Source organism: Lactuca sativa, chromosome 4 (genome assembly GCF_002870075.4).
Source record: "Lactuca sativa cultivar Salinas chromosome 4, Lsat_Salinas_v11, whole genome shotgun sequence".
Lineage (NCBI taxonomy): Eukaryota > Viridiplantae > Streptophyta > Magnoliopsida > Asterales > Asteraceae > Lactuca > Lactuca sativa.
The window spans coordinates 364,496,231-364,568,319 of record NC_056626.2 but is presented as its reverse complement, the minus strand read 5'-3'; positions in this window follow the sequence as shown (position 1 = coordinate 364,568,319).

The following is a 72,089-nucleotide window of genomic DNA, read 5'->3' as shown; positions in this document are numbered from 1 at the left end:
TCTAGGTAACGTATAGTGAGAAGACTCACCTCGAATGTCTCGGTAAATCTCTGACTCGATAGAAATAGGGTCTAGCCTCCGCCTGATCACATAAAGTAAATACTCTCATAATTATAATCCTCGAAACTAGACTCACCCCTCTCTTAGCACCCTCAGAAGGGTAAAAGACCATTTTACCCCTCTCTTGACACAAAGGCCCCATTGTTGACCAAACCCTAAAAGTCAACAAAAGTCAACGGTCAAACATTGACCCGAATCATTGAGTTCATACGAGTGACTCGGCGAGTCCATGCGAGTTCTCTAAATCCTTTTAAACCTCTCAGACACAACAAATTCCCTCTTCAGTCGTCGAGTTACTCGGCAACGAATCGCGGGGCAACCCCGACTCGACTCGTCGAGTCTACTTATGGACTCGACGAGTTGCTCCCATGACAACATTCATCTGACCTTCTGAGGTCAGATCTGCTCCTCCAATCCATAGATCTAGCTTCCCTATATTCCATAATCTCGTAAAGGTCGAATCTTGGGCCCTCATGCAAGGTCCTCTATGCTCATTTGAGTGAAATCCCTCATTTCATGACAACTCTAGCTCATTACCCCAAGGGGAAGGCCTAAAGTCGAATGGAAGGGATCCTCTGGACCTCTTACGGTCCATATCTATGAATCAATTTACCATTGGACCTCTCTTAATCTAGATCCAAGCTAAATAAAGCATGAAGAAACCCTAAATTCAACCATAACAACAAAATACGAGAATGGACTCGAGTTTTTACCTCAAAGATGATGATTCAAGATGAAATCTCTCTGGAATGAAGTCCTCTTGCCCCCTTCTTGCTGGAAACCCTTTCCTCCTTAGCTAAATCACACCACAAATGAACAAGGAGCTCCAATTCTCTCAAAACGTGCTCAAGATCGAAAGGGATACTCTATCTGGACAGGTAGCCGCAAATGAAGGCTATAAAGCCCTTTAAATAGGGCTCAGACCCGGGGAATTAGGGCTTCATTAAACAGCGCAGACTCGCCGAGTCCACTAGTCGACTCGTCGAGTCCGGTCATTAACTCAGATGGAGAATTGTGACTCTACTCGGCGAGTCTAAGCATCAACTAGCCGAGTCCCTCTTAAAATCTGCAAAATAAATGAATAAATAATGTACGTGGAAATCCGGATGTTACAAGTTTGCTTAAAGTGCTAAGGACTAATTGTTAACAACTTCACTTTATGCATATAAATAAGAGATCTTGCACTTGGATTATTTGCTCATTGATTCCTTGATGTAAAATCTGAATCCTCTCTTCCGTTTCCCTTTCTCTCAAATTTTGGTTAGAAAACTCTAACAACACTTGCATCTTCAAGCCCTCTTTAAGTTCACATTCGTTATGAACTTAAAGATTAAGGGTTTAAGAGTTTTGGACTAGCATCTATATCAAGTTGAGTCATTGTTGGTGTCTCAAAGGTTCCACATTCTTCATCAACTTCCAAGCCTCCCGAGAGGAGCCAAAAAACTACAAACATTGTTATTTCTTCACCTCCTCTTTGGTTGGTGTTTTAATCTTTCTATAACTTGCAAGAAGATCCTTGGTGGGTATAAAATGTTTATGTTATTTCAAAAATTAAAGTCTTCCGTTGGCATATTTTTCTAGTTTATGAAACTATTTTTGAACTAAAAAAACCAACAATTGGTATCAGAGCCACCTTGCAAGTTTGGTTAGATTTTTTATTTTTGGAAATCTTAGTTTTTGGAGAATATGGACAACTTGTTTTTGTATAAAAATAAGTTCATACATAATTTCTATGACAACTTTTTTATTATTTTATGTGAAAAAAGTGCATCTTTTGTCATTTAAAGTTTTCTTAGAAAAAGAAACGTTGTTTGATGCGTATATTGTTGTATATGATGTGCATAAACTAGACAAGGACCAATGTGTTGTTGTTTTGTTGTGTTGATTATTTTTATTATAAAGTGGTTGTAATAATTTATTTATTCATATGGTATATAATAAATTAAATATATTAGTTTTCTTGTTTATTTTTGTAAAGTAATAGATTAGTTTTTAGAAATAATTTTTTTGTACAAAGATGTAACAAGAAATGAAGTTTGAACCATTTTTTGAAGACAAAAGGAAAAATTTTCGAGTTCAACTTGTGCTGGGTAGAACATGACACTTTTCGAAAAGTGTCATGAATGCTACACATGTGCTGGAAAGGTGCTGAACAGAAAGATGACATTTTCTGAAAAGTGTCATGAAAGCTGCAGTCTTTCCTTTAAAGAAACTTTTCAAATCTTTTGCAAGCAATAGGTGTTTACTCAAGTGGGAGATTTTTCAACAACATTACAAGAAGATTTTTGGCCGCCTTAACTGTCCCTTTAGGAATAGATTTGACATTTTTGTGTTGGCTAAAAAAAATGTCATTAGTTGGTTATGTTTATGCACATATCTTTTTATGCATGTTTTGTGTCGTTTATTTTATGCATTATTTTGTGTGGTTGAGAAAATTTGTTTTTCACATGAAAAAATAATTTTGGACAAAATAAACATCACATGAATTTTGGGTTTTTCAAAATTGGACAAAAGATGTAACAAGTTATTATTTTAAAATAAAACCCGGGTTTATAAAATCGTTGATAACGACAAATTTTGAAATAATCAATTATAAGTTTTTAAATGGTGATTTTTATAACTTATACAAACTCAAAATATATAAGTAATAATATGAAGTATTATTAAAGATATAAAAGGTTCATTTACATTCAAACTTAATACCGGCTATTAAAATTGAATTGCGTCTAATTATATAAAAACAAGCTTTTATATAGAACCTTTAATAGTGAATTGATACCATGGTTTATTATATGCTTATAATAACCATGATATCATATGTTTTTAAACTAGAATTATAAAACATATAAATACCCTTTTTGCAAACCTCAAATCTATGCAATCGTTTTGAAGAACACTCACACGTCTCTTGTATGCACTAGTGGGATAAAGGATACCTAACCGCTTAGTGTTTTTTGATGGCCGGGGTGTATTCGTGATTTCTATAACCAAGTTATAGGCCGATTATATAAGTTTTTCAAATCGGACGATTTCATCGGAAGTCTTTTGTGATAAAGGATACCTAAGCAAGAGAGTTCTAAGGCACATATGAGATCAAACATGTCTAATAAATTTGTTATTAGCAATCCCATAAATCTAGGAATTATATAGCAAGGTATAATTGATAATCGATATCTACCGAGTTGAATTCAAATGGATGGGATAAAGGATACCTAATCATTTATTTGTTTTGCAACTTGGATCCTAGACTTTGATAGTTAATGTTTTTTGGAAACTAAAAGGGTATTAATTATTAAAGATAAAATATTGAAAATACTAAATGAATTTTGTTAAATATTTTGTAGCTAAGTAATCCATTCTCATTATCATGTATTGTCATTTTCTTTAATGTATTAATGAAACAATAACATTCTATAGATACAACTTCAATGAATGAGTTCATGTCTTAAGAGACAATCTCGTGAGAGATATGAAATTGTATACACTTAAAGGTCGAAGTCCTAAACTATTTGCTTTCAGCAATGAACCTGAACATGATACCTAGTAAAGGCATCACCATGATTGTGATGCCCCGATTCGCAATTATGGATTTAAATAAAAGGTTCCTTGGTTTAAGTCCTACTCGACAACTTGGTTGCCCTACTCGTCAAGTAGCAGTGGGGTGAGATCGCGTGTTAAGTGACCTACTCGTTGAGTCCAAGGAGGGACTCGACGAGTAAGAGCTCGCAGAAGAAACCCTAAATCTCGGGGTTTTGCACCCTATTTAAGGAAGCCTCAGCCTCCTTTGGCCTCCTTACAGTATTTGAGAGCTCAGTGAAACCCTAATTCATGTGGTACTCCTTGTGGTGTGTGTTAGACCTTGGAAAGAAGATTTGCTTGGAGGGAAGAGCTTGAAGAGCAATGGAGTTGAGGCAAGGAAGGTGTGGGAAACAGATCTTACCTCATCTAGCATCTTTTGGAGGTATCAAGTTCCAATATTTACTCCCTTTTTCTTCTAGATCTCTTTATGGTTGAGTTCTAGGGTTTTATGGATTTTTGGGAGTCACATTAGTGAGCTATGGGCTAGATCTGAAGTTGTAACTTCAGATCTGGACCCTTCTCAAGTTCTAGAATCATAAAGTTTTTGTTTTGGTCGTGGTTGAGGCCCTCCTTATGCATGAAACCCCATTAAGAGCTTAGATTTGGCATTAAGAGCCTTGTTAGTCATGCATGCATGTAAAGTTTGCAACTTTGCGTGAAAAGCATGTCCTAGAAGCTTGGATTTGAAATTTGGAGCCATTTCATGGCTTAAATAAGTCTGTATGGCTTAAGGACTGAAGGAACTCGGTAAGTCATAAGGTTGACTCGGCAAGTCATATGAAGATGGCCGATGAACTCGACGAGTTGATGAACAACTCGGCGAGTCTGATGAAGATTGCCTTAGACTCGACGATTTGTATGAACAATTCGGCGAGTCAGATGAGTTTTCCCCGGGTTATGAATGCATATGTAGCCGACGTGTTGCAAGAAGGAAACTTGACGGGTGGCCTTATGGTTTTGATCAAAAATCATAGGAACTCGACGAGTCACCCGATCACTCGGCGAGTGGGAAAGAATTTCAAATAACTCGACGAGTAGCCGAGAGTACTCAGCGAGTTAAGTTCAACAGGGACTGTTGACCTTGACTGAGGACTTTGACTTTGACCATTGACTTGGGGTTGACTGGTTGGTTTATGGAGTACTTGTGAGGTTGATATCTGTGAGGTGAGTTATACTCACTGTATCAAAGGTTGCAAGGCACCAAGACCGACCCTTTATGGTTTTCATCCTGGTTTAGGATGGTTGCTATGTTATTGGTCTGCTAGATACATCCTGGTTTAGGATGTTTCCTATGTTACTAATATGCTAGATTTCATCCTGGTTTAGGATGGTTGCTATGTTATTGATATGCTAGATACATACTGGTTTAGGATGGTTGCTATGTTACTTATATGCTAGATTTCATCCTGGTTTAGGATGGTTGCTATGTTATTGATATGCTAGATACATCCTGGTTTAGGATGGTTGCTATGTTACTGATATGATAGATTTCATCCTGGTCTAGGATGGATGCTATGTTAGATTTCGGTTAGATCGGTATCCTGATTATAGGATGTTGTTATGCTATTTGATCTGTTACATCAGTTTGACTATTACAAATGCTAGCATATGATATTTATGTGCACATGTTTGTTTGCTTCGGGGTAGGGTTCAGGCGGTCCTGCTTTGTGCTGAAGGCCAACATACCCTATGAGCGGTCCGGGGAGACTGTAGGCCCACGAGGCGGTCCAGTCATGCCGAAGTCTCGATATAGATTCAGTTAGACTGTAGGCCCTTGTAGGGCGGTCCAGTCGGGTCAATGGCCCAAAATGCATAATGATTGATTGATTATTACTGTTATGATTTGATCATTGTGGTGTTGGTATTTTGGGGGTACCTCACTAAGCCCTCTGGCTTACAGTTTCAGTTATTGTTTTAGGTACTTCAGGAGGCTGTGGCAAGGCGAAGGCGTGACCGTACCGCTCCTCATCCTTACGATCTGTTTTTGGGACACTCTGATGAATAATGATTTGAAAACAATTTGTAAACAATCACTAGTTGGATTTAAGTTGTGATTTGAAAAGTTTAAATTTGGTGTAAAATTTATGGATGTTACAAGTTGGTATCAGAGCCTTGGTTTGAGTGAATTGGAGGAGCACTCATGTGAATCTAGTCTCAAATCAAGGAGATTTTAGGAATGTAAAATTTTAAAATGGGTCTAAAAAAAGGATGGAGGATGCAGAGGGTACAATCAGCCGGAGCCTGTAAGTAAACCCCAAAATACCATACAGTTATTTGATATTATGATATGTTAGAACAACATGCTAGTGCTAGGCTAGGGATCTTCAGGAATCGCATGATAGAGTTGAATGAATATATGATGCCTACTAGCCTAGGGTTTCTCGTATATGGAATTGATATCATTACTATAATTGTTAGTGGATGCATCACAGTCATGCGTAATCAAGATCTTATAGCCTGAGAATGTTGGATTCAGTCTTTGGATTGGATTAGATATTCGAAAGTCTATTGGGTCCAGTGTTATGTGCAACTAGCATGAACAAGCGCTACAGGGGGTTGATGGAAGTTTCATGGATGTGTGGGTTGTGGGAGCAGTGAGGTCTGTTGCAAGGTAGGCAATGCTCCCTTATAAGCGAGGGTTGAGTGCATATTACGTTAACGATAGTATTAGGGTGTTGTGGTGATACTTGAGACAAATATGTGTAGGTGTGGAAGGTACTATGGGCCCGTACTACTTAAAGCACACGACCCATACGCGTAGCAAGGAACTCACGACCCCTAGGGTATGTGGGTTTTGGTCTCCCGATATTATGTTGCTTATCTGATGTCATGAGTGTATCTTTCAGTATGGTGGTGACGAGACGTTTTGCTGCTGGGTCCGGTTCAGGATCGAGATCCGCATCAGGGTCAGGGTCGGGAGACGGAGGGCCAGAGGTGCCGGTTGCACCTGAGCCCATGTTTCAGATAGGGACAGAGGAATTAGATGCCAAGATCTGGGAGATTCTACATGATGAGGTCGTTGCGGCCTTTCGAGCGCAGCTGCCAGAGATGTTTGGGTCGATTAAGACCGCGATGGTCGAGTATTTTGATGAGCGATATGTGGCTCTAGCTGAGATAGCGGCTACTGCAGCCACATCGGCTGTAATCGCAGCAGGGATTGGAGGAGGAGCCGACAGGGCTTTCTAGTACCTGGACTTCGATAACATGAAGCCCCCGATGTTTGATGGAACACAGGATGCGATTAGGGCTATGAAGTGGTTGTCTGACGTGGAGGGTTGTTTCTTCACGTGCTCGTGCCCGACTGACCAGAAGGTTAGGTGTGCCCTGAACCTGCTAAGGCTCGGGGCAAAGGACTGGTGGAGATTGACGACAGGGTCGTATACTGATGATCAACGAGTTGTTGTTACTTGGGAGCAGTTCCAGGATATGTTCCGCACCCGTTACATCCCACGTGTTGATGGGGAGCGGCTTGCTCAGGAGTTCTTTACTTTGAGGCAGGATGGGGAGTCTGTGATGGAGATTACCCATATGTTCACAGAGAGGGCGATGTTTTGCCTGGAGTTTGCTTCAGAGCAGTCTCAGATGACTCGTTATCTGAGTATGCTCAAGACTGATATTCAGTAGTTCGTGTCTACACAGCGTTATGATACGCTCTTGGATCTTCAGGAAGCCGTGAGGCGGCGTGAGTTGGAGTTAGAGCTACAACAGAAGGAGCAGCGTCAGGCACCGACACAGTCTCAGCCGGTGCCTAAGCGGTCTAAAACCGCTGATACTCGGGCTGGGAGTCAGCAGAGCCGCACGTGGGAAAGTGTGGCAAGGGTCATTCGGGGGTTTGTCAAGCAGGTGGTCGGTGCCACAAATGTGGCTAGGAGGGGCATTATGCCAGGGACTGTCGTTAGTCTACCCCTCCAGCAGATATGAGGATTTGCTATCATTGTCATCAGGTTGGTCATGTGAATATCAACTGTCCGCAACTCGTTGCCAAGCCGACGCAGGGTTCCGCACCAGCTGCTGTGAGGATTGGGGATGGGAGGCCAGTCAAGGTGGAGCCTCCAAAGGCTCAGGGATGCGCTTTCCAGCTCACGGTCGAGGAGGCTAAGGCAGCACCGAATGTGGTTGCTGGTATGTTTCTATTTTTTTTTCTGTTTCATTATTTTTTCTGTGTATGCTTAATTGGTTATACCTGTGTTTAGGTACGTTTTTAGTAAACTCTTTGCCTGCTTTGGTTTTATTCGACTTGGGGGCGAGTCGGTCATTTGTATCTCAGACTTTCAGTAGAGGGTTTAGTGTGCCGGTAGATGAGCTTGAGTGTCCGTTGCGGGTTTCGATCGCCAACGACCACAGGGTCTCTGCTTCTTCAATCTGCTGGGGTTGTGAGTTGGAGATCTTTGGGGTGTCCTTCACGATAGATTTGATTCCTATTCCCATAGGAGACGTGTGTGTGATCGTAGGTATGGATTGTCTCAGTCGACTTGGCGCCCTGATCGACTGTGAAGGACAACGAGTGGTGGTCGAGCCCCAAGTGGGGTAGAACTAGTGGTATATGGCGAGGGCATGAGGATGGGATCAGGGTTTGTTCGGCGGCCATGGCTCGACAGTATATTCAGCATGGGTGTGCCGGTTATTTAGCGTACGTGGTGGATACGAGGGTTAGGGATCAGCCCTCGGTTTCAAAGGTCCCAGTAGTTAGAGAGTTTGCTGACGTGTTTCCGGAGGGGTTACCCGGAGTGCCTCCGGGGAGGCAGGTTGAGTTCCGGATTGACCTAGTGCCAGGTGCGGCCCCTATCGCTAGGGCACCATACCGTCTGGCACCGCCTAAGATGCAGGATCTATCATCTCAGTTGCAGGAGCAGCTGGGAAGCAGTTTATTCGTCCGAGTAGTTTACCCTAGGGAGCACCAATCCTTTTCTTCAAGAAGAAGGACAGTTTGCACAGGACGTCCATTGACTATAGGGAGTTAAATAAGTTAACGGTGAAGAACCGTTATCCACTCCCGAGGATAGATGATCTATTCGATCAGCTCCATGGAGCATCTTGGTTTTCCATGATCGATTTGAGATCTGGATATCACCAGGTCACGGTGAGGGAGGAAGACGTGGAGAAGACTGCGTTTCGGACTCGTTATGGTTATTACAAGTTCGTGGTGACGCCGTTTGGGCTCACCAACGCTCCGACGGTGTTTATGGATTTGATGAATCGAGTCTGCAAACCGATGCTCGATCGTTCGGTCATTGTGTTTATGGACAATATCTTGGTATATTCCAAGACTCGAGAGCAGCACGAGGAGCATCTCAGGGATCTGCTGGAGGTTATGTAGTGAGAGTAGCTGTATGACAAGTTCTCGAAGTGTGAGTTTTGGTTATGAGAGGTCCAGTTCCTTGGACATCTCATTAATCAGGAGGGGATTTTAGTCGATCCGGCCAAGGTGGAGGCGATTATGCAGTGGGAGACTCCGAAATCTCTCTCAGACATCAGGAGTTTCTTGGGTTTGGTAGGGTACTACCGGAGATTTATTCGAGATTTCTCCAATATTGCAGTACCCCTCACTCATCTTATGAGGAAGCAGGTGGATTTCCGGTGGGGACCTTAGCAGAAGAGGGCGTTTGAGACCCTCCGACAGTATTTATGTGAGGCGCCGGTGTTGACACTCCCTAAGGCAGTCGAGGATTTTGTAGTATATTGTGATGCATCCGTCTCGGGTTTGGGGGCAGTCCTCATGCAGAGGGGACGGGTGATAGCTTATGCATCGCGGTAGTTGATGCCGCATGAGACGAGATACCCTACGCACGATCTTGAGTTGGGAGCCGTGGTTTTCACTCTCAAGAATTGGAGGCATTATCTGTATGGTGTACGTTGGACTATATATATACAGATCACATGGGTTTGAGACACATCATGGATCAGCCGAACCTGAACATGAGGCAGTGCAGGTGGCTGGATGGGGTCAAGGACTATGATTGTGAGATCCTTTACCATCCTGGTAAAGCAAATGTGGTGGCGGATGCTTTGAGCCGCAAGTCAACTGAGTCTGTTACCCTAGCAAGGTGTATGAGGATAGCGGTGAATTCCCCGATTGTGAGCTTGATTAGGGATGCTCAGGTTGAGGGTATGAGACTGGAGAACTGGAAGTTAGAGAGGATTAAGGGAGAGAGACCCCAGTTTGTTCAGGATAGCCTAGGGTTGTTGACCCGGTACGGTCGGGTTTGGGTTCCGATGTCCAAAGGAGTTCGGCCGACACTGATGGAGGAGGCTCATAAGTCTCACTTTTCTATTCATCTGGGGGCCACCAAGATGTATCGTGATTTGTGTTTGAGTTATTGGTGGCTCGGAAAGAAGCAAGGAATCATTGGGTATGTTGAGAGGTGCCTGACCTGTAGAATCGTCAAGGCCGAGCATCAGAGGCCGCATGGTAAGCTGCAGCTTCTGGAAATTCCCATGTGGAAATGGGAGCAGATCACAATGGATTTTATTACGAAGTTGCTGAGAACAGCGAAGGGGTTTGATGCCATATGGTTCATCGTGAATCGGTTGACCAAGAGTGCCCATTTCTTGTCCATACAGGAAGGTTCATCGGCTGAGAAATTGGTCGACATGTATGTCAGCGAGATTGTCTCTTGCCATGGGGTTCTAGTTTCTATCGTTTCCAATCGGGATGTCAGGCTTACTTCCCGTTTTTGGTAGAAGTTCCATGAGGAACTGGGTACGCGACTGCACTTTAGTACAACATTCCATCCGCAGACCGATGGGAAGAGTGAACGGACCATCCAGACCCTCGAGGATATGTTGAGGGCGTGCGTCATTGACTTTGGTGGGCGTTGGGATTCCCACCTACCACTTGAAGATTTCGCCTACAACAACATCTATCATTCCAGTATTGACGCCCTGTCTTTCGAGCTGTTGTATGGGCGGAAGTGTAGAACCCCAGTCTGCTGCAGTGAGATTAGGCATAAGGTGATGGGGCGGATAGAGGTAGTTCTGCAAACTACCGAAAAGATACAGCAGATTAGACAGCGTTTGCAGATCTGAGTTGGAATTTCAGGTGGGTGACATGGTACTCCTGAAAGTCTCACATTGGAAGGGTGTGATTCGCTTCAGGAAGAGGGGAAAATTGGGTCCCCATTATATTGGTCCATTCAGGGTCATTGCCAAGGTTAGTAAGGTGGCTTATAGGCTCGAGCTCCCGGAGGAGCTTAACCGGATCCATAGCACGTTCCATATTTTGCAGTTGCGAAAGTGCATTATGGATCATGAGGCAGTAGTATCATTGGACGACATTCAGGTCGATGAGCGCCTGAATTACGTGGAGAGGCAGATGGCTATTTTGGAAAGGAAGAAGAAGATTCTTCAAAACAAGGAAATACCTTTGGTGAAGTTGCAGTGGGAACACCGGAGGGGATCCGAGTGGACATGGGAGCCAGAGGCGAAGATGCGCGAGCATTACCTGACATTATTTATTTCAAAGGACTTTGAGGGCGAAGTCTAGTTCAAGTGGGGGAGGATTGTAATGCCCCGATTTTCATGTATGGATTTAAATAAAAGGTTCCTTGGTTTAAGTCGTACTCGATGAGTTGGTTGCCCCACTCGTCGAGTAGTAGCGGGGTGAGATCGCGTGTTATGTGACCTACTCGCCGACTCCAGGGAGGGACTCGACGAGTAAGAGCTGGCATAAATAACCCTAAATCTTGGGGTTTTGCACCCTATTTAAGGAAGCCTCAGCCTCCTTTGGCCTCCTTACAGTCTTTGAGAGCTCAGTGAAACCCTAATTCTTGTGGTACTCCTTGTGGTGTCTGTTAAACCATGGAAATAAAATTTGCTTGGAGGGAAGAGCTTGAAGAGCAAAGGAGTTGAGGCAAGGAAGGTGTGGGAAATACATCTTACCTCATTTAGCATCTTTTTGGAGGTATCAAGTTGCAATCTTTACTCTCCTTTTCTTCTAGATCTCTTTGTGGTTGAGTTCTAGGGTTTTATGGATTTTTGGGAGTCACATTAGTGAGTTGTGGGCTATATCTTAAGTTGTAACTTCAGATCTAGACTCTTCTCAAGTTCTAGAATCATAAATTTTCTGTTTTGGTCATGGTTGAGGCCCTACTTGTGCATGAAACCCCATTAAGAGCTTAGATTTGGCATTAAGAGCCTTGTTAGTCATGTATGCACGTAAAGTTTTCAACTTTACAAGAAAAGCATGTCCTAGAAGCTTGGATATGAAATTTGGAGCCATTGCATGGCTTAAATAAGTCTATATGGCTTAAGGACTGAAGGAACTCGGCGAGTCGCAAGGTTGACTCGGCGAGTCATATGAAGATGGCCGATCAACTCGACGAGTTGATGAACAACTCGGCGAGTCCGATGAAGATTGCCTTAGACTCGACGAGTTGTATGAACAACTCGGCGAGTCGGATGAACTTCAAAAAGAATGAAACTCGACGGGTGGCCTTAGGGTTTCGATCGAAAATCGTAGGAACTCAACGAGTTACCCAATGACTCGGCGAGTGGGAAAGAACTTCAAAAAGGGTACTCAGCGAGTGAAGGTCAATAGGGAATGTTGTCCTTGGCTGAGCACTTTGACTTTGACCATTGACCTGGGGTTGATTGGTTGGTTTATGGAGTAATTGTGAGGTTGAGAATTTATGAGTATGCTCGTACTATGGTAATAGGTGGATGAGTCTTTGGCATCTATGAGGTGAGTTATCCTCACTATATCAAAGGGTCTAAGGCACCAAGTTTGGCCCTTTATGGTTTTCATCTAGGCTTAGGATGGTTACTATGTTATTGATATGCTAGATACATCCTGGTTTAGGATGGTTGTTATGTTACTGATATGCTAGATTTCATCCTGGTTTACGATGGTTGCTATGTTATTGATATGCTAGATACATCCTGGTTTAGGATGGTTGCTATGTTACTGATATGCTAGATTTCATCCTGGTTTAGGATGGTTGCTATGTTAGATTTCGGTTAGATTGGTATCCTGGTTATAGGATATTGTTATGCTATTTGATCTGTTAGATCGGTTTGACTGTTACAAATGCTAGCGTATGATATTTATGTGCACATGTTTGTTTGCTTGGGGGTTGGGTTGAGGCGATCCTGCTTTGTGCTGAAGGCCAACATACCCTATGAGCGGACCAGGGAGACTGTAGGCTCACGAGGCGATCCAGTCATGTCGAAGGCTCGGTATAGATTTAGTTAGACTGTAGGCCCTTGTAGGGCGATCCAGTCAGGCCGATGGCCCAGAATGCATATTGATTGATTGATTATTACTGTTATGATTTTATCAGTGTGGTGTTGATATTTTGGGGGTAGCTCACTAAGTCCTTGGGCTTACAGTTTCAGTTATTGTTTAAGGTACTTTAGGAGGCCATGGCAAGGCGAAGGCATGACCGTACCGCTACTCATCGTTACGATCTGTTTTTGGGACACTCTGATGAATAGTGATTTGAAAACAATTTGTAAACAAACACTATTTGGGTTTAGGTTGTGATTGGAAAAGTTTAAATTTGGTGAAAATTTATGGATGTTATAGTGATGCTTAAGATGTTTCTAACATCAAGCTACGAATAGTTATTCATGACTTCTAGGAAGTCTTGGATAATTTAAACATATCTCTGAGGATATAATAGGTCAAGCAATGTTCCAATAAATACAATGATATTTTATTTAAAGCTAGTTTAAACATTAGAATAATTCAAGGCTAAAAGAATCACCTTTTGTGATCCTGGAGGCCCATGTTTTATGAATTGAACAACTTTAAGCCCAAGATATCTACTAAAGCCCACATATATGGATCTTGTTTCTTTTGTGAAGAAACTAGACGCTCGAAGAGGATTTACGGCTCTTATTTGGAAAGACAGTCTTGAAGATACTAGTACTTCCTGTATCTAATAGATAGAACTCATACTTTTCATATAACACTTAGGTACTTGGTACTTAATGTTAATCTAATATTTGTAAAAGGCTTGAAATTTTTTATTGAAGAGTAGCCAAGCTAAGCACAATGAAGTTGGAACTACACCCTTGGAGTTTAGTTTATTATTTACGCTTGGAACATAAATTAATTATAACGTAAAACAATATTTGTTTTGGAACAAAGTGTGATTTAATAGAATTGTGAAGTAAATATCAACATTTTTATAAATAAAATTAAAGTTCTATATGCAATCACTTTTGACTTACACTTGTTTTTAAATCAAACTCATCTTTGACATTGTTATCTTTATTATATAAATGGCATTCACATGTTCGAACTTCAAGAAAGGGATCTTTGAAGGCAAACAAAGTAGTATATTTGACATATGTGACCTCATTTATATGAAAATGATCCCTAATGATATTTTCACTAAGGTGTAGAGAAAATAATTAAGGAACTATACACTTCGATGTATGACTTCCTTTCTAATGAATGTCTGAGATTAAGCTCAAGATACCGAATCAACTTTATTAACAACTATAGTAGTTTTAATTATATTTTTCATGGTAAAGCATAATTGTGAAATCTTTGTTGAAGGTTTCAAAAGTTGAGATGCAAACCATTAAGAACCATCTAAAGCTTTAATGATAATAAAAGGATGAATTAAATCTTACTTTGTATGATTTACTTTTTAATAAGTAGAAATATCCTCCTTTAATCTTTTTGGGATAATACTTCAATCACTATTAATTGTATATTGAATACAAATAACAAATAATAAGTAAATTAAACACTTTATAAGATTTAGTATGCAAAGGCTCCATCCTCATCTTACTAAATGTTTTATGGATTTGAGGCCGATGTTCGACTAAAGCCTCTAAACCGAAAATCTACTATGTACATATTCGTATAATAATGTAACTATGGATTACATTATCATATGCATACCCGCCAAGAATAAGTCATCTTTTTCTTGTGAAAGCTAAGTCAGTAGAAAGCAAGATTCTAATGACAAAGCAAGTGAGAGGTACATGGAACTTGAAGCAACTCAAGAACCATAACCTTATGTAGTAATAGTTGGAACTAGCTCTAACAAGGATTTTTAAAATAGAATAATAGCTATTCACAAACACAAATTGTTCGCATTAATAGTCGAATTCATCTATGACTTGAGAAATGGGGAATCTAACATTGATGAGATTCTATTTATGGTTTCTGGAAAATACATCAAATCATAGGATGCTATGTCAGATCTCGAATGTAATAAATGACTTAGAGTCATGAACATGAGATGAAATACATGTATGATAATCAAGAATAGGCTTGATTAAAATTTTTCCCTATAGCAAGGCTAGAAGGAGTAAATAATTCTTCTAGAATGAATAAATTACATGGATAACCATACACATTTAAAGCAAGACTTGTAGTAAAAGGATTTTCTCATACTAATGTCATTGACTATGGTCCTCATCATACTCATGACACTGACTGTGATCAAACCTTTTTCATAAGTAGCTATGATTAGATCAACAAGGATATTATTTACTATAAGTTCATATTCTTAATATGAGATATAGTAAATAGATTTCAAGAAAGACCGTTTTTTCTTAATAGACATCTACTATAAGATATCTATATAGATTAGCCTGGAGGTTTTCTTAATCCTTGTTATCCTAAAAAATGTGTAGAGCTTGAGATCCACTTTTGGATATAAAGCAAACATCTCAACGTTACAATCATCATTTTATGTAAAACCACAAGGTAGTTTTTTTATATCCAAATGAATAGAACATATGTGTTTACTAAGAACTAGTGGGAGCATAGTGAAATTCCTAGTCTTGTATTAATGAGTCATACTTAATCATTTAAAATCACATTATGACTAAGCAAGGTCGTTTTCACCTTGACTCAAAAAGTGTTTCTAAAATGAAAGACTTAGGAAGAAGAAGATAAAAATGAATGTTAAAAGTTTTATGTCCTTATACATATATTGGCAATATCTTGAAAGGGATCAAGACATAAGATTCTTTTGGAGAATTCTTGGCATTGTCAGATGGCATCATGTTGAGCTTGCCTCAAAGTACATAGCTCATAGGCTTGAACTGGATGAAATGATTTATATTCTATTTGTTTGGCAAATGAATTCATCATTCATGCCATATTATGCATACTATTTGAATACATGGCTAAGTCATTGGATGAGTAAAAGAGCATTCTAAGAGTACTTTAGAACAACTAAGATAATGCATATGAGACAATCAGTTTAGAAATGATCTTTATGAAAGAGCTACACAAGATGTTAATTTCTAAACAGATATAAATAATTATGAATTATAATTGGATTTTGACTTCATTGTGGAATGAAGGGCAACTTTTGTTGGAATGAGGTCCAAGCAAAACATAATGACATAATCTACTACAAAATAAGAATACACTACTTTAGAAGTTGAATTCAAATATGATTGGATGAATGGAATCATTGAAAAACTAAGTTGATTTCTACCATTTGAGGATCACAGAGTAATCTTTGTGACTTTGCGAGTATACTTAATCAAGCTATAAGACTCTATATCACGAATGAACACCAGTCATATTCTCCGAGATATTTAACTATACTTAGAGTAAACTTAAGTATAGAGATTATAGTATTCACAGAATTCACACAAATTAAATTTTGACAGATCCATTAATAAAGTCATTCTTTTGAGCTCAGTATGGATGGTCACACTTCAGCTATAAGGCTTTATTATTCTAGAAATGGAATTGTAACATCCGGATTTCCAGGTACATTAACTATTCATTTATTTTTGGAGATTTTGGGAGGGACTCGGCGAGTTAACGATTAGACTCGCCGAGTAGTGTCGTGATTTTCCACCCGGGTTAGTGACCGGACTCGACGAGTCGACTCGTGGACTCGGCGAGTCCACGCTGTTAAGTGAAACCCTATTTTCTTAGGTTTGAGACCTATTGAAAGGCTCTTATAGCCTTCAATTTCGGCTACCAGACCCTAGAGAGAAACCCTAATAGAGATATAGCGTTTGTGAGGAAGGAGAGGCCATTTTTGATCCTTGTATTGTTATCCTTGCAAGAAGAAGGTGACCAAGGCAAGAGGGAGCTGAAGAGGGTGCTATTCTGAAGATTTCAGAGCCAATGATTTCATAGTTGAGGTATAGATTTGATCCTTCTTCAGTGTTGGTGTTAACCTTTGGAGTTATGGTTTTCTAGACCCTTTAGAGGCTTCATTTTATGAGCATTTGTTCCCTTCTTGTATTAAGGCTTTGGATCTGGATCCAAAGAGGTCCAAAGACCTTAACCCCTTGGATCTTTATGATTGATATTGGGAGACATGAGCTTAGGATGTCATATTGAGGCCATTTTTTCAAATAGAGCCATTGGGTCTTTGCATGGGAATCTAGATCCAAACTTTACGTGTTTATATTGCTTAAGGAGGCCAAATCTATGAGTTAGAGGAACGGATCTGACCTCAGGAGGTCATTTGAGCTTGAGCATGGCATGAACTCGCCGAGTACCAAGAGTAGACTCGGCGAGTAGGGTTAGGGTTTTCCCATAGTTCACTCAGTGAGTACTTTCCGATTTGGAGGAATGACTCAGTGAGTCAGAGGGAATTAGAGGACTGGAGTTCAAGGAGGAACTCGCCGAGTTCATAATGGGACTCGGTGAGTTGAGTCAGGGTGGCCTCGCGATTCATGTCAGGTGTAACCCGTCAAGCAGGGGGAAAGACTCGATGTGTCATGTGAGACTAGAGGGATAGTGGACACGCGTAGACTCGCCGAGTCACCTAACTGCACTCGACGAGTCAGGTCAAATTCTGACCGTTGACTTTGTCGACTTTGAGGGCCTGGTCAACAATGGGGTCTTTGTGTCAAGATAGGGTTGACTCTAGTCTCGAGAGTTATATTTATGAAAGTATTTTACTTAATGTGATTAGGCGGAGGCTAGACCATATTTCTACCGAGTCGGAGATTTACCGAGACATCCGAGGTGAGTCTTCTCACTATACTTACCTAGAGTGGTAACAGAGTTATGTGCTAGTATACTAGTGAGTTATGTGCCAGTGTATTTGTCTGTTATTTATGTGTGTTATTGTGTTATGTGATATGCATGATTCAGAGTTTCTAGAGATAGGACTAGTCGGTCCATAGAGTTAGGGCTGGAGAGCCCATAAAGAGTTGGGACTGGAGGGTCCCACTGAGACACACTGACCAGAGGGTCAGCAGAGCTATAGCCTTGAGAGGATAATATGTGTTAGAGTGGTATTTTGGGGAAATCACTAAGCTTTATGCTTACAGTGTTATGTGTGTTGGGTTATGAGCATTCTAACACTCCTAAGTGTACATGCAACCCTAAATACCTTGGATCTATGTTTTCTCTATTATACATGCAAATAAGAACATCCAAGGTATTATCCTAATCTAGCATACAAAACAATCAATATAACAAGATAGAATACATACCTCTTTGATGTAGAATGTCTTCATGAAGCTTGAGTGCCAAGTGCCCCAAGTGTGACACCTCAAATGGTTCACACAACACCAAATACACTTGGAATAACTTAGAGAGAATTCTACACTTCATGAAATCGGCTAGCCCTCTCTAGAATAATACTAGTGCCGATTTTGCCAAGAATAATATCTTTATATAGTGTTACAATTAGGGCAAACCCTAATTGTCATGACTTTCCATTTCCTTGGATCCATGGGTTCAAATACACCATGGAGCATCATATGGGTTTTGGCCCAACTAGATAATCCATGCAGCATTAGCCCACTATACAAGTATGGATGATTTACACAATCAACCCATATATTTAATTAGTCTTCTTTTGATCACTTAATTAATCCTAGATTAATTCTCGATCAATACTAATTAAATAATCTTATTATTCTTATTATTAATATACTAGAACTTATAATATATTAATAATCATAAGTGTCTTATTTCTCTCTTTTAGTCTATCCAAGTGCATGATGCCATGCAACCCAAATGGACCATGCCGGGTCGGGTCAAGTCTTACCAATTATAGTTATGGACTTAGACATTAATCCAACAGTCTCCCACTTGGATAAGTCTAAAACTATTATTGCGTATGACTTCAGGAACCAACTGGCAATTGTAGCTCTCAAAAGCTTCCATCGAACTCTGACCTTTGTCAATGACTTGTCCATTAGATAAGGGATCATATATTCCTCCATTCTAGATATCATATGAACTGAGACATGGATTATAATCATTCTCTCTGTCCATTTGTTGTTTCCCGATTTTCGATTTATGACGACTGACTAATTGAACAAATCAAATTAGTCCTGGCCCGGCCGAGCACTTCCATTTGTCATCATCAAATCATCGAGGGGCCCACATATATCGCTTTTATCCCGAAGGTAAAAGGAACGGATAAACTTCGACTCATATGGCTTGTTCTACTACTTGTTGAATCATACACAAAGGCACGTTTTATAACACCGAGTTACCGTATGCGTTTTCGTGCAATCAATGTACAACCAACTCATAGTAACAACTCATATCTCTAGGTTTGAAGAATATAAGATATTATCGTCTCATGATCACTCGTGATAAAATCCATGAAGTGATTCCAATGAGCGCGGGTGAATCCAATACTCAGAACTTATGAGCACTCATGAGTGTTGTAGCCCTTTGTCCAACACCTTAGACCTCTACAAGCCAACTCATGACAGTCTTAATTCATATCTACTTCCAACATATGACCGACTGTGGATGGTTTGAATAACTTAGTCATTCCTGAAGAATAACCCAGTTTATTCGGGAAGTCAAAACATGCAAAATGAAACACAATAATAATTGAATCCAATATGGTATCAACCCTTTGAACATAAATACACCTTTTATTTATCACCATATGATTACACATTATTCATTGTATACTGTTTCAGCTATCAACTTTATTCTTGAATTTAAAACAATAGTTGTCCCATGCTCCAAGCATATACACTATGTTTTCTTAAACACTAGTCATGCCACACACCAAGTATGCATACTATGTTTGTCTATGATCTTTACTTTGTGAACTAGATCAATTGAACATAACTTCAATGATTCTCTTTTCACACTCCCAAATCCTTACTGCAAATGCAAGAATTCCAAATTCATGCCATTTACTGAAATCTGTTAGATTCTCAACTTATATGCATTGATCCTCTTGTAACGATTATGCACAAACTCACAAAGACTTGGCAACAATCATTACAGAGTATTCCAAAAGAGATCAACTCCTTGGAAATATCCTTCTTGCATTAAGTTTCCTTAATCTTACACAGATTGAAAATCCTAACTTTGAAACATTTCCAGATTCCATTTTGACTATCACTTCTGAACAAGAGTTTCCTCCTTACAGACTATGTCAATATGGTCCTTCCAGAATTATCACTATACTTCCAACTGTCCTTGAGCAACCAATCTTTGGTAAACCTTAGATTGTCCTCGACAATTGTTTAATCCTTTTAGTCATATCCAGTTCTAAACCTTTTTCCCTTCTTAATGCCCTAGGCATTCGGAAAATTTTAGAAAGGATGATTATAGCACATGTAATCGATCCTATATCCGAAGCATATGGGACACGATTCATGATGTCTCACATAAAGACTAAACCAGTCTTTTGCTATAACATTTCCATTTCAATTTGCCAAGTTCTCATAATTCAGATTATGAAAAGGGATGCCGTAATCATAATCGAATTTAGAACGCAAATAATGGACCCATATACAGAATTTCCTTATGTTGAGCCATTCCAACATGAAATTCATATATATTTCCTTGACTAAATGATTAAAACCTCACGATCTAAGCTTATAGATTTGAGATGAAGTATAATTTCCTCTCCCTTAATTATAGCAAAACAACTTTTCCCAATTGAAACTTTTGTTTTCTATAATTAACATTGCTAACTTGCAATACTTATCATAATTATCATGCTCCCACTAACATGATGATTAATAGCACAACACTTATGCTCCCACTAACTCTGACATGTATTCAGAAATCAGCTGACTTTCTTCCAAAGTTCAGATTTCTGATACTAGATTGTTTTGATAAGACCTTATCAAAACATACACCTTCCCTTAGATAGCACACTTGTGTGTCTAAACAATTATGAAGAGGTATGTCGTAATCATAATGGTTAGACCTCTTTGCCACTTCTCACAAGTCCAGGTTAGTGTGCCGGTAAACCACACACGCTCCACTAACGACTTTGAGAATGCAAATATCACGATTGCTATCTAGCTAAAATCTACTTAGTGAAAGTGTTTCCTCACCATCATTTTCATGAATCGGAGAGAAACCTTATGACACTTAGATTTTTATGGTGTATGAGTTCCTACCCATATGAATTTGTCAAAACCATAATCACAAGACACAGATAATGACAAATCCAAAACCATATGGATTGAACTCAATCTTACTTTCTTGCCACCTGGCAGCTCAAGGGCCTGCCATTGCTTCCAAGTAGTTGTGCAACCAATTGAGAACTCTAAGAACTCATATGCAAAGTCAACTTTAACTGGAATGGGCACAGAATATGTCAACACGATAGGTTATGAACCTCAAGTTGTGTGCCAGTGAAGAGCTTTAGGTTTTATTCTTGATTAGTTCTTGAGACTTTCAAGACCTTTAAGACTCCCACTGTCCTCTTGACCTATAAGACTCCCTTGTCAAATATCCAAGAGATAGTGTGGATTCTAATCAAGACAAACACTTCACACAATTGGCCTTAGTTGGTCTTTGTTTTATCCAAAACATCACAACTTACCAATTTCAAATGTACAAGAGTAGAAAACTTTTACTCTTACATTTGACAAGTGTTTTAAACCTTTCTTTAAGACATGTCACTTAAGTTACAATCTTGGAGTATGACTCTAAGACTTGTATTGGAACGAAGTATGACTCATCTTCTTGATTTAACCATTTCAACAATTCAAGATCCCTCTTCTTAGTCATAAGAATGCACTAAGACTTCCTTAGAGAACTAATTGTGCTATGGTTTCTTAATCATTAAGATGATCACAAAAACTGATACTAAAGTACTCTCCCATCTTTTCAGATTTGAGAAACTTTTATCCTTCTGCCTAATTTGATTCTTCTTATTCGCTCTGCCATACATTGGAAGCTTTTCCAATGTCTCAGAGTTACACTTAAGCTTGTAAGTATAATCATATTTACTGAGCTTTAGTAAACTATGATGAATAGTCTTATCAATCTTTTCTGGTGGACTTAATCAGTGCACAAGAATGTGTACTCGATCCCTTAGTCCTTTACTTGACTCACACATCCATGTGAACGAGTAATTAGTCTTAATTTTCCAATACTTGAAGGTTCTCATTCATCATGCTATACAACTTGCAGTATTCCAAGTTCCGGTCCAATTGAAACTTGGGTGACGAGAATCTTTCCTTATTTGGTAAATCTAGACATTACCACAAATGAAAGAATCAATTTCATATTTCCACTCTTGCTATTATTGGAATCATATAAGCAACAATTTTTTCTCAAATGCCATTGTAAGGATATTTTAAAATAAATAAAATCTAAAATTTTTCTTTTATTTTAAAACTTTACGGAAAAACTTATCCTTACAATCCATATGAAAACTTATTGTTATCTATTCCTAAGCAATATCTCATAACTCCTAAGAAGTAGCTCAAGAATCTGATCTTCAAACTATGCGATAGAAATCCATCTACGCGAACAGATTCAACATATTCTTTCTTTAAGTTTCTTCACTTTTCTTTGATTCTTAAAACATCACCATGTGACCTAGTCACATTATGTATCAAGAATCTTAGAATAGAAACTTAACAGAGTTAGATAGTGGACTTTACCTGGAGTAGAGTCAAACTTATTGACTTTAACATCCTTAGGTAAATTTGGCAGCTTCACAACCAATGCCCCTTCCTTTGGCAATCTAAACATATGGACCCTTTGATAATGGTACACGAGACTATCCAGACTTAGCTTTTCTCTTTACCATTTGGTCAACCGAGTTGACTATGGCCGATCCCTTTCCATTGGGAAGAGAAAGCTTTACTAGATATCCAATGTCATCATTGTCAATGTCCATAAAGTTTTAGGAAGTTGATCTTAACAAATAGATAAGATCATTAAGGGTCTTGTCATAGTCTGTTTCATAGGTGTTCCAAAAGAACTCACTATGTGACTTAGAAAGTGATTGAACCACCAACTTTCTCAAGACTTTGACACCCAACTCTCCCGGCTTGTCAATATGTGACTACATCTCCAAGATGTGATCACACCTAGACCTTGCCTTGCCAATAGGGCTTGAGTGACCTTAAACTTTTCAAGAACTTGTGGGTTAGGGAGAATAGTTGGAGGAGGAGAAAAAAGTATGATATCCATGAGACATCATCTTCATTAGGAAACCTTGTTTCAAGAGATTTGGGAAGATCATAGGTGTCTAAACCAGACATCTTTTGGGAGATATTCAAGATAGTTGATTTAAATTCCTTAATATGACACCAAATATGAAATATTAAGGCTAGGACCCAACAAACTATTTTATAACTTAGAAGAGGTATGCCGTAATCCAAGCTATAAAATATTTGAAGGTAGGTGAATGACGATTCACCAATTTCCACCAAGATAAACGAAATGTATTATTAGGTTTTAATTGGTTTTGAAACTCCTAGATCTTTGAGATTCATTGAACTATTCAAAGGCATGTTTCAATCTCGAGTGTGCCCTTCAGGTTTTGTGACTGGGATGCCGAGGATCACAAAACAAGGTGTGAAGTAACCATGCAAATCACTTGGTACCCTTAATAAATTACCCCTCAATCGATGTGCCGGTTAACCACACACGCTCCATCGATACTATGATAAATATTAAGTCACCCTTTACCTACCTTGTTAAGTCCAAGTTAGTGTGCCGGTTAACCACACACGCTCCACTAACGACTTAGACAAAGTGTAAAGTGTAATTTCATGGGTTAGCACCCTATTCACATTTTTCCTAAGTAACTAAGATTGGGTATTATTAAGAGTTTAGTTACTTAGTATTTATCATTAATACTTTTAATGAAAGGAGAATTATAGTCTTGTCAAACCCGTTCGGCTAACGACCCTCCACCGGTCAAGCAAGCGGTGGGTGAGAGTGGACACCCATTAAGTTGCCATTTTATAGGCAACAACCTTATACCCACCTTATAGACCGGCTTCGTGAATGAGGCGTACTAGCGGTAAGACTGACTTTACTCTTATACATATAAATATTATTAGCTTATAATATTATAAAGTATAAGGGTTGAATTTTAACTTTTATAATTATAAGGGCTAACTTGGAATGAAAGTATTCATAAGGAAAACTTTTCAAATTCCAAAACTTGAGGGCAAGTTTTGAAACTATTCAAAACTAATTAATTCCATAACTTATGTGTTTAAAGTAGTTTTAATCCAAAAACTCTTCAAGTTCCATAACTTGAGGACAAGTTATGGAAGACTTTAAACTAATAAAAGAACTAACTTTTTCTTTATTTTATAACTTATGGATTTAATTATGGTTACATATCTTTTCTTTAATGAAGTGACTCTTGAACTTCCATAACTTGAGGACAAGTTATGGAGTCATAAAAAATTATTCAATGACACAAGACTCTTCATTTTGTAACCATTGCCAACTTTTATGAGTTTTATGAGTCTTTAATGTGACTCTTCATGTAACTTGAGGACAAGTTACACAAACACATTTTATACTCAACTCTTAGATTAAAATGGATTGAAAACAACCATTTCAATTAACTTTTCTGTTAATCTAAGCAACTCATAAGAACAAGATAATTCAAATCAAACTTTTTCATGTAATTAGTCTAAACCTTAAACTAATACAAAACATGAATCTATTGACAATTATCTTTGAAAATGGATTAGCATGAACATTACCACATCAAAAACAAGTTTATAAGTTCAAAAACAACTTAGGGTAATGTTCCTAGTCCATTTCTAGCCAAAAAAAAACTCGAAAATATGTTGTCTGGGGGTCCAACTCGTCGAGTGCATGAAGCAACTCGGCGAGTTGGATCGATTTGATCACTTTTTAGGCATGGACTCGCCGAGTCTCCTGATGGACTCGCCGAGTCTGATGATCAGACAGCACCAAATTCGTTTTTTTTTTCAGCTTCTATTGCAGGTATAACAAGAAAACAAGCCTAGGCTCTGATACCACTGTTGGGTTATGAGCATTCTAACACTCCTAAGTGTACATGCAACCCTAAATACCTTGGATCTATGTTTTCTCTATTATACATGCAAATAAGAACATCCAAGGTATTATCCTAACCTAGCATACAAAACAATCAATATAACAAGATAGAATACATACCTCTTTGATGTAGAATGTCTTCATGAAGCTTGAGTGCCAAGTGCCCCAAGTGTGACACTTCAAATGGTTCATACAACACCAAATACACTTGGAATAACTTAGAGAGAATTCTACACTTCATGAAATCGGCTAGCCCTCTCTAGAATAATACTAGTGCCGATTTTGCCAAGAATAATATCTTTATATAGTGTTACAATTAGGGCAAACCCTAATTGTCATGACTTTACATTTCCTTGGATCCATGGGTTCAAATACACCATGGAGCATCCATGGAGCATCATATGGGTTTTGGCCCAACTAGATAATCCATGGAGCATTAGCCCACTATACAAGTATGGATGATTTACACAATCAACCCATATATTTAATTAGTCTTCTTTTGATCACTTAATTAATCCTAGATTAATTCTCGATCAATACTAATTAAATAATCTTATTATTCTTATTATTAATATACTAGAACTTATAATATATTAATAACCATAAGTGTCTTATTTCTCTCTTTCAGTCTATCCAAGTGCATGATGCCATGCAACCCAAATGGACCATGCCGGGTCGGGTCAAGTCTTACCAATTATAGTTATGGACTTAGACATTAATCCAACAATGTGTTATGTGTTTCAGGTACCAGTGATGATCGCGGGAAGGCGCCGGCATGATTCGTACACACACATGGGATTTTATGTATTTCGATCTTGGGAAATGTTTTATGGAACAAAGATATGATACAATGAGATTTTATTAATAAATGTGTATGGAAAATGTGTTTTGAAAATGTGAAAAATTGTTTTAAATTTTACGGTGTTACAAGTTGGTATCAGAGCCTTGGTTTGAGGGATTTGGATGCATCTTCGAGCATATCTGAACTCAAACTGAGGATTTGGGAAAAATTTCAATAACGAAACAATTCTAAAAGAGTAAAAAGAGTTTTGAGACAAACAGAGCAGAGTCGCGTGTACGATCAGCCAGCGCCCGAATGGTGATTTCCCAAAATACCCTTGTAATAAGTGTTACGAGATATATTATGTTATGTTATATGATGAGCTATATTATGCATGCTAGAGTAGACTAGGTATTCTTGTTAGGACTAGAGTGGCCTGATATATGATGCCTTAGTCTAGGAGCTTTGCTGCTAGGGACGCTTGAGAGTGTTTACATAGCAGCGAGGAGCTTATGAGAGATCAGCTAGTGAGTAGCATATGATTTAAGAGAGTAGAGTGCTTGGAAGTTGGGACTATGGGAGGAGGACTTGGGATGAATGTTGATGCGGTGTGGTCGGTAGTATTGGGCCCGTACTACCGAAGGCACCGGGTCAGTGCGTAGCCCAAGTAAGAATCCTTAGGGTACTAGAGATCAAGTAGGATTTGGATATCGAGTGTGTGTACACTCGAGCGAGTCTCTGATATCTTGTGTTGTATTTCGTAGAGGAATCATGGTGGGGACACGCCATACACCAGGGACTGGTGAGGGGGGTGTGAGCAACAAGGAGCTCCGCCAGATGATTCATGATGAGGTGGTTGTTGCCATCTGCGCTGAGATTCCAGAGATGTTCAGGTCTTTCTGATGATGCTGTTTCTGCAGCCACTGCAGCTGTAGTTGTAGCTAGACCATAGGGTGGTGATGCGTTGCTATTCCGGGAGTTCATCAACACAAAACCACCGGATTTTGATCAGACCCAGGACCCGATTGCAGCGATGAGGTGGATTTCATACATCGAGGGGTGTTTCTTCACTTGCTCATCCCTACAGCATTTGAGAGTCCGATTTGCGTTGAACCAGCATCGCTTGGGAGCGAAGAACTAGTGAAAGTTTGTGACGGCGCATTATTCGCCTGCTGAGCGTGATGGAGTGACTTGGGAGAGGTTCACTACTATGTTCCGAGATGAGTACGTTCCCCAGGTGGAGAGGGAGCATTTGGCCCAGGAGTTTCTGACCCTCCAGCAGGGTACTGAGTCTGCCACAGTGATTACGAGGATGTTCCATGAGCGGGCGATGTTCTGCCCAGAGCACGTGTCCTCTGAGCAGGCACATATAAGCCGGCATCTGAGTATTTTGAAGAGGGATATACGGGAGTTCGTGGCGAACTCGACGTACCGGACATTTTCTGAGCTTCAGGCAAATGCTCGAAAAAGGGAGATAAAGCTGGAGACCCAGGCTAGGGAGGAGGCAGAGTCTCAGGGGAGGGATCGGCGATCGGCGCAGTCTCAGCCGGCAGCCAAGCGGGCCAAGCCCGTTGATTCGAGATGTGGGAGTCAGAAGGGCTGCACTTGTGGCAAGTGCGGCAAGAGCCACGATGGGGTTTGCAGTATGTTTTCACTGCAACCAGAACGGACAACGGAAGGCAGAGTGTCCACAGTTGCGAGGGACAGCTCAGGGAGCATCTCAGGGATCCGCCCCTGCTTCTATCAGAGCTACTGATAGCCGGCCAGAGAAGGCGGAGGCACCGAAGGCATGAGGGAGAGCCTTTCAGTTGACCGCGGAGGAGGTCAGCGCGGCGCCCGATGTTGTGGCTGGTATGTATTCTTTCATGTATTTATTTTGATGTTTGAGATATTGTGTTTATATTATTTTATGCGTGGGTAATTTTCTTGTGAGTTTTGTACCTGCTTTGGTGTTATTTGACTCGGGTGTGTGACAACCTGAAATTTCTATTCTGTAAAACCCTTCAGTTCATTAGAAGTCAGAACAGTTTCAGCAAACTTTCAAGCTTTTTGGAATAAGTTTGAGTATGTTAGGATTAACCCTTTAGGATATATCAGGAGATAGGATGCCCTAGGGTTTATTGTGCATCAATAGAGTTCCAAAAACTTCAGAAGTTTGGAGTTTACAGCCCAAATGGTATTTAGACCGTAAACCCTAGTGGTATATATATGGCACTTAGCCATATTTCACACTTTTTCACCATTTCAAAGTGAGAACTCAAATCCTCTCAAGTAGCATCCGACTTTTCCCTCCTCGATCTTCAACTAGTATGTGTTTCTAACCCTTTTAACTTGGTATATCACTTAATCAAGTGTTTTAACACACTTCCATCCGTAGAAATGTTCCAAAAGGTTACATCTTCAAGAACACCAAGAACACACACTAGTGTTCTTGGCCTTTTGGTACCATTTCAAGCCTTTATCTTGTAAGTACTCCTATCCTAGAGTATCTTATGGCTTCTTACGCTTCTTTACATCAAGAAAACACCCAAGAAAGTGAAGATCAACGGTGTTTACGGTCGAAGATGTTCTTGGACTGTAAACCCTATAAAGTGTGCCATAGTCGCCCTAGTCCCTTCTCAAGCTTTGGAAACTAGTTTATACCCCTTCCTTGATGTGTTTAGGAATTGAAAACGTCAAAAGACCTTAGATCATATGTTTTTAAGACCATAAACACATGGAATATTGGTCCATGGGCCGTAAACTACATATAGGAGTGATTTGTTGCCACAAACACTTCCATAGACTTATGCTTCAAGTAGAACTGCTTCTAATGGCTTGTAGAGCTTCAAAGAAACAAATGGTCAAAAGAACATGAGTTTACGGCCATAAACCCATGTGTTTACGACCGTAAACCCATGGGGTTATGGTCAGAAAACCGTAAACTCCAAGAGAGTTTACCCTTGAACCCCAAACACAATAGCAAGGTCCTACAGCCCTTAGATACAATCCTAAGGACTTATAGCACTTAGATCAAGTGTCTTACATGTCTTAGGATGTCTAATCTTGGTTAATTAGTTGTTTAAAGACTAATTGGGTACATATCTGTGTTAATATATGTTAATTAGGATCCTTGTATGTCCTCAAGTCTTCACTTGACACTTAGCATCCTATTCAGTCAGTTTAGTCAAACCACTTGCTACAGGTGAGTTCAAACCCCCTTAATCAATATTTTAAATGTTTTTAAATGCTTTTATGGTGGGGGGGATACAAGTTGAATCATCCTAGTTATTATATCAATCACATATGATTAATAAGTAGCATACAAATGGATTTACTACACTTTTAGCCGTTTTATGAAACATATTGCTTCAAATGGTTTTCCAAAACCTTTTCACTCGTTTAAAACTCTTTGTAAAACTGTCTTACGTACTGAATGTTTCTTTTCAAAACTTGTTACAATTGTGTTTCAAAGCAAAGGTTTTCCTTATATTTTAAACTGTTCTTATCAAAAAAACTGCTTTCAAATCGTTTTACAAGCTGACATCAAGTCATCCTTTCTTAGTTACTAAACATTTAAATGGTTTTACAAAACTTATTTTATACTATTATATTGTCAATTTCATGCCTATATATGTATAGTTATATAAGTAATGTTTAAAGGACTTAGGAAGGCTAGTTCTCTTTATCTCCTTTTCCTCGTTGGGATGTGGCTTTAGGGCATCGGTTATCCGTCCGAAGGTCGTCTAAATATTAGTCATATATTATGTATACATATATGGACATAAAAGTTCTATCAGTAAATTCAATACCGGTTAGTAGCAAGGGTATACATTGATGTTCATACGTACAGGACATATTACTAGTAAACTACAATGGGCCTAGATTAGGAAGTTACTAATTCTATTACTAGAATGAAGAATCATACAATGAGTCAGTTGATTCATGAGTCAATACTTGCTAGATAGAGTGGGAACACACATTACAGTTAGTACACACAGTACATTTCAATACTTGCTAGATAGAGAGGGAACACACATTACAGTTAGTACACACAGTACATATCAATACTTGCTAGAGAGAGAGAGAGAGAACACACATTACAACTAGTACATGCGGAAAATTACAATACATATAGGCTAGATAGAGGGAGAACATACAATACAGCTAGCACATTCATTACATATACATTCATGCAGTTATGTGAGCCACTAAACGGGGCATGGCACTTCCTGTCATGGTCGTTTTTGTATTCAGAATCTCCTTAATTGGGGAGCGTATAAGTTTGCGTATAGATCTATACTGGATTGACTATCCTACACCTTGCTGCTCGCTACAGTGGGAAATGCAAGTCTAAGGGTGCCAAATGTCATTTTTCTTCGACATCTTACATTGTCGTGTACTATAGTCGGTAGCAGGATACTGGCGGATCACATGGTACTTTACATTCAAATCGATTTAAAGTAGTTAGTACGGTTGTAGTTATTTGATACTACACTATAGTACTATTTCATTTTCCCATTACATTCACTTCGTGAACATTCACACAATGCACGGTAATGTAGAAACTATATTTTTGGTTAATGATAGTCAAATTTGGGAAAATACACACTCTTACAAGAGACACAGTCAGATACTAGATGCCTTGGTAGAAGGCTACTTTCAGTAGGAAGCATAGGGTTTTCTAGGATATTCAAAGCTTTTACATACTTACACTTCACATACTTACAAATACTTTCTTACAAATTCAGACACTAAAATACTTATGATCTCACCCGCTTTAAAGCTAATACTCTCTTTCAAAATAACATGTATCCTCAGGTCAACAGTAGACATATATCGATGCAAGGTTTAAAGAAGATGGAGCTCGTTCAAGAGTCATCTTTCATTTTGATTTATACTTTAGTATCTATTAGACATATCAGAACACTTGTATTAAAATTATATTATTAATGCAATGGATGATGTTGTTGCTTGTTTACTACTATTCATTGGTGTGATACTGTACATGACGTCCTCCTCCCCAGAACGTTTCCACCGTTCTTGGTTTTGGGGTGTGACAGATTGGTATCAGAGCATTGTTTATAGTGAATTGAGCTTTGATTAAAATACTCTGACCAAGAGTTTATACTTCAAATAATTAAATATTTAGTTAACTCTACGTGCCTGCATTCATACTAAAATCAGTGTCACTAGGACAGTACAAAAGAATTATGATTGTTGGGCAGCACAAGTAGACTTAGAGATATATAGTCAAAACTGGGAAGATATAGCCTGATCAACTATATTATCCGAGGGTTGACTAGCATGTACCTCAGTGTAGTTGTGAGGTTGCAACAAGTCTAAAATCTTACCAACAATACGACAATGAGAACAATAGAACATAAACCTAAAATACTATAGGGGTATTTTGTGTTACTATAAGCTACTTATGTGCTAGATTCTTATATCCCTTTTCTCGCATAGATAATATGGCTGGATTCCATCCCTAAGGCAAGTTGTACTTCCCTAACCAAGGTAATGAAGGCGGGTTTGAAGCTTATCCAGGAAATGACCACCCAATCCCTGAGGATGGTCACTAGGCTGAAGGCTTAGGAGATGTGTAACATCCAGAATTTCAGGTATTATATTTATTCATTTTATTTTGAGTTTTGTGGAAGAACTTGGCGAGTTAGTGCGTAGACTCGCCGAGTAGAGGTGCGATTTCTCACCCGGATTAATGACCGGACTCGACGAGTCGCATTGTTGGACTCGGCGAGTCTGCGCTGTTTAATGAAACCCTAATTTCTTGGGTTTGCGGCCTATTTAAAGGGCCTTATGGCCGTTATTTGTGCTCACCAGTCCCCAGAGTGAGGCCCTAGTGAGCTTGAGCGTTTGGAGTGAGAGAAGGAGCCATTGTTGACCTTGGAGGTGTTGTCTAGCAATGGAAAGGAAGCTATAGCCAAGGGGAAGTAAGAGGATCAACTTCCTGAATATCTGAGGTCCAGAACATCACGTTTGAGGTACTATTTTCGAGCCATTTTCTGTTAAGGTGATGTTCATGTTGATTTAGGGCTTATTGAGCCCTTTTATGGCTAGATCTAGTACTCCCTTGGTCCCTTAAGCGAGTTAGGTTCTGGATCTGGATCCTTGGAGGTCCAGAGTGTCCTTTTGTCCAAGCTTTTTATAAATCCATGGAGGTTTTGGTTTGGGATCTTTGTGCTTGAGTTCAAAACACCATTTATAAGTCATTAAGTTTGTTATGAGCGCCAAGACATGAACACTACGTGATAAATAAGCTTGGAAGGACTGGATCTATGTGTTAGTGGAGCAGATCTGACCTCAGATGGTTGTTTGGGGTTGTGCATGGAATGCACTCGCCGAGTCCATTGCCAGACTCGACGATTTGGTGCGGGTTGTTCATTGATTTCGAACCAGGGGTTGAGTAACCGAGTCGGGTGAGTGAATCGGTGAGTCGGAAGGGACTCAGAGGAATCGGGTCCCCGTAGAGACTTGGCGAGTCCACGCCAGACTCGGCGAGTTGAAGTTGACCGTTGACCGGAGTTGATCAGTGTTGACTTGATAGGGTTAGTCAACCCTAGTTGGGAAAGGGTTAATTAGAGATGTATTGTGTTATAGGAGGACTATAGCTCGGGAGATCGAGCACTAGTGATTTTAGGGATTTACGAGTTACCGAGATACGCGAGGTGAGTCTTCTCACTATACTTTACCTTGAGTAGGTAATCAGAGTTATGTGACAGAGTATTTGTATGCTATATGTATGTTATGTGCTGTACTGCATTATTTCTATGTCATTTATGATGTACATGTTTATAGAGTTGGAACCGGAAGGTTCACAGAGTTAGAACCAGAGGGTTCACAGAGTAGGGTCCACGGACCCACAGACTTATAGCCTCGAGTAGCTAATATGTGCTATGTGTGGTATTTTGGGGAACTCACTAAGCTTTGTGCTTAGAGTGTTTGGTGTTATTTGTTTCAGGTACTAGTGAGGATCACGGGAAGGCGTCAGCCTGATCCGTACACACACGGGATTTTTATGTTATGAGATCTTGGGATTTTTATATGCTACTAATTTGAGTTTCAAACAATGACGTTTTTATGAATATTGAATGAATTGTGTTTTGTATAAAATGCGAAAAATTGTTTTGAAATTTACGGTGTTACAAGTTGGTATCGGAGCCTTGGTTTGAGGGATACGAGTGCACCTTCGGGCGTATTTGAACTCAAACTGAGGATTTGAGAAAATATTTTCAAAAAGAGTAAGAGATTTTTGGAAAACGCAGAGCAGAGTCGTGTGTACGATCAGTCAGCGCCCGAACGGTGATTTCCCAAGATACCTTTATGTTATATGCTTATGATATTGATATGATGTATTCTCGTGCTAGAGTGGGCTAGGTACTCCTATTAGGACTAGAGTGGCCTGATTTGTGATGCCTTATCCTAGGGAGAGGTGAGCTGCTATGAGATGCTTGAGAGTCAGTAGGTAGCATCGAGGAGCTTATGAGAGACCTGTTAGAGAAAGGATTGTGCATAATAGACTACTTGGGACTTGGGATCCTAGGAGGACGACTTGGGTCGTATACTGACGCGGTGTGGAAGGTAGTATTGAGCCCGTACTACTAGAAACACCGGGACAGCATACAGTTCGAGTAAGAATCTTCGGGATGTCGGGAAACAAGGAGGGATGAGTTATCGAGTGCGAGTATGCTCAAGAGAGTTTCTAATATATCGTATGTTGTTTTTCAGAGGTAGATCATGGTGACGACACGTCTTATGCCAGAGAGCAGTGGGGCTACTGATGAGGAGATCCGCCGGATCATCCATGAGGAGGTGGCTGCGGCCATCAGGGCAGAGATACCAGAGATGTTCGGGTCTATTAAGACCACGTTGATTGAGACTTTTGACGAGCGTTATGCCGCTCTTTCTGAGGCTGCTGTTGCAGCGGCCACCGCAGCCATTGCTACTGCTAGGCCACAAGGGGGTGACTCGTTGCTTTCAGGGAGTTCAGCAACACAAAGCCACCAGAGTTTGACGGGACGTAGGACTCGATTGTAGCGATGAGATGGGTATCTGACATTGAGGGTTGCTTCTACACATCCTCGTGCCCGGAGCACTTGAGGGTTCGGTTTGCGCTGAACCAGCTATGCCTGGGGGCGAAGGACTGGTGGAAGTTCACGACGGCACACTATTCTCCAGCAGAGCTTGCTGCGGTGACTTGGGAGAGGTTCACCACCATGTTTTGTGATGAGTACGTTCCTCCGGTGGAACGGGATCGGTTGGCACAAAAGTTTTTGACCCTCAAGCAGGGTATAGAGTCCGTTACGGTTATCACTAGGATGTTTCCTGAGAGGGCGATGTTCTGCCCTGAGCACGTGCCTACTGAGCAGGCACGTATGAGCCGATATTTGAGTATATTGAGGAGAGACATTTGGGATTTTGTGGCGAACTCCTCGTACCGGACATTTTCCGAGCTTTAGGCAAATGCCTGGAAGAGGGAGATCGAGCTAGAGACTCAGGCTAGGGAGGAGGCGGAGTCTCAGGGGAGGGATCGGCGACCGGCACAGTCCCAGCCGGCAGCCAAGCGGGCAAAGCGCGCTGATCCCAAATCAGGGAGCCAGAAGGGCCGCACTTGTGGAAAGTGAGGCAAGGGTCATGATGGAGTTTGTAGAGCTGGATCTTGCTACATGTGTGGCAAGGAGGGGCATATGGCCAAGGACTTCCCCAAGGGGTTTGCAGTGTGTTTTCTCTGCAACCAGACCGGACACCGGAAGGTAGAGTGTCCTCAGTTGCAGGGATCAGCTCTGGGAGCACCTAAGGGATCTGCCCCTGCCGCCATCAGAGCTACCGAGAGTCGGCCAGTGAAGGCCGAGGCGCCGAGGGCACGATGGAGAGCCTTTCAGTTGACCGCGGAGGAGGTCCGCGTAGTGCCCGATGTCGTGGCTGGTATGTATTCTTTCGTGTATTTATTTTGATGTTGAGATATTATGCTTATATTATGTTATGCGTAATTACGTTTCTTGTGAATTATCTACCTGCCTTGGAGTTATTTGACTCGGGTGCGAGTCGGTCTTTTGTATCTTTGGCTTTTAGTCAGCATATCAGTGTTAGTCGTGAGGCGTTGAGTCGGCCTCTGAGAGTTTCCATAGCTGACGAGAGGGTGATATATGCCAAAGAGGTGATCTGTGGGTGCGTATTCGAGATTTTAGGTGTTGAATTCCCGATTGATTTGGTTCCTATTGTGATGGGTGATGTATGTGTCATCGTGGGCATGGATTGGTTGAGCAGATTCGGTGCGGTTATCGACTGTGAGCGGCAGCTAGTGACCATACGAGACCCTAGTGGGGGAGTTCTAACGGTGTAGGCGAGGGTACACGTTCTGGGTCAGTGTTTTGTTCGGCCGCTAGGGTGAGGCAGTGTCTACAGCAGGGCTGTAAGGGCTTTGTGGCGTATGTGATGGATACGCGGTTTGATTCAGAGAGGTCGAGGTCAGTTGAGGAGGTTCCGATAGTGCGTGAGTTCCTGGACATATTTCCAGAGGAGTTTCTGGGTGTGCCTCCCGTGAGGCAAGTGGAGTTCAGTATCGATTTGGTTCCGGGGGCCGCGCCTATCACCAAGGTACCTTATCGCCTTGCACCTCCAGCGATGCAAGAGTTATCCTCACAGCTTCAGGAGCTGCTGGCAAAAGGGATTTATTCGGCCGAGCAGCTCGTCGTGGGGAGCGCTTATCCTTTTTGTCAAGAAGAAGGATGGTTCACACTGGATGTGCATTGATTACCGGGTGTTGAACAAGATGACCGTCAAGAACCGTTACCCGTTGCCGAGGATCGACGATTTGTTCGATCAGTTACAGGGAGCATCTTGGTTCTCCAAGATCGATTTGAGGTTTGGATTGTCGGGTTTTGAGCAATCTAACACTTCCTAAGTGTGCATGCAACCCTAATAAACCTTGGATCTATGTTTTTCTAAATACATGCAAAATAATAATTTTCCAAGGTTCCTAACCTATCTAACATGGCATGGGGAACATTTCAACATAAAATAGTTAGAAGAGATTACATACCTTTTTGATGAGTTTGATTCTTAAGGAGTTTGAGGGCCAAGCACCAATAGTGTGAATGCCTCAAATGGAATCACAAATCACCACAAACACTTGGAAAACTTTGAGAGAGTGTACACACACTAATTTCGGCCACACACAAGCACACACACTAGTTCACTAGTTGCCATTTCATGCACCATAAGCATGCTTATATAGTGTACATGGTTAGGGTGAAACCCTAAGAACCCATGACCTTTCCTTTTCCAAGGATCCATGGGTTAAAAGCTCCATGGATCATCCATGGACTTCCCTCCAAGCCTAGCCCATTAACAAATGAGTGTTAGCCCACACCATATAAAACCAATAGCCCATAATCTAATTAGTCTTCCTTTTAATCTCTAAATTAATTCATAATTAATTTAAGACCAAGACTAATTAAATAGCATAACCTCATATTAATATATTATAACTTATAATATATTAATAAACATATGTGTATAACTCTCATAAAATTATCCATAAATTGTTCGGGTGAAATGCAACCCAAATGGACCATGCCGGGTCGGGTCAAGTATATACCAAATAAGTTATGGACTTAGACACCTTATCCAACGGACTCCCACTTGGATAAGTCTAATAACTCTATTTGCCTATATAACTTCAGGAACCAACCAGCAATCGTAGCTCTCGAAAACTCTGTTGAACTATGAAGCGCCATTTTAAGACAAGTGATCAATTAATCCTCTTTTCTCATGATATCAGCCGGACAAACACATGGAACTATGTCTTGCTTATTGTCTGGTAGTTGTTTCCCGATTTCCGATTTGGTTGACAAAGAACTTTTCTGAACACATCAGTTTAGTTCTTACCGGGCCCGGTACATGGGTCAACACAAAATCAACGAGGGGCCCAAATATCGCTTCTATTTCTAGAAGGAACAGATAAACTTCGACTCATATGCTCGTTCTACTACTTGTTGAATTGTACACAAAGGCACGTTTTATAACATCAAGTTACTGATGCGTTTACGTGCAATCAATGCACAACCAACTCATAGGTAACAACTGATATCTCCAGGTTTGAAGACTTATATGATATTATCGCCTCACGATCACTCGAGATAAATTCTATGAAGTGATACAAGTGAGCGTGGGTTTATACCAATACTCATAGCTTATGAGTACTCATGAATGTTGCAGCAACCATTGCCATGTCTAAACACCTTTAGCCATCTACAAACCCAATTCATGACAATCTTGATTCATACCTACTTCCGACGTATAACCGATTGTGGAGGTTTGAATAAATTAATTATTCTGGGAGTCAAAACATGCAAAACTGAAACAATAGTAAATAATTGACAATGATAGTAACACTTTACTCATAAATAAATCACAAATTTTATTCATCATCAAACGTCGATTACATTTTACAACATTCAGGAAAACTATCTAATCTGTAAAACTAATATCGTCCCTCAGCCCGATGCGCCTCGCATGCTGAAAATGCTTAACCCTCGTCAGTCCCTTCGTAAGGGGATCTGCAGGAGTCCTTCTTCAATCTTGTGTCTTATGAAGTGATATTTTCTGTCAATGTGTCGGGATCTGCCATGATCTCTTGGTTCCTTGGCTAAGGCAACCGCACTATTGTTGTCACAGAAAATCTCCATAGGTTCCCTAATAGCTGGTACAACTCCAAGGTCTCTGATGAAGTTCTTTAGCCATATTGCCTCGTTCGCTGCTTCACTCGCTGCTATATACTCTGATTCACAAGTTGAATCAGCCACCGTCTCCTGCTTGGAACTTTTCCAAGAAATTGCCCCTCCATTTAAGGTAAAGACCCAGCCCGACTGAGAGCGGAAGTTATCCCTATCAGTCTGAAAACCAGCATCACTATACCCTAATACTCTCAAGTCATCACTCCTACTAAGGGTAAGGATCCAATCCTTAGTCCTCCGTAGATACTTGAGAATGTTCTTTACCGCGGTCCAATGAGCCTTTCCAGGGTTCCCCTGATACCTGCTGACCATGCTTAAAGCAAATGCCACATCAGGGCGGGTACAAGTCATAGCATACATGATTGAGCCAACAACGGAAGCATACGGTAATTGGCTCATCTCAGCTATCTCTGCCTCTGTACTCGGACTCTAAGTCTTACTTAGTTTGGCATTGCTTTGGATCGGTAAATCTCCTTTCTTGGAATTCTGCATGTTGAACCTTTTCAACACCTTATCCAAGTAGGTACTCTGACTAAGTCCAATTAGTCTTTTACTACTTTCTCTTAATATCCTTATCCCTAGGATATAGGCAACCTCCCTAGGTCCTTCATAGCAAAGCACTTCCCAAGCCAGGACTTAACCTCCTGCAAGGTTGGGATGTCATTTCCTATAAGTAGTATGTCATCCACATACAGTACCAAGAAGCTAACTATACTCCCACTAGCTCTGACATACACGCAAGACTCATCTTCACTTCTCAAGAAGCCAAACTCTTTGACCTTCTCATCAAAACAAAGATTCCAGCTACGAGATGCTTGTTTTAATCCATAAATGGATTTCTCAAGCTTGCATACTCTATTAGGGTACTCTGCACTGAAAAAACCCTCTGGCTGATTCATGTACACATCCTCAGCCAACTTTCCATTAAGGAAAGCGGTTTTGACATCCATTTGCCGTATTTCATAATCATGAAATGCTGCAATGGCTAGCATAACCCTAATAGACTTAATCTTTGCTACCGGCGAGAAGGTTTCATCATAATCAATACCCTGAGTCTGAGTAAAACCCTTCGCAACCAGTCGAGCCTTATAAGTATGCACCTTTCCTTCCATGTCGGTCTTCTTCTTGAAGATCCATTTGCACCCGACTGTTTTACGACCTGGTACATTGTCAACCAAGTTCCAAAGTTGATTGTCATACATGGACTGTATCTCGCTGTCCATAGCCTCCTTCCATTTAGCAGACTCCGGGCCTGCCATGGCTTCCTTAACACTGCTAGGTTCATCCAAATTTACCAGTGTACTATCGCTGATAAACGTATCACCTTCCATAGTAATATGAAAGCCATAATAAAACGAAGGTGTGTTCCAAACCCGTGTGGAACGCCTCGGAGGTACAGACATGTCAACTTGGTCAACAGGAGTTTCCTCCTCAGGTTGATTGCTAGTTTCTGAGGTTCCTTCACCAATTGCTTCTTGAATTTCTTCAAGATCAATTTGCCTCCCACTGTCTCCTTGGCTTATAAATTCTCTCTCACGAAAGACCCTCTTCTTGCTACAAATACCACATTCTCACTGGGTCTGTAGAAGAGGTAACTGAAGGATTTCTGTGGGTAGCCGATGAAAATACACCTTTCACTTCGGGGTTCAAGCTTATCATGGGTCTCACGCCTCAAGAAAGCGTCGCAACCCCAAATCTTGATGTGGTTCAAATTGGGAACCTTCCCAGTCCACATCTATGAGGTGTTTTGGTAACCTTCTTTGTAGGGACTAGATTAAGGATATGGGCGGCAGTCTCTAAGGCATACCCCCAAAAAGAGATTGGTAGCGAAACTCGACTCATCATAGAGCGAACCATGTCCAACAGGGTTCGATTACGCCTCTCAGCTACACCATTCAGTTGTGGTGTCCTGGGAGGAGCCAATTGTGAGACAATCCCACACTCCTTAAGATAGTCAAGGAACTCGGTACTAAGATACTCACCACCTCGATCGGATCGAAGCATCTTAATGTTCCTGCCTAATTGATTTTCTACTTCCTGTTTGAATTCCTTAAACCTCTCAAAGGTTTCTAACTTATGTTTGATTAAGTAGACATACCCATATCTACTAAAATCATCAATAAAAGTCACATAATACCGATTAGCATCCCTTGTGGTGGTTTTGAATGGCCCACATACATCAGTATGTATTAGGTCCAACAAACCCTCACCCCTTTCACAAGTTCCAGTGAAGGGTGATTTTGTCATCTTTCCAAGTAGACAAGATTCACAACTATCATCCGATTTAAGGTCGAATGACTCCAAGACTCCACTCTTTTGGAGTTGGCCTATGCGTTTCTTGTTTACATGTCCAAGACGACAATGCCACAATGATGCTTTATCTAGGCTAGTAGAAGAATCAATATACAACAAATTATTTCCTAAGTTGTCTACAATCGAAACAGTTTCATACACACCATCACAAGGTAACGCTTTAAAATAAAACACATTTTTAAAGAAAGCATTAATACCACCACATTCATTATCAAACGAAAAGGTAAACCCTTGTTTGTACAAAGCATGAAAAGAAATAATATTTCTCCCCATTTCAGAAGAGTACACACATTTATTCAAATCTAATTTTAACCCATTATTAAGAAACAAAGTATAAACTTCAATCTTGGAAACAGGTGAAGCCTTCCTATTCCCCATGATCAAGTTTATCTTCCCGTGCTCCACATCCTCACTTCTTCTTACGCCCTGCATATCAGAACATATGTTAATACCACATCCTATATCAAGCACCCAAGAGTTAGAATATGATGAGTAATTAGACAATATTGTGTAAATACCTACATGGGTGGGTTTCACTTTCCCATCCTTTAGACCCTGCAAGTACTTAGGGCAGTTTTGCTTCCAGTGTGCCTTTTCATGGCAATAGAAACATTCAGCATCCTTGGGAATGGCAGAAGGAGTGACAGAACCGCTCTTGGTCTTTGATGAGGAGCCTTCAAGAGACTTTCCCTTGGTACCCTTCGAAGGGTGCTTCCTCTTTTTCCCTTTGCCTTGCCCGATAGCCAAAACAGGGGTAGATGTTGGAGTAGGAGTAGTAGAGGTAACAACCGCCTTGCCCTTAAGACCAGTTTCCGCGGTCTCCAAGAGTCCTTGAAGCTTGCTGAGCGTAACTTCCTCCTTGTTCATATGATATGTCATACGAAATTGGTCATAACAAGAAGGTAAGGAGTGCAAAATGATGTCAATTGCCAACTCCTCAGGGATGTTCACATTCAGCTTCAGCAAACGGTCCACATACCTTTGCATCTTTTGCATGTGAGCCGTGACGAAATCACCGTCCTTCATGCGGGTAGTTATTATGGAGGAGATTATTTCATACCGCTCCTGACGAGCACTCTGATGGTACCTTTCCATCAGGTCTTGGTGCATCTCAAAAGGGTAGAAATCTTCATATGACTTTTGGAGCTCGGCTGTCATCGTGGCCATCATGATACATGCCACCTTAATAGCATCTCTCTCATGTGTCCTGAATTCAGCGATCTCCTCAGGAGTAGCAGTAGACTCATCAAGTTCTTTTAACTCCTTATCGAGGACATATTCCTTGTCCTCATAACGAGTAACCATCCTGATGTTCCTAATCCAATCCATGAAGTTGGAACCATCAAAGATGACCCTCCCACAAAGATTCATGAGAGAGAAAGAACCAGTTGGGTTAGAGCCTGAAGCATTAGTGTTGGAAGACATCTGAAAGAAGAAGGCAAGTTTAGATTAGATATATAGAATCCTTAATAAGACACCCAAATGTAATATTAAGGCTAGGACCCAATCACAATATATTATACTTAGAAGAGGGATGCCGTAATTTAAGTAATAATATATTTGAAAGGTAGGTGAATGACGATTCATCAATTTCGACCATGAAAAATAAAATGAATTATTAGGGTTTAATTGGATTTGAAATTCCTAGATTCTTTTGAGATTCATTGAACTTTTCAATGGAATGTTTCAATCTCGATTGTGCCCTTCAAGTTTTGTGACTGGGATGCCGAGGATGACAAAACAAGGTGTGAATAACCATGCTAATTCACTTGGTACCCTTAATATTATCACCTAATCAATGTGCTGGTTAACCACACACGCTCCATTGATCCATGACAAACATTAAGTCACCCTTCGTGATCCTTACTAGTCCAAGTTAGTGTGCCGGTTAACCACACACACTCCACCAACGACTTGGTAAGGTACCAAGTGTGAATTCCATGGACTAGCACCATGTTCACATTTTTCCTAAAATAACTAAGATTGGGAATTAAAAAGGTTTAGTTACTTTATAATAATCATTATACTTTTAATGAGGATTTAAAGTCATTGTCCTACCCGTTCGGCTAACGACCCTCCACCAGTCAAGCAAGCGGTGGGTGAGAGTGGACACTCATTAAGTCGCCATTTTATAGGCAACAACCTTATACCCACCTTATAGACCGGTTTCATGAATGAGGCCTACTAACGGTAGAACGACTTATTCTTATACATATATATAATAATTAACCATTAATGTTATAAATAGTATAAGGGTTGAATTTTAACAATTAAAACTCTAAGGGTTGGAATTAAAGTTTATTAAAGTGTTTGAAACTTTACAAATTCCAAAACTTGAGGACAAGTTTTGTAACTATCCAAAACTTTTCATTTCAAAACTTATGAATTAAAGGTTCATAAAAATGAAGACTCTTCATTTTCATGTAACTTATGTGTTTAAATGTGTGTGTTAAAGAAAGTGACCTTTGGATATCCATAACTTGAGGACAAATTATGGACTCCATTAAAATACATAAATGATCAAGAATTAATTCTAAACAATTCAGCAAATAATTCCTATCATCTTCTAAATTCATAAGAACATGAACATGATCATCAAAATTTCAAGAATTATATGAACACATAAAAATCATGGAATTTTGATATATGATATTGTAAATGGATTAGAACAACCATTACACCAACTAAAACAAGTTTTAAAACACCAAAACAGTTTAGGGTAATCTTTCTAGTACATTGCCAGCAGCAAAAGCTTAAAATCTGCACTCTGTGGCTCCTACTCGTCGAGTTCCTGAACCTACTCGGCGAGTAGGTTGAAGATACACATGGACTCGGCGAGTCCCCCCATGGACTCGGCGAGTTCATCAGGCAGACAGCAAGTTTTTCGACTTTTTCAACTATTTTGCATCAAGTATAAAACAAGCAAGCCTAGGCTCTGATACCACTGTTGGGTTTTGAGCAATCTAACACTTCCTAAGTGTGCATGCAACCCTAATAAACCTTGGATCTATGTTTGTCTAAATACATGCAAAATAATAATTTTCCAAGGTTCATAACCTATCTAACATGGCATGGGGAACATTTCAACATAAAATAGTTAGAAGAGATTACATACCTTTTTGATGAGTTTGATTCTTAAGGAGTTTGAGGGCCAAGCACCAATAGTGTGAATGCCTCAAATGGAATCACAAATCACCACAAACACTTGGAAAACTTTGAGAGAGTATACACACACTAATTTCGGCAACACACAAGCACACACACTAGTTCACTAGTTGCCATTTCATGCACCATAAGCATGCTTATATAGTGTACATGGTTAGGGTGAAACCCTAATAACACATGACCTTTCCTTTTCCAAGGATCCATGGGTTAAAAGCTCCATGGATCATCCATGGACTTCCCTCCAAGCCTAGCCCATTAACAAATGAGTGTTAGCCCACACCATATAAAACCAATAGCCCATAATCTAATTAGTCTTCCTTTTAATTTCTAAATTAATTCATAATTAATTTAAGACCAAGACTAATTAAATAACATAACCTCATATTAATATATTATAACTTATAATATATTAATAAACATATGTGTATAACTCTCATAAAATTATCCATAAATTGTTCGGGTGAAATGCAACCCAAATGGACCATGCCGGGTCGGGTCAAGTATATACCAAATAAGTTATGGACTTAGACACCTTATCCAACATGGATATCATCAGGTGAGGGCGCGAGATGAGGACTTCCAGAAGACAGCGTTCAGGACGCGTTATGGGCATTACGAGTTTGTGGTGATGCCTTTCGGGCTCACCAATGCCCCGACAGTGTTCATGGATCTCATGAACCGAGTGTGCAGGCCGATAGTGGATCGGTCGGTGATTGCATTCAGCGACGAGATTTTAGTATATTCGAGATCTAGAGAGCAGCATGAGGAGCATTTCTGGTTGCGAGAGGTCCAGTTCCTAGGGCATCTCGTTAACCAGAAAGGGATATTGGTCTACCCGGCCAAAGTTGAGGTAGTGATGAGTTGGGAGGTGCCGAGGTCACCCTCCGAGATCAGGAGTTTCTTAGGGTTGGCAGGTTATTATCGGAGATTTATCAGGGATTTCTCTAAGATCGTAGTGCCACTCACCAGGTTGACCCGAAAGGGTGTCGCTTTTTCATGGGGCCCCGAGCACCAGGCCTCCTTTGAGACGCTTCGCCAAAGGTTATGCGTAGCCCCGGTGTTAGCCCTCCCGGAGGGGATGGAGGACTTTGTGGTATATTGTGATGCGTCGATCTTGGGGTTGGGAGTGGCCCTGTATGAAGAGGGATGTTGCGTGGTTTGTTGAGAGTTGCTTAACCTGCTGTAGGATTAAGGCCGAGCACCAGAGACCGCATGGTAAGTTGCAGCCGTTGGAGGTTCCTGAATGGAAGTGGGAACAGATTACCATGGATTTTATCACCAAATTGCCAAGGACTGCTAGGGGAGTCGATACAATTTGGGTGATTGTGGACAGGTTGACAAAGAGCGCCCACTTCCTTGCTATCAGTGAGAGTTCTTCCACAGAGAAATTAGCAGAGATATACATGAGGGAAGTGGTATCACGACATGGAGTGCCGATCTCGATTGTTTCAGACCGAGATGTGCGTTTCACTTCCAGATTCTAGAAGAAGTTTAATGAGGAGTTGGGTACTAGGCTGCATTTTAGTACTGCATATCACCCCCAGACTGACGGACAGATTGACCGGACGATTCAGACGCTCGAGGACATGCTCCGGGCATGTGTGTTTGACTTCGAGGGGAGTTGGGACACGTATTTTCCCTTGACAGAGTTTTCCTACAACAACAGCCATCATTCGAGCATTGGTATGCCACCCTTTGAGTTGTTGTATAGGAGGAGACGTCGGACTCCTATTTGTTGGGGAGAGGTGGGGCAACGAGTGATGGGTAGCACAAAGATTGTGCTTCAGATGACAGAGCAGATACAGCGGGTCAGGCAGAAATTGTTAACCGCTTAGAGCCGCCAGAAGAGTTATGCGGATAGATGTCGATCTGATCTCGAGTTCGAGGTCGGTGATTATGTTCTCCTATAGGTATCTCCTTGGAAAGGAGTGATCCGATTAAGGAAGAGGGGCAAGCTAGGGCCCCGGTATATTGGGTCGTTCAGAGTGATCGCGAGGGTGGGAAGGGTAGCGTATCGCTTGGAGCTACCTGCGGAATTGGAGCGGATTCATAATACCTTCCACGCATCTCAGTTAAGGAAGTGTATAGCCGACGAGTCGGCGGTAGTGTCGTTAGAGGACATTCAGGTGGATGCGAGCCTGAACTACGCAGAGAGACTAGTTGCGATTGTGGATTGGAAGATCAAGGTTCTGAGGAACAAGGAGGTGCCTCTGGTACAGGTTCAATGGCAACATTGGAAGGGATCCGAGTTGACCTGGGAGCCAGAGCGTGAGATGTGGGAGCAGCATCCGGAGCTATTTCAGGAATGAGACTTCGAGGGCGAAGACAGATTCAAGTGGGGGAGAATTGTAACATCCGGAATTTCAGGTATTATATTTATTCATTTTATTTTGAGTTTTGTGGAAGAACTCGGCGAGTTGGTGTGTAGACTCGCCGAGTAGAAACGCGATTTCTCACCCGGATTAATGACCGGACTCGACGAGTCGCATTGGTGGACACGGCAAGTCTGCGTTGTTTAATGAAACCCTGATTTCTTGGGTTTGGGGCCTATTTAAAGGGCCTTATGGCCGTCATATGTGCTCACTAGTCCCCAGAGCAAAACCCTAGTGAGCTTGGGCGTTTGGAGTGAGAGCAGGAGCCATTGTTGACCTTGGAGGTGTTGTCTAGCAAGGGAAAGGAAGTTATAGCCAAGGGGAAGCAAGAGGATCAACTTCCTGAAGATCTGAGGTCGAGAACATCACATTTGAGGTACTATTTTAGAGCCATTTTCTGTTAAGATGATGTTCATGTTGATTTAGGGCTTATTGAGCCCTTTTATGGCTAGATCTAGTGCTCCCTTAGTTCCTTAAGCGAGTTAGGTTCTGGATCTGGACCCTTGGAGGTCCAAAGTGTCCCTTTGTCCAAGCTTTTTATGAATCCATGGAGGTTTTGGTTTGGGATCTTTGTGCTTGAGGTCAAAACACTATTTATGAGTCATTAGGTGTTTTATGAGCGCCAAGACATGAACTTTACGTGATAAATAAGCTTGGAAGGACTGAATCTATGAGTTAGTGGAGCAGATCTGACCTCAGAAGGTCGTTTGGGGTTGTGCATGGAATGCACTCGCCGAGTCCATTGCCAGACTCGACGAGTTGGTGCGGGTTGTTCAGTGATTTCGAACCAGGGGTTGAGTAATCGAGTCGGGTGAGTGACTCGGTGAGTCGGAAGGGACTCAGAGGAATCGGGTCCCCGTAGAGACTCGGCGAGTCCACGCCAGACTCGGCGAGTTGAAGTTGATCGTTGACCATTCACCAGAGTTGATCAGTGTTGACTTGATAGGGTTAGTCAACCCTAGTTGGGAAAGTGTTAATTAGAGATGTATTGTGTTATAGGAGGACTATAGCTCGGGAGATCGAGCACTAGTGATTTCAGGGATTTACGAGTTACCGAGATACGCAAGGTGAGTCTGCTCACTATACTTTACCTTGAGTAGGTAATCAGAGTTATGTGACAGAGTATTTGTATGCTACATGTATGTTATGTGTTGTACTGCATTATTTCTATGTGATTTATGATGTGCATGTTTATAGAGTTGGAACCGGAAGGTTCATAGAGTTAGAACCAGAGGGTTCACAGAGTAGGGTCCACGGACCCACAGAGTTATAGCCTCGAGTGGTTAATATGTGTTATGTGTGGTATTTTGGGGAACTCACTAAGCTTTGTGCTTACAGTGTTTGGTGTTATTTGTTTCAGGTACTAGTGAGGATCTCGGGAAGGCGCCGGCCAGATGAGTACACACGGGATTTTTATGTTATGAGATCTTGGGATTTTTATATGCTACTAATTTGAGTTTAACACAATGACGTTCTGATGAATATTGAATGAATTGTGTTTTGTATAAAATGCGAAAAATTGTTTTGAAATTTACGGTGTTATAAGATGGTTCAGACTCCGAGCCTGAAGTAGTAGATCTACCACCGATGGCTCTTGTTCCAAATCCTAACCCTCTTCCGGCTTTTCAAGGCCCGACGCCCCCGTGGGTGGATAGCTTGGAAACATGGAGCCAAGGACAGGATCAGCCCATGCCATTTAATGGAGACCGAAGCTTTTATGACCTAAGGATGGGGGCTCAGCAGACAAAGTCTTGCCAATCCTGGTCCGTAGAGTGGCCCGAAATGAGATTCAAGGTAGGACAACCCTACATCATATCACATAAGTTGTCGCCAATGCGAGAATGCATACCCTTCGCACCATTCATCTGGAAGATGCTCGTGAGAGATCCGAGAGAAACCATGAAACCCTACTTCAAGAATTGGCTGAATCACGAGCCGTAGTCATAGAACTCCAAGTACGCCAGAGGGTGTACGAAAGACACCTACTTGATGCGGAGCGTCAACTGGCTGAACTAATGGTTCACCGGAGGGATGACCATCACCAATACTAGATGCCTTACTTTCTTTCCCTGTTGAAAGGAAATCGTTTTTCCTATCTATGTCCTATGTGGCATTTTCTATGAAACTATCTTGTACTGTAAGTACTTTTAGTTAGGTCTTAATGCTGTCAAGGACTTTCTACTCTGGATATGATGTAAGACCTTCTACAAGGTCAATTTTTTCCCGAACTTTTGCGTCATGAATATGAAAGATATTGGCAGTCGGCTAACTTCTGTGTCATTCTTTATTCAAATACTTTCATCATGCTATCATGGGAGTCTATTTGAAACCCACCCTAGTCGAGATATTGAACTAGGGTAATTTAGCTCAGGGATCATACCCAATTCTTTTTCAAGGGTTGGATCATGTTAATTACCAACCGGTGGTACCCTTTTTTAAACGTCAAGCGTCTTAAGACCATTCTATGAACTTACTTCCACTCTTTACAAGGACTGCATCATAGGGATGTAGGTCAAACCTTCGAGAACATACTCTTACTCTTTACTTGAGCAATCGAAGTACATCTAGGGTCGACCAAAATCGCTCACAAAGTCCTTATCTTTCGTGTTAAAGAATCATGTCGTCATCCGGAAACAGTCAGCCGAACAACAAAACCCCTGCCTTTCCTATGGACACCGCTACTTTCCAAGCCACAGTGACAGCTGCCGTGATGGCTGTCGTGAAAGCTGTCCTTGCAAACTGTAACGCTATCAACCCAAGCAATGCTGACGCAGGGGTTCAAAATCCCGATCGTAGTATCAATCCAGGAAGTCATCAAACGATAACGGTCGCAGGCTCGCAAAGCCGAAAAACAGAGAACAGGAAACGAAAGCGCCAAGCCCGGAAAGAACGCAAGCGATCCCAAAAACTTGCCATGCAACAACAACAAGTGGAAACCCCTGCCATCCCAGTACCGAGCAGACCATACGGGGGAAAACTCCCGAAGTGTGATAAGTGTAGTTTTCATCATCACGGGGCTTGCCATGAAATGCAGTGTTGCAGTTGCCTAAAAATAGGGCACCATGCTCGTAGCTGTGGAGCACCGAAACGACCCATCACTCAAGCCCCTGACATCAGAGTCAACCAGGCTTGCGATGGTGGTGTTAAAACTAGACCCTATGAAAGGAAAGTTTCAAAGTGGATGAACAAGGAGAACACTCGGGTCCACGTAACTCTAACTCGACACATCACTTCCACCACCAATATTGGTTCTATCCAAATATGTCACCAATGCGGTGAAATTGGTCACCTCAAGAAGGATTGCCCGATAACGAACAACCCTGGCGCAGATGGGAAAATACTAAGGATCACTGCTGTAGCACCTGGTTCCTGGTACGTAAAATTTATGTTAGCATTTTTCATTTTTAGCCTTGGACTCGGCGAGTTGTAGGTCCGACTCGCCGAGTAGAGACGGGATCTGGAGCATTTTAAGTTGGCAACTCGGCGAGTCCATATTCTGGACTCGGCGAGTCCATATTCTAGACTCGGCAAGTCCCTGCTGTCTGATGAAACCCTAAATTTCAAGGGTTTGCACCATATTTAAACCCTCTTATCCGCCCCCAAGCTCGCCCCCATTCACCCTCAGAGCTCTATACTTCGTTCAAGCATTATTCCTTGTGTGTTTGAAGCATTTTGGGTGTTTTCTTGATGTTTTGGAGAGGGGAAGAGAGTAGATCAAGAAGAAGAGGAGGAGGCCAAGCATCTTTGTGTTATCTCAGTGTTTTCCTTGAGGTATAAGTCGATTTCCCTCTGTTTTCATGCTTTTAGTCGCTTTTGAGCTCCATGGAAGTCCTTCTTGAGTTTTCCCCAAGCTTTTTTTGTGCCTTATGGTTTGTAATAAGTTGTTAACCTCTAGATCTAGGTGGGATCGAGCTCCAGGAGCTTAGATCTATTGCTTTTTTGGAGCCATATTGCATGAAAGCCCTAGATCTACCCTTTTGGTGCATTTTGAGCCCTAAAACCTTCATTGGTGGATATTTACACGTAAAGTTGGAAACTTTACGTGTTATTCATGCCCTAGGAACCCAGATCTATGAATAGCATAAGCTGGATTCCAGCAGAATCGCGTGTATAGTATTTGCATGTGGCCGACTCGGTGAGTCGTTCATCTGACTCGGCGAGTCGAGTCGTGAGTCCTCGAGTTTCCCCCTTTTCGTGCTTGCGGGGTGGAGTGGTGAGTCGTGGGATAGGACTCAGCGAGTCGGAAGCTAGACTCACTCGTGAAGCAACTCGGCGAGTCAGTGCCATGACTCGGCGCATTCAAGGCAATCTTCTTGCCTCAAGAACAACTCGGCGAGTTGATCATACAACTCGGCGAGTCTCAGCTTAGAGTGTTCTTCGGATGAAGACGAACTCGGCGAGTTGTTCATACAAATCGGTGAGTAGGATGAAGGACTATTAGCCTTTAGTTTAGAAGGAGAACTCGTCGAGTCAATGCTTAACTCGACGAGTTGACAAAGTGATAGGGACTCGGCGAGTTGACAAGTCAACTCGTCGAGTCGGGCCAACTGACAGTTGACTTTGACATGACTCTTGATTTGTAAAGGGTAAATGGTCATTTTACCCTGAGGTCGGTTAGTAGTATTTCACTAAGGGTTTTGTGGGAATTATAGTCGGAGGATTTCCGGAGCGGTAGCAGCAGACAGTCAGTCAGTTCCCAAACAGATCAGCAGTTACTCTGAGGTGAGTTCCCTTCCAGTAGTAATGGGTCTAAGGCACCAAGGCCGGCCCGTATAGACGAGATGTTAGTATTAGAGTGTGGGTCGAGCCCGTATCTCTTGGTTGAGTTGATTATGATATATGCCAGTATGATAGAGTTGTCTATACTTGTTGTCTGTGTGATACTTGTATATTATGGGTTAGCAGCTGAGTGTGGGCGAGGCCCGTATCTCTCTGAGAATGGAGTGTGGGCGAGGCCTGTATCTCCCAGATAGTGGAGTGTGGGCGAGGCCCGTATCTCCCAGCCAGCGGAGTGTGGGCGAGGCCCGTATCTTCATGAGTGTGGGCGAGGCCCGTATCTTCATGAGTGTGGGCGAGGCCCGTATCTCCTAGCTGTTCATTGTATGTTTGTATGTTATGAGGTATTATGGGAGAACTCACTAATCTTCGTGCTTACAGTTTTCAATTTTGTTTCAGGTACCTCTTCTTCGAAGGGGAAGGAGCTGGCGCGGTAGCGGCACATCACACACATGCTTTGTATTACACATTATGAAATCTTCCTGGGGAAATGTACTCTGACACTTTTATGTTTATGACAATGTTTTCCTGACATGCAACATCTTTTGTGAAATGATATGATTGTTGAATGATTTATTCCTAAATGTTTTGCTAAGTACCTATTTTTAAAAATGAAATTTTTGGCTCGTATTTTTGGGATGTTACAAGTTGGTATCAGAGCCCTGGTTTGAGGGATTCGGACACACCTTCGGGGGTGTTTGAACTCAAATCGAGGGATTAAAAGATTATGGAAAAAGAAAATGTTTTCTAAAAGGCTAAGTAAAGGGGTTTTAAGAAAGAACAAAGTGTGTGATGTGTGCGACCGACCGAGCTCAAGTAAGTATTCCCCAAAGTACCCATACAAGATTATGTTATGTTTATCAGTTTCGGTAGAACAGCATGCTAGAATAGGACTAAGGATCTAGGAGTGATGCCTTATGTACCTGCTTTATGTGCTTCAGTGTATGAAAAGTTTCATGCTAGAGCTGAGTAAACAGCAGTAGGATAGCCTGTTTAGGTTATGCCTGATAGTACTAGTTTAGCATTGTATGCTAGTTCAGTTTTTCTCTACGTGGATAGAGTTGCTTGAGAATTGTTTCCTTTTTGTCCAAATGTTGTTTACTTTGTGCTATGTGGGCCTTGAGTGATGAGAGTTAGTTGTTAGGTGAATACGTTAAGGTCACCCGTGATCAGGGTTGAATAATCTCAGAGTGTTGGATTTGCCCCTATTACGTAGCTCTTATTTGAGTCCTAACCATTGTAGGGATGAGTCCCTTACTTGAAGGATTATCCGAGCCTCGTCACATGTGAATGTATTCAGGTAATAGCTAAATTGGCATCACCAAGAGACCTTCCGCAGCTGAGGACTGTGTTGAGTGGAATTAGAGGTTTCCTAGGGTAATCCTAGGATAAGAGTAGCAGAGATCAGTGGTAGTGAAAGGGACCTGGTTGAGTCAAGGCAGTCCTTGGAGAAGGTACGGATAGATGTGGAAGGTAGTATGGGCCCGTACTACTGAAAGCAGAGGATGCGTTCCCGAATCGAGGAAGTCCAAAATAAGACCAGGGAACTTGTAGTAGGTGTGATCCCTACAGAGGTATCAGTATCGCTAACGGTTGTTATTTCTTTTGTGTTTCAGAATGGTGGTACTATCCTCGAGGCCAGCAGTTGACGGTACAGGAGAGGGATCGGGTTCGGGATCAGGTTCTGAGTCAGTAGATGAGGGGCTACGCGAGTTCATCGCGTCAGAGATCACTAGGGGCATCCTTGAGTCGACCCCCATTATCTTTGGGTCGATCAAGGAAGGGATATTGGAGTTGATGGAGGATCGCCTCCAGGCATTCAGGAGCAACATGGCATCTGGCCAGTCGGGATCTCGCACGCTGTCCTTCAAGGACTTTCGGGGCAGTGGTGCACCGGATTTTCACGGGGCAAAGGACCCCATAACTGCCAGACGATGGATTGCAGACATTGAGTTTGCACAGATGATTAGCTTCTGCCCTGAGGGGTCGAAGGTGAGGTTTGCAGCAGGGTGTTTACGAGATCAAGCTAGGGATTGGTGGGAGTCCGTGGGGGACTCGTTGGGAGCCTCGACTGTTAAGGCTATGACTTGGTCGGACTTCGCTACAAGGTTCAAGGCGGAGTTCGCGCCGGCTGTCGAGCTTCAGCAGCTGGCCAGGGAGTTCTTTGACATGCGACAGACGACGGAGACTGTGGCGGAGATCACCGCCAAGTTCCGGGAGAGGGCATTGCTAGTGCCCCAGTATGCGGGAGATGAGGAGATGAGGAGGACCCGTTATCATGACATGCTACAGGCTGACATCCGGGAGCATGTTAGCTTTTCAGCTTGCCCTACCCTGGAGTCCATGATTGCCAGGGCGAGGGAAAGGGAGATTGATTTACAGCACATTCGAAAGAGGAAGGCAGAGGCGGGGCTGGTGGCTGGGGCTTCGGGGAAGAAGCCCAAAGGTTCAGAGGGGAAGCCGAAAGGCCAAGGAGGGCCGGGCCGTTGCGTGAAATGCGGCAGGTCGCATGAGGGAGCATGTAGGTTGGACTCATCAGGCTGCTACAAGTGCGGCAAGGCGGGGCATTTTAGCAAGGATTGTACTGCTCCTGTCTCGGTTGTTCAGACATCTGAGTTGATGTGTTTCCACTGCAACCAGAGGGGCCACAAGAAGGCCAATTGCCCCCAGTTGACAGCTTCAGTGCTGGTTAAGGCGCCAGCTCCATCTACCCTGCGGATTACAGATGGCCAGCAGGGCAAGGCAGAGGCTCCGGTGGTGAGGAGTCGGGCGTTTCAGATGACGGCAGAAGAGGCACGCGCCGCACCCGATGTGGTGACGGGTATGATTCTTTCCCTCTACTTTAATTTTTATGATGTTATGATATTAATATGTGCTTTGTGTATATGCATTAGGATCGTTCCATGTGAACGGTATTCCTGTCTAGGTGTTGTTTGACTCGGGTGCCACCCGATCATTTGTTGCCCTTGTGCTTAGCAAGAGGTTTACTGAGTCTTCGGGCATGTTGGATTGCCCTTTAGAGGTAGAAATTGCCGATGATCGATCGGTGCGAGCGTCAGCAGTATTCATGGATTGTGTCCTAAGGTTATTTGAGGAGCGCTATTTGGTGGATTTGGTTCCCATCCCTTTGTGGGGGAACAAGGTGATTATAGGCATGGATTGGTTGAGCCCTAATGGGGCGGTGATAGACTGCGCACAGCAGCTAGTGCGGGTCAGGACCCCAAGCGAGGGAGAGTTGGTGATCCACGGCGAGAGGCCACAGCGTGGACCTATAGTATGTTCAGCAGCAAGAGCTAGGCGCTACCTTCTGCAGGGTTGCGCGGGATATGTCGCGTATGTTATGGATACCCGGGAGACGGGTAAGGCAACGGTGAGCGAGGTTCCGGTGGTGCGAGACTACGTTGATGTGTTCCCGGAGGAGCTTCCTGGAACACCTCCGGAGCGTCAGGTGGAGTTCAGGATCAACCTAGTTCCTGGTGCGGATCCGATAGCCAAGGCACCCTATCGGTTGCCTCCTCCCGAGATGCAGGAGTTGTCTACACAGCTGCAGGAGCTGCTAGACAAGGGGTTTATTCGACCGAGCAGTTCACCCTGGGGAGCCCTGATCCTGTTTGTGAAGAAGAAGGACGGGTCGCATCGGATGTGTATAGATTACCGGGAGCTGAATAAGGTGACGGTGAAGAACCGTTACCCATTCCCGAGGATTGATGACCTTTTTGATCAGCTGCAGGGAGCATCTTGGTTCTCCAAGATCGATTTGCGTTCAGGTTATCATCAGATGAGGGTCAGAGAAGAGGATGTACAGAAGACTGCGTTTTGGACGCGCTATGGTCATTATGAGTTCGTGGTGATGCCGTTCGGGCTCACTAATGCTCCTGCCGCGTTCATGGACCTCATGAACCACATGTGTAGACCGATGTTGGATCGGTCTGTGATAGTTCTCATTGATGACATCTTGGTTTATTCCAAGATGCAAGAGGAGCACGAGGAGCATCTGAGAGAGGTTTTGGAGACCTTGAGGAGGGAGAGCTTGTACGCCAAGTTCTCCAAATGTGAGTTTTGGTTGCGCGAGGTGCAGTTTCTTGCGTACCTCATCAACCAGAAAGGGATTTCAGTAGACCCGACCAAGGTAGAGGTTATGATGAGGTGGGAGGTTCCGAAGTCTCCATCCGAGATTCGGAGTTTCCTACGATTGGCAGGCTATTATCGGAGATTCATTCGGGATTTCTCCAAGATAGTCGTACCCCTGACACGGTTGCCTAGGAAAGCCGTGGTCTTTCGATGGGCGCCTGAGCAGCAGGCAGCGTTCGAGATTCTGAGGCAGAGATTGTGCTAGGCGCCGATCTTAGCCCTGCCCGAGGGCGTAGAGGATTTTGTGGTATATTGTGATGCGTCAATCTCAGGTTTTGGCACAGTATTGATGCAGAGGGGGCATGTCATTGCTTATGCTTCGAGGCAGCTGAAGCCACACGAGGCAAACTACCCGACGCATGATTTGGAGTTGGGGGCGGTGGTTTTCGCCCTCAAGATTTGGCGGCATTACCTCTATGGGGTTCGATGTACCATTTACACGGACCACAAGAGTTTGAGGTACCTTATGGATCAGCCGAATTTGGACATGAGGTAGTGTCGGTGGTTGGACGTGGTGAAGGATTATGATTGCGAGATCCTTTGCCACCTGGGGAAGGCCAATGTGGTGGCCGATGCATTTAGCCGCAAGGCGGCGCCGATCATGTATATTTGCATGAGGATGACTGTGGTGACTCCCCTGTTGGAGCAGAGTCGGGAGGCTCAACAGGAGGCTATGAAGGAGGAACATCGGAAGAGTGAGCGAATAGTGGGTCAAGTCACCTCCTTCGATTATGATAGACAAGGTTTTTTGACACTACACCGTAGGGTGTGGGTGCCGTATCATGGAGGCGTGCGCCAGATCTTGATGGAGGAGGCGCACAAATCCCGATTCTCTATTCATCCAGGGGCGATGACGATGTATAGGGATCTTCGTCCAGACTATTGGTGGCCCTGCATGAAGCAGGATGTGGTGTGGTACGTCGAGCGGTGTTTGACCTGTAGGAAGGTCAAGGCTGAGCATCAGAGACCGCACGGCAAGATACAGCCGTTGGACATCCCGTTATGGAAATGGGAGGATATTACGATGGATTTTATCACAAAGCTTCCCCGGACGTCGCGAGGAGTGGATTCGATTTGGGTCATCGTGGATCGATTGACCAAGAGCGCCCATTTTATTCCGATTCAGGAAAGTATCTCGGCCGAAAAGTTGGCCGATATCTACATCAGGGAGATAGTGGCGCGGCACGGGGTGCCAGTGTCAGTGATATCAGATCGAGATGTGCGGTTCACTTCCAGGTTTTGGAAGAAGTTTTTTTATGAGTTGGGCACTTGTCTGCACTTTAGCACCGCCTTCCACCCACAGACGGATGGTCAGAATGAGCGGACCATCCAGACTTTGGAGGATATGTTGCGGGCTTGCGTGCTAGAGTTCGGTGGTAACTGGGATACCTATCTTCCCTTGGCCGAGTTCTCGTACAACAACAGCTACCACGCGAGTATTGACCATCCTCCATTCGAGATGTTGTACGGTCGGGAGTGCAGGACCCCGATATGTTGGGGTGAAGTTGGCCAGAGGGTCATGGGGAGCACCGAACTGGTGCTCAAGACGACCGAGAGGATCCAGCAGGTCCGGAGCAGGCTTCAGACTGCGCAGAGTCGGCAGAAAAGTTATGCCGACAAGCGTCGATCAGACTTGGAGTTCCAGGTCGGGGATATGGTTCTCCTGAAAGTGTCGCCTTGGAAAGGCATCATCCGATTCAGGAAGCGGGGCACGTTGGGCCCGAGGTACATTGGATCGTTCAGGGTTGTAGCCCGGGTGGGCAAGGTGGCATATAGGCTGGATCTGCCAGCCGAGCTCAGCCAAATCCACAGCACCTTCGATGTCTCCCAGCTGCGGAAGTGCCTCGTGGATGATTCAGCGGTGGTGCCATTAGAGGATATACAGGTTGATGACAGCCTGAATTACATTGAGCGCCCAGTCGCAATCCTCGACCGGAAGTCAAAGGATCTAAGGAACAAGAGGGTGGAGTTAGTGAAGGTGCAGTGGCAGCACCGAAAGGGGTCCGAGTGGACTTGGGAGCCGGTGGAAGAAATGATGGAGCATTACCCCGAGCTGTTTCAGGATCGAGCAGCAGACTTCGAGGACGATGTCTAAAATAAGTAGGGGAGATTTGTAGCACCTGGTTCCTGGTACGTAATATTTATCTTAGCATTTTTCATTTTTAGCCTTGGACTCGGCGAGTTGTAGGTCCGACTCGCCGAGTGGAGATGGGATCCGGAGCATGTTTAAGTTGGCGAGTCGGCGAGTCCATATTCTGGACTCGGCTAGTCCCCGCTGTCTGATGAAACCCTAAATTTCAAGGGTTTGCACCCTATTTAAACCCTCTTATCGGCCCCCAAGCTCGCCCCATTTCACCCTCAGAGCTCTATACTTCGTTCAAGCCTTATTCCTTGTGTGTTTGAAGCATTTTGGGTGTTTTCTTGAAGTTTTGGAGAGGGGAAGAGAGTAGATCAAGAAGAAGAGGAGGAGGCCAAGCATCTTTGTGTTATCTCAGTGTTTTCCTTGAGGTATAACTCGATTTCCCTATGTTTTCATGCTTTTAGTCCCTTTTGAGCTCCATGGAAGTCCTTCTTGAGTTTTCCCCAAGCTTGTTTTGTGCCTGATGGTTTGTAATAAGTTGTTAGCCTCTAGATCTAGGTGGGATCAAGCTCCAAGAGCTTAGATCTACTGCCTTTATGGAGCCATATTGCATAAAAGCCCTAGATCTACCCTTTTGGTGCATTTTGAGCCCTAAAACCTTCATTGGTGGATATTTACACATAAAGTTGGAAACTTTACATGTTATTCATGCCCTAGGAACCCAGATCTATGAATAGCATAAGTTGGATTCAAGCAGAAATGCGTGTATAGTATTTTCATGTGGCCGACTCGGCGAGTCGTTCATCTAACTCGGCGAGTCGAGTCGCGAGTCCCCGAGTTTCCCCCTTTTCGTGCTTGCGGGGTGGAGTGGTGAGTCGTGGGATAGGACTCAGCGAGTCGAAAGCTAGACTCACTCGTGAAGCAACTCGGCGAGTCAGTGCCATGACTCGGCGCGTTTAAGGCAATCTTCTTGCCTCAAGAAGAACTTGGCGAGTTGATCATACAACTCGGCGAGTCTCAGCTTAGAGTGTTCTTCGGATGAAGACGAACTCGGCGAGTTGTTCATAAAACTCGGCGAGTAGGATGAAGGACTATTGGCCTTTAGTTTAGAAGGAGAACTCGTCGAGTCAATGCTTAACTTGATGAGTAGTGACGGGTTTAAGGTCGGACAAAGAGATAGGGACTCGGCGAGTTGACAAGTCAACTCGGCGATTCGGGCCAACTGACAGTTGACTTTGACTTGACTCTTGATTTGTAAAGGGTAAATTGTCATTTTACCCTGAGGTCGGTTAGCAGTATTTGACTAAGGGTTTTGTGGGAATTATAGTTGGAGGATTTACGGAGCGGTAGCTGCAGCAGACAGTCAGTTCCCACACAGATCAGCAGTTACTCTGAGGTGAGTTTCCTTCCAGTAGTAATGAGTCTAAGGCACCAAGGCCGGCCCGTATAGACGAGATGTTAGTAATAGAGTGTGGGCCGAGCCCGTATCTCTTGGTTGAGTTGATTATGATATATGCCATTATGATAGAGTTGTCTATACTTGCTGTCTGTGTGATACTTGTATATTATGGGTTAGCAGCTGAGTGTGGGCAAGGCTCGTATCTCTCTGAGAATGGAGTGTGGGCGAGGCCCGTATCTCCCAGCTAGCAAAGTGTGGGCGAGGCCCATATCTCCTAGCTGTTCATTGTATGTTTGTATGTTATGAGGTATTATGGGGGAGCTCACTAAGCTTCATGCTTACAGTTTTCAGTTTTGGTTTCAGGTACCTCTTCTTCGAAAGGGAAGGAGCTGGCGCGGTAGTGGCACATCACACACATGCTTTGTATTCCGCATTATGAAATCTTCCTAGGGAAATGTACTCTGACACTTTTATGTTTATGACAATGTTTTCCCTACATGCAACATCTTTTATGAAATGATATGATCGTTGAATGATTTATTCCTAAATGTTTTGCTAAGTACCTGTTTTTAAAAATGAACTTTTTGGCTCATATTTTTTGGATGTTACAACTGCCGCATGAGACTCTAATCCGGCCCCACGTTAATGTAATTAATGTGTTTCATTGTAACAGACTTATAAACTATCCAAAACTAGTGCAACTAGAGTCTTATCTTTTGCGAGATCCCGTCAGTAAAGGGATGCTCGTGTTGCGTATTCTAGTCTTTAGTAGTATACCTTGTTCGCAGCAATAGTCTTGTAGTAAATCTAAAGTACTGTAACTCTGTTGAAGGTTGCATTGTTGTGTTTCTTCTGTAACGCCTTATGTTCAAATATAATGTCTTTAGTTCCCATATGATTCCGACATTATCATACAACTAGATTCAATTCGATTCACAATATCAGTTTCGTACGTACATCTCTTTCTCTGAAATCACCATTCCAACGAAGTCGTCATACCAGGACATCGAAGTACTCATTCGTGGAGTACCTCATGTTTCTTATCCTTTCCGAAGAAATATCAACAAACCTCCCTGAAGTACCACTCGTACAGTACGTCAAGTTCTATCCAAAGACCCATACGGTTGATCTATCAATGAAGGATGTATAGTCAAGGGTGGTATATAATCAAGGTTCTACAGATTTAGAATTAATAATTTCCCTATAACTTCGTTTCCTCGTTGGGATGTGAGCTTAAAGAAGAATCATTTATTCGACTATCTTTTCAATCTTAATTATATACGACTCGTATACACGAGATTGTGATCGATAAACCATGTATGGTTTCTAATATGAACTTCAGGACGGAGACTACCCAGGACTACGAGTAATCGCATCATCATGTGAACAAACTTAGAACCCAGTACAACTCCTGCAACCAGATCGCCCTACAGTTTAAACCCCCACAACGATACAAGAACAGTCCGGACAACTTAGCGAACTACTCGGCAAAAGAATAGGAAGACCAAGCTCCTCGCCCTGGAGAACTCCGGTCTTATTCTTCAGAAAGGTGGACGAATAGTATCATAAGTACGTCGACTATCGGAGACCTCGTCAAGATTTCAATTGGAAATCATTTTCTCAGCCTCGCACGAATGTGTGGGCTAAGCGAGCGTGAGGAACGAATTACCTGTAAGAAAAGGACCTGAAATCCGAATATCACCAGTTTCGAGTTTTAGCGAAGGTTGTCCTGAATGCGACCTTCCGAACTCGATGCGGACACTACGAGTCCGTAGTGATACCCCTCAGATAGGACCAATACGCCTGTAGTATTCAGGAACTTATTGAATAGGGTACGCCCTTCTTACTTGGATCAGTTCGTCATTGTCTTTGTAAATGACTTACTTATCTACTCTCGTACTAAGAAGGAAATCATAAAGAGCACCTACAACAAACCATGGGAACAATGCGATCAGGGAAGCTTTGCGCGAAGTTCTCTAAATACGAGTTTTGGAATTGAAGATTCAAATTCCTAAGACATACTATTAGTGATGTGGAAATTCTTGAGGACCCTTTCAATTTATCAAAATCGTTGAGAATTTGTCAGCACCGAAGGCGCCGACTAGAATTCGCCAAATTCTAGGTCTTGCAGACCTACTATCGTCGTTCATTTAGAACTCCTCGCAAATTACGGAACCTCTTACGACTTTGACCCAGAAGGGAGTGGCCCTTGCCTGGGAAGAGGAATAAGAGGGAGAAACCCTTAGAACTCCAGGTGAGAGACCAAATTCTTTTGGAAGTCTCACTCTGGGAAGGCTTAATACGCTTCGTAAAGCGTGGAAAGCTAAATTCTAGATATTTAGGACCACTGAGATTCTTGCCATAATCAGCCCTGTGTCTCACAAACTCAATCTACCCCTCAATCTTAGAAACGTACATTCTACCCTTCACGTCTCGAACTTGCAAAAAGTATCGATCCAACGAGACTCTTGAAATCCCACACGAAGAGATCGAGATCCACAAGAGCCTCACCTGCGTGGAAGAACCGTAGTGACCAAGGACCGAGAGGTCATGCGAACAATTCATATCCGTTTCCCTTTAGTGAAGGTTCGTTGGGATGCCAACCAAGGACCCAAATTCACTTGGGATAGCGAGAATCAATCGATTAGGAAGTATCCCTACTTTTTGGCTCGATTATTCATGCTTACTTCCCTTACCTAAATTCTAATTTCGGGACGAAATTCCTTCTATCGCGGGGATGATGTGACAACCCCAAATTTCTATTCTATACAACCCCTCACTTCATTAGAAGTCAAAACAGTTTCTGCAAACTTTCAAGCTTTTTTTAATAAGTTTGAGTATGTTAGGATTAACCCTTTAGGAGATATCAGGAGAGAGGATGCCCTAGGGTTTATTGTGCATCAATAGAGTTCCAAAAACTTAAGGAGTTTGAAGTTTATGGCCCAAATGGTATTTAGACCGTAAACCCTAGTGGTATATATATGGCACTTAGCCATATTTCACACTTTTTCACCATTTCAAAGTTAGAACTCAAATCCTCTCAAGTAGCATCCGACTTTTCCCTCCTAGATCTTCAACTAAGAAGTGTTTCTAACCCTTTTAAGTTGGTATATCACTTAATCTAGTGTTTTAACACACTTCCATCCGTAAAAATGTTCCAAAAGGTTAGATCTTCAAGAACACCAAGAACACACACTAGTGTTCTTGGCCTTTTGGTACCATTTCAAGCCTTTATCTTGTAAGTACTCCTATCCTAGAGTATCTTAAGGCTTCTTACACTTCTTTACATCAAGAAAACACCCAAGAAAGTGAAGATCAACAGTGTTTACGGTCGAAGATGTTCTTGGATCGTAAACCCTATAAAGTGTGCCAAAGTCGCCCTAGTCCCTTCTCAAGCTTTGGAAACTAGTTTATACCCCTTCCTTGATGTGTTTAGGAATTGAAAACGTCAAAAGACCTTAGATCATATGTGTTTACGACCATAAACACATGGAATATTGGTCCATGGGCCGTAAACTACATATAGGAGTGATTTGTTGCCACAAACACTTCCATAGACTTATGCTTCAAGTAGAACTGCTTCTAATGGCTTGTAGAGCTTCAAAGAAACAAATGGTCAAAAGAACATGAGTTTACGGCCATAAACCCATGTGTTTACGACCGTAAACCCATGAGGTTATCGTCAGAAAACCATAAACTCCAAGAGAGTTTACCCTTGAACCCCAAACAAAATAGTAAGGTCCTACAGCCCTTAGATACAATCCTTAGGACTTATAGCACTTAGATCAAGTGTTTTACATGTCTTAGGATGTCTAATCTTGGTTAATTAGTTGTTTAAAGACTAATTGGATACATATATGTGTTAATATATGTTAATTAGGATCCTTGTGTGTGCTGAAGTCTTCACTTGACACGTAGCATCCTATTCAGTCAGTTCAGTCAAACCACTTGCTACAGGTGGGTTCATACCCCCTTAATCAATACTTTAAATACTTTTAAATTGTTTTATGGGGGGATACAATTTAATCATGCTAGTTATTTTATCAATCACATGTGATCAATAAGTAGCATACAAATGGACTTACTACACTTTTAGCTGTTTTATCAAACAGATTACTTCAAATGGTGTTCCAAAACCTTTTCACTCGTTTAAAACTCTTTGTTAAACTGTCTTACATACTGAATGTTTCTTTTCAAACCCTATTACAACTGTGTTTCAAAACAAAGGTTATCCTTATATTTTAAACTATTCTTATTAAACAAACTGCTTTCAAATCGTTTTACAAGCTGACATCAAGTCATCCTTTCTTAGTTACAAAATGTTTCAATGGTTTTACCAAACTTATTTTATACTATTATATTGTCAATCTCATGCCTATATATGTATAGTTATATAAGTAATGTTTAAAGGACTTAGCAAGGCTAGTTCGCTTTATCTCCTTTTCCTCGTTGGGATGTGGCTCTAGGGCATCGGTTATCCGTCCGAAGGTCGTCTAAATATTAGTCATATATATTATGTATACATATATGGAGATAAAAGTTCTATCAGTCAATTCAATACCGTTGGGTATCAAGGGTATACGTTCATGTTCATACGTACAGGTCATATTACTAGTAAACTACAATGGGCGTAGTTTAGGAAGTTACTAATTCTATTACTAGAACGAAGAATCATACAATGAGTCAGTTCATTCATGAGTCAATACTTGCTAGATAGAGTAGGAACACACATTACAGTTAGTACACACAGTAGATTTCAATACTTGCGAGATAGAGAGAGAACACACATTACAGTTAGTACACAGTACATTTCAATACTTGCTAGATAAAGAGAGTACACACATTACAACTAGTACACGCAGAACATTACAATACATACAGGCTAGATAGAGGGAGAACATACAGTACAACTAGCACATTCATTACATATACATTCATTCAGTTATGTGAGCCAGTAAAAGGGGCATGGCACTTCCTGCCATGGCCGTTTTTGTATTCAGAATCTCCTTAATTCGGGAGCGTATGAGTTTGCGTATAGATCTATACTGGATTGACTATCCTATACCTTGTTGCTCGCTACAGTGGGACTTGTAAGTCTACAGGTGCCAAATTTCATTTTTCTCCGACATCATTCATTGTCGTGAACTATATTCGGTAGCAGGATACAGGCCGATCACATGGTACTTTAAATTCCTATAGATTTAAGGTAGTTAGTACGGTTGTAGTTATTTGATACTACACTATAGTACTATTTCATTTTCCCATTACATTCACTTCGTGAACATTCACACGATGCACGGTAATGTAGAAACTATATTTTTGGTTAATGATATTCAGATTTGGGAAAATACACACTCTTACAAGAGACACAGTCAGATACTAGATGCCTTGGTAGAAGGCTACTTTCAGTAGGAAGCATAGGGTTTTCTCGGATATTCAAAACTTTTACATACTTACAAATACTTTCTTACAAATTCAGACACTAAAATACTTATGATCTCACCAGCTTTAAAGCTGATACTCCCTTTCAAAATAACTTGTATCCTTAGGTCAACAATAGACAGGTACCGATGCAAGGTTTAGAGAAGATGGAGCTCGTTCAAGACTCATCTTTCATTTTGATTTATACTTTAGTGTCTATTAGACATATCAGAACACTTGTATTAAAATTATATTATTAATGCAATGGATGATGTTGTTGCTTGTTTACTACTATTCATTGTTTTGATACTGTACATGACGTCCTCCGCCCCAGAACGTTTCCACCGTTCAAGGTTTTGGGGTGTGACAGGGTAAGAGTCGGCCTTTTGTATCTTTGGCTTTCAATTAGCACATCAGTATTAGTCGAGAGGTATTGAGTCGACCTCTGAGGGTTTCCATTGCTGACGAAAGGGCGGTGTATGCCACCGAGGTGATCTGAGGGTGTGTACTTGAGATTTTTGGCGTTGAGTTTCCGATTGATTTTGTTCCTATTGCAATGGGAGATGTCTGTGTCATTGTGGGCATGGACTGGTTGAGCAAATTTGGAACGGTTATCGACTGTGAGAGACAGTTGGTGACCATACGAGACCCCAGTGGGGGAGTTCTTACGGTGTACGGCGATGGTACACGATCCGGGTCCGCATTTTGTTCGGCCGCTAGAGCGAGACAGAGTCTACAACAAGGCTGTAGTGGGTTTGTGGCATATGTGTTGGATACGAGGGTTGATTCAAGGAGGCCGATGGCAGTTGATGAGGTTTTGATAGTGCGTGAGTTCCCAGATGTTTTCCCGGATGTGTTGTCGGGCGTGCCTCCTGAGAGGCAGGTAGAGTTCATATCGATTTGGTTCCAGGGGCGGTACTTATCACCAAGGCACCCTATCGCCTTGCACCTCTAGAGATGTAGGAGTTATCCTCGCAGCTTCAGGAGCTGCTGGGGAAGGGGTTTATTCGGCCGAGTAGTTCGCTGTGGGGATTGCATGTCCTCTTTGTCAAGAAAAAGGATGGTTCACACTAGATGTCCATTGATTACCGGGAGTTAAACAAGTTGACGGTCAAGAATCATTACCCGTTGCCAAGGATCGATGATTTGTTCGATCAGTTGCAGGGAGCATCTTGGTTCTCCAAGATTGGCTTGAGGTCTGGATATCATCAGATGAGGGTGCGAGATGAGGATATCCAGAAGAGAACATTCAGGACTCATTACGGGCATTACGAGTTCATGGTGATGCCTTTCAGGCTCACCAATGCACCGGCAACGTTCATGGATCTCATGAACAGAGTGTGCAGGCCGATGTTTGACCGCTCGGTGATCGTGTTTATTGACGATATACTGGTGTATTCGAAATCCAGAGAGCAGCATGATGAGCATTTGAGGGAGATCCTTGTAGTTTTGTGATCGGAGAGGCTTTACGCCAAATTCTCCAAGTTTGATTTCTGGTTATGAGAGGTCCAATTCCTTGGGCACCTCGTTAACCAAAATGGGATATTGGTCGATCCGGCCAAGATTGAGGTAGTGATGAGTTGGGAGGTGCCGAGATCCCCCACCGAGATCAGGAGTTTCTTAGGATTGGCAGGCTATTACCGGAGATTTATCAGGGATTTCTCCAACATCATTGTGCCACTCACCAAGTTGACCCGTAAGGGTGTTGCTTTTGTTGGATCAATGTCTAAGTCCATAACTATAATTGGTAAGACTTGACCCGACCCGGCATGGTCCATTTAGGTTGCATGGCATCATGGACTTGGATAGACTAAATGAGAGAAATAAGACACTTATGGTTATTAATATATTATAAGTTCTAATATATTAATAATAATAATAATAATATTTAATTAGTATTGATCAAGAATTAATTTAGGATTAATTAAGTGATCAAAAGAAGACTAATTAAATATATGGGTTGATTGTGCAAATCATCCATAACTTATATAGTGGGCCAAAGCTCCATGGATAATCAAGTTGGGTTAAACCCATAGGATGCTCCATGGAGGTTACATAACCCATGGGTCATGGAAATGAAAGGTCATGACAATTAGGGTTTACATGGTGTAACCCTAATTGTAACACACTATATAAGCATCATATTATTCACCAAAACCGGCACTAGTGTGTGTAAAAGAAGGGCTAGCCGATTTCATAAGTTGTGGATTTCTCTCAAGTTATTCCAAGTGTATTTGCTGTTGTGCGAACCATTTGAGGTGTCACATTTGAGGCACTAGGCACTCATGCTTCATGAAGATAATCTACATCAAAGAGGTATGTATTCATTATTTTGCATGCTAGATTAGGATAATACCTTGGATGTTCATAATTGCATGTATAATAGAGAAAACATAGATCCAAGGTATTTAGGGTTGCATGTACACTTAGGAGTGTTAGAATGCTCAAAACCCAACAGCTTTTTTCTTGGGGCCCAGAGCACCAGGCCTCCTTCGAGTCACTTCGCCAGAGACTGTGCGAAGCCCCGTTGTTAGCCCTTCCAGAGGGGATGGAGGACTTTGTGGTGTATTATGACACGTCGATATCGGGATTAGGAGCGATGCTGATGCAGAGAGGGCATGTGATAGCATACGCATCGAGGCAGCTGAAGCCTCATGAGATGAGGTATCCTATCCACGATCTGGAGTTGGGGGCAGTGGTGTTCGCCCTCAAGATCTGGCGTCACTATCTGTATGGGGTTCGGTGTACCATATACACAGACGACAAGAACCTGAAGTATCTGATGGATCAGCTCAACCTGAACATGCGCCAGAGGAGATGGTTGGATGTGGTGAAGGATTACGATTGTGAGATCCTTTACCACCTGGGCAAGGCTAACGTTGTAGCTGATGCCCTTAGAGTCGTAGGGCGGAGGGCGCCCCGATACAAAATGTTTGTATGAGGCTAAAAGTGATGACCCAGTGTTTGACGCCATTCAAGGGCCCAAGCTGAGGCCGTGAGACCAGAGAACCGTAAGAGAGATCGGGTTACCGGGCAGGTATCGGAATTCGTCACCAATAGTAGAGGGCTTATGACCTTTCAGGGTCGGATTTGGGTGTCGTCTGTAGGCAGAACGCGTACCATCTTGATGGAGGAGGCGCATAGATCGAAGTTTTCGATCCAAACAGAGGCCACTATGATGTATTTGAACGTAAAGAGAGAGTATTGGTGGTCCTGTATGAAGAGGGATGTTGCATGGTTCGTTGAGAGGTGTTTGACCTGTCGCAGGGTTAAGGCCGAGCACCAGAGACCTCATGGTAAGTTGCAGCCGTTGGAGGTTCTCGAGTGGAAGTGGGAACAGATTACCATGGAATTTATCACCAAATTTCCGAGGACTGCTAGGGGCATCGATGCAATTTGGGTGATTGTAGACAGATTGACGAAGAGCACTCATTTCCTTGCTATCAGTGAGGGCTCTTCCACTGAGAGGTTGGCAGAGTTGTACGTGAAAGAGGTGGTATCACGGCATGGGGTGCCGATCTCGATTGTCTCAGATCGAGATGTGCGTTTCACTTCCAAGTTCTGGAAGAAGTTTCATGAGGAGTTGGGTACGAGGCTGCATTTTAGTACCACATACCACCCACAGACCGACGGGCAGAGCGAGCGGACGATTCAGACGCTCGAGGACATGCTTCAGGCATGTGTACTGTACTTTGGAGGTAGTTGGGACACATTTTTGCCTTTGGCTGTGTTTTCCTATAACAACAGCCATCATTTGAGCATCGGTATGACACCCTTTGAGCTGTTGTATAGGAGGAGGTGTCAGACTCCCATGTGTTGGGGTGAGGTCGGTCAGCATGTGATGGGTAGTACAGAGATAGTACATCAGACGACTGAGCATATTCATCATGTCCGACAGAGGTTGCTGACGGCTCAGAGTCGTCAGAAGAGCTACCCAGACAGGCTTTGCTCGGAGCTCGAGTGCCAAGTTGGTGACTTCGTACTCCTGAAGGTATCTCCTTGGAAAGGAGTTATCCGATTCAGGAAGAGAGGAAAGTTGGGGCCCCGATATATTGGTCCTTTCAGGGTGACCGCCAGGATCGGCAGTGGTTCCATTAGAGGACATTTAGGTGGATGGGATCTTGAACTATGTTGAGAGTCTGATCGCGATTCAGGATAGAAAGATCAAGACTTTGAGAAACAAGGAGGTGCCATTGGTTCAGGTCCAGTGGCAACATCAGAAGGGTTCCGAGATGACCTAGGAGCCGGAGTTGGAGATGCGCGAGCAGTATCCAAAGTTATTTGTGGAAAGAGACTTCGAGGGCGAAGTCTGATTCTAGTGGGGGAGAATTGTAACATCCAGATTTCCAGGTACATTAACTATTCATTTATTTTTGGAGATTTTGGTACGGACCCGGCGAGTTGACGATTAGACTCGCCGAGTAGTGTCTCGATTTTTCATCCGGGTTAGTGACCGGACTCGACGAGTCGACTCGTGGACTCGGCGAGTCCATGCTGTTAAGTGAAACCCAAATTTCTCGGGTTTGAGACCTATTTAAAGGCTCTTATAGGCTTCAGTTGCGGCTACTAGACCCTAGAGAGAAACACTAAGAGAGCTAGAGCGTTTGTGAGGAAGGAGAGGCCATTTTTGATCCTTTTATTGTTATCCTTGCAAGAAGAAGGTAGCCAAGGCAAGAGGGAGCTAAAGAGGGTGCTATTCTGAAGATTTCAGAGCCAAGGACTTCATAGTTGAGGTATAGATTCGATCCTTCTTCAGTTTTGGTGTTAACCTTTGGAGTTAGGGTTTTCTAGACCCTTTAGAGGCTTGATTTGGTGAGCATTTGATCCCTTCTTGTATTAAGGCTTTGGATCTGGATCCAAAGATGTCCAGAGACCTTAACCCCTTTGATCTTTATGATTGATATTGGGAGACATGAGCTTAGGATGTCATATTGAGGCCATTTCTTCAAATATAGCCATTGGGTTTTTGCATAGGCATCAAGATCCAAACTTTATGTGTTTATATTGCTTAAGGAGGCCAGATCTATGAGTTAGAGGAACGGATCTGACCTCAGGAGGTCATTTGAGCTCGAGCATGGCATGAACTCGCCGAGTACCAAGAGCAGACTCGGCAAGTAGTGTTTGGGTTTCCCCATAGTTCACTCAGTGAGTACTTGCCGAGTTGGGGGAATGACTCATTGAGTCAGAGGGAATTAGAGGAATGGAGTTCAAGGCGGAACTCTCCGAGTTCATAATGGGACTCGGCGAGTTGAGTCGGGGTGGCCCCGCAATTCATGCCAGGTGTAACCTGTCGAGCAGGGGGAAAGACTCGACGTGTCATGCGAGACTAGAGGGATACTGGACATGCGTAGACTCGCCGAGTCACCCAAGTGCACTCGGCGAGTCGGGTCAAAGTCTGACCATTGACTTTGTTAACTTTGAGGGCTTGGTCAACAATGGGGTCTTTGTGTTAAGAGAGGGTTGAGTCTAGTCTCGAGAGTTATATTTATGACAGTATTTTACTTTATGTGATTAGGCGGAGGCTAGACCATATTTCTACCGAGTCAGAGATTTATTGAGACATCCGAGGTGAGTCTTCTCACTATACTTACCTAGAGTGGTAACAGAGTTATGTGCTAGTATACTAGTGAGTTATGTGCCAGTGTATTTGTATGTTATTTATGTGTATTATTGTGTTATGTGTTATGCATGATTCAGAGTTTCCAGAGATAGGACCAGTGGGTCCATGGAGTTAGGGCTAGAGAGCCCATAGAGAGTTGGGACTGGAGGGTCCCACTGAGACACAGTGACCAGAGGGTCAGCAGAGCTATAGCCTTGAGTGGCTAATATGTGTTAGAGTGGTATTTTGGGGGACTCACTAAGCTTTATGCTTACAGTGTTACGTGTTATGTGTTTCAGGTATCAGTGATGATCGCGGGAAGGCGTCGGCATGATTCGTACACACACATGGGATTTTATGTATTTCGATCTTGGGAAATGTTTTGTGGAATAAAGATATGATACAATGAGATTTTATTAATAAATGTGTATGGAAAATGTGTTTTGAAAATATGAAAAATTATTTTAATTTTTACAGTGTTACAAGGAATTTTGATTTGGATTTAGTATTTGGATATTGGAACATTATAACAACAACTATTAGATAATGTTGTGATATATTGGAATATAGTCATCACATTAATACTTGTTGTGTTCGATATTAACATGTTTAATCCATCAATAATGTTATTATTCTAAAGGTTCATAGTCGGTTATAATTGTGGAAGCAATTATGGAGTAAGACTATTATGAATTAGATTTATTGACTCTCACTAGATGAAAGTAGACAAGTGGTTGTAACCAAGTTTCATAGGTATTTGTTAGAGAACTAGTATAGAACTGACCCGCATCAAGATAATCTCATGGATCACTATTGTGAATGATACTTGATTAAAAGGTACTATCTTTGTATCCTTAACACCTGAGATATATAGTGGGACTTAAGGTTAGGGAGTACTATGCTTTTATATGGTCAAATGATGTTCCTTGACCGTGTAGTTATAAAAGCGATTTTTAGGTATGGAGTGAACTATGCAAGAGGCTTATGTAGTCTAGATGAGATTTGTTCCTCTTATTTGTTGAGAGTTAGACACCTAAGGCGCCTTACCAGAAGTTGAACAACTAATGAGATTGATCGCGATCCAAATCTCATGTTCAACATGATGTCTGTAGCAAAGGGATAACTGATAAACTTACCTTATACACCAATTGTAGCTTTGAGTTTTTTTTTGAATTGGGCGTTGATAGAATGGCCCAAACAGTCGTATGGTCTTAGGGGCAGTGGAATGTTGCTAGACGTTCACAATTGTCTATATTAGTCTAATATGAGTATTCCGCAAGTGGGAGATTGAAAGGCCTAGTATGCTCAAGAATCATATTAAAGTGATATTGCTAAATAACATATGATACTAATAGGTCACACCAACAACAACTTGATAGAATTGATATTTATTAGAAATTGATTTTAATAAATATTTAATAAAACTCTTATAATTGAATTGGAAATTATTTATTTCATGGAAATAATAAATTACATTAGCAAGTAACTTAATATATAGCATATGGTATGATTTATAAGTCATGTACAAACTTTTGGACTAATTTAATCCTTTTGTCCTTTTCCTAAACGAACGGTGAATGCGAAAGTAAGATATCTCTAGATTAATCGTGTTTTTGTAAGTATGATGATGAAGAACATATTATGAGTTCATGGAACAAGGCTAAGAACAAAGAGAGATAATAACACTAATGCATGAAAGAAAGTGCACTAACTAAGAAAAGTGAGCTAGCTATTCAAGATATGACCAACTCTCCCTTTATATAGGAGGGAGAGTATTTACACCATAAATACAATGAAGGGAAAATACAACCTAACTATCACTCATTATTTGTAGAGCATTTCCATGCTCTAACATTCTCTCCCTAAATGCTTACAAATTATGAGAGATACAACAAGTGATACAAGGCTATAATACAGTAATCCGACTAGCAAGTGTGGTAATAAAATGAGACATAATGAGAACCAAATGTTGAAATGTTTCTAAAACTCTAAAGTGTCTGTGAAGTCTGAAACTAGCCATGAATCTCTAACAATGAAGGTCTTCGGCTTCAAAGCACAACCAATGAAGCAGAAAAAATAAGATCCAAATATTCAAACCATTCATAATCACCCAAAAAAGGAGGTCACCATGAGCAAGTAGAAGATCCAATAAAAGAAACACTTCGGCTTCAAAAGTCTGAAAAACATCTCGAGTTCTCGAATCATAATACACCGAAATTCTTCAAAGAATAACCTGCTAAAAATGTGAAGCGTCCATAAAATGAAGTCCGGATAAAAATAATGTGAGTCCAAAGACATGGTCTAGCAATGCCAAAAATTTGATCCAAGGATCAAAAATAAGTGCCACGTCACATCACCAAAATAATTTTCATATTCAACATATCACAAATCCAAACTCGTGAAACCATAAGATCTGAACCGGATGCGAACACAAAATCATCTTGTGGTAGAGTCCGAATAATAAATAATATGAATCGGAAAACATCGAGTAATGCCAAAAATTTGATCCGTAAAGACCAAAAATAAGTGTCACATCACATCACTAAATAAATAATCGTCTTCAAAAGTCTTCAAAAATCCAAACTCAAACAATAATAACGAAATCCAGATGATATTCTCTTCCTATTTTTGATAACCAATGACCAGATATGAAAAATCAACAAATCATCGGATCGAGAGTGTCGGATACCAAGAGCTAAGAGAAGCTCTCCCTAGATATATGAAGGGTATCGATAAGAAATGAGATAGAGTAAAAGATATAATCTTGCGGTCATGAGAAGGTGCATGACATAGTTGTTGAAGCTATGCTGAGAAAATCATCTGTTGTGCCAAAAATAATATCCAAATATCCAAACTGCGATGCCGAACTCTAGTAGTGGTCTTCAATAGAGAATAAAGTCCACATGCTTAAGATACATGATTCTTCAACCAAAAATCAAGAGCGCCAAGTCATAAAATCCCATAAAGTGAAGAATGCGGAACAACTTTGTTGATCAAACGCCATTGCGGTGCAAGCATCAAAAAGAATAATATGAAGTCGGACTGCGGTAGAAGTATTATTCCAAAAATAACCGACATGAAATGAACCAATGTGACAATCCAAGGTTCGGTTGTGGCAAAAATTGGTGTAGAAAAAATAATTGGTTTTAATAAAAAAAAATGGCTAAATAAAAAATTGGTGTTAAAAAATATTAATTGGCTAAATAAAAAAATTGGCAGAAAAAAAATTAATTGAAAAAAAAATAATACAAAAAAGGCTAAAATAAAAAAAAATGAAGTTCAAATAAAAAAAAGGTATATAAAATATGCGGGGGTGATGAGTGTTGGGTCTTGAGCATTCTAACACTCCTAAGTGTACATGCAACCCTAAATACCTTGGATCTATGTTTTCTCTATTATACATGCAAATATGAACTTCCAAGGTATTATCCTAATCTAGCATACAAAACAATGAATATAACAAGATAGAATACATACCCCTTTGATGTAGAAAGTCTTCATGAAGC